The sequence below is a fragment of the Onychostoma macrolepis genome, chromosome 03, assembly GCF_012432095.1.
Source record: "Onychostoma macrolepis isolate SWU-2019 chromosome 03, ASM1243209v1, whole genome shotgun sequence".
In the NCBI taxonomy this organism is placed as follows: Eukaryota; Metazoa; Chordata; class Actinopteri; order Cypriniformes; family Cyprinidae; genus Onychostoma; species Onychostoma macrolepis.
In genome coordinates, this window is record NC_081157.1 from 55962487 (window position 1) to 56034575 (window position 72089).

The 72089-nt window shown below is 37.0% G+C and overlaps 1 protein-coding gene and 1 long non-coding RNA gene across 3 annotated transcripts; one reads left to right on the forward strand and one right to left on the reverse strand.

Moving 5' to 3' along the window:
* Positions 1-18292: 18292 nt before the first annotated feature.
* LOC131535919 (nuclear GTPase SLIP-GC-like) lies at positions 18293-35063 on the forward strand. Of its 2 annotated transcripts, none has more exons than XM_058768446.1 (17): positions 18293-18695; positions 18809-18917; positions 19016-19247; positions 19766-19981; positions 20123-20317; positions 20486-20664; positions 20777-20813; positions 20977-21066; positions 21151-21241; positions 24082-24218; positions 25553-25729; positions 25842-26002; positions 26129-26252; positions 26533-26641; positions 27184-27317; positions 27778-27862; positions 32542-35063. In XM_058768446.1, the coding sequence occupies exons 1-17, from the start codon at positions 18644-18646 to the stop codon at positions 32583-32585; spliced, it is 2172 nt and encodes a 723-aa protein (XP_058624429.1). In that variant the 5' UTR covers positions 18293-18643; the 3' UTR covers positions 32586-35063. The 2 variants fall into 2 exon arrangements, with proteins under 2 accessions (XP_058624429.1, XP_058624428.1); XM_058768445.1 differs by having other exon boundaries at positions 18538-18541; positions 18633-18695; positions 20977-21241.
* A 9428-nt stretch (positions 35064-44491) lies between these two features.
* Positions 44492-44963, reverse strand: LOC131535871 (uncharacterized). The gene is made up of 3 exons (XR_009269763.1): positions 44821-44963; positions 44620-44744; positions 44492-44529 (listed from the first exon to the last, which is right to left on the reverse strand). It is a non-coding gene; the product is annotated as an uncharacterized LOC131535871 (long non-coding RNA).
* Positions 44964-72089: the final 27126 nt, after the last annotated feature.

Sequence of the window (72089 nt, forward strand, 5' to 3'; positions counted from 1 at the left end):
TTTTACTAGCCTATTATTAATGAAAAGTATCATTGATACAAATAATGTTACTGTTGTCTCTACTAAATCAATTTTTCCTTTAATTTTGGCCATTAATTATAGCCATTTAATATTACAGTATAATTGAAATGTTATGATATTATTTTTAACATTTAATAGGCTTTGAAAAATATATCTTTTTATAAGTGAACTTAAAACAATCTTCACATAAACTATAAATTGTATGCATAAGCTACGTATATTGATTATTCTTTATTCAAGCTACAAAAGAGCAGTCGAGTGATTTCTCTTTTTCTTTAGTTCATTGATTTACATCAATCACAGACTGCAGCAGGTTTCACTTTAAAAGCAGCGCTGTTTATTTAATAAAACCTGATGCACATGACGTGGATGTATATATCCAATTTTCTCCCAACTCTTTACGATCATTTAGGATTTTATAACAGATTTAAGACTGTGTTTATGAGGTAACTCGCCAAAACCACGTATTTTTACATCATTGTGTGTGGATTTGTCCATTGAAACGGCTCAGTTTATGAGTAACAGCCAAATGCGCATATTTTCAAACTATACTTCCTGCTTTGATAAAAATCTTCAGCACTATTTCTCGCTAGAAGTTATGACCGATAACACTGTCTTGTTTAAACTAACATTAGAATATCTCATAACTCCCTCACATAAGCACTTGTCAACGCTGCCATCTATTGATGTTGCGGTCTCTGGTAGATTGTTATTGTGTCTCTGCCTTTTCTTTTTGGCTGGCTTGGCCAGTGTTGTCACCTTGTGGACAAACTAATTAGTGCAAGAACAATTCAAGGCGAATGTGCAACCTTCGAAGAGTACCTTCCTCGGGCCGGATGAAGATGTTTGGTGGATTGGGCCGCCAATTGAATAGCCCTGCTTTAGTGTATGACATTTGCCGTTTTCACACCATTGACATATATAAAACGAATTTCCATGACAGTTTTTTCCATGACATTATACATTATATATTTCATACCTGGTGAGGGAAGATATTAAGTCAATAAAGACACAGGGCACGGAGCTGCTGCTTCACCTTCTGCGTCTGTGTATTGTTTGAGCAGCGCACCCCCCTCCCCCAGCAAGTGAATGAGTCCAAAGACAGAAGTAATTGATCGTCCATACCAATCTCGGCAGGAAATATTAATCGTTATCCACAAAGATCATTCTTAGTTAATACACAAAATAGATCGCACATTAATGACATTTAATTTCTTTTTTTTTCTCATGACAACAACGACATTTAGAAAAAAATCATCATCGTGATCAGCGTCATCAACTGCGATCGTAAAAGAGAAAGTTCAGTGCTTATTTGAGGGGGGCAAGATGGCGCTGTTCATTAAGACTCTTAATCCTCAGACATCATCGTGATTTGCATGCAATAAGTGTCATGTCAGATGCACGGAAACAGTCTGCAAGTAAACTCAGTTTTATTGTATGATGGAAATGATGATAAGTACAGTCCAAAATAGATACAGGGTAGTGGCGCAGGGACTTTGATGGTCAGATGAGTCCGTGAAGAGAAGTGCTGATGTGACGTGACGAATCCAGAGTGACATCCACAGAACACGAACAGGAACGAAGACGGGATCAAACACAACCGGGACTCACAAACAACGATCTGACAAAGGAGATGAGAACATGGTGAGGTTTTTTAGGTGGTGTGATGAGCTGCAGCTGGATAGTGATCAGCGCTGATGAGTCGGCACGCCCACACACTCTCACACACACACATAACCAACGAGCACGAGACGAGAAGGAAACATAGGATTTATGAACCGTGACAATAAGTTGAGGAAAACTACTTTCTCTTTTCATTTCATGTCAACAATTTTTTGGGGACTAATATTGACTAATAAAACTCGGTCATATGGGCAAATGCAAAGCGAAACATCACACCGAGGCGAGCATGGAGAAAAATGAAAATATCGTGCCATCCCAATTATTCACCCCATATCCTGATGATGCAATGCTGACAGATTTAACCAGTGACTCAGTGACAATGCCGATCCAGAGAAATCTTTGGCAACTCCATTACCGTGCACCCCAGCTAAAAGCCCAGCGCCAAAAAGAGGAAAGACTAATGTTAAATCTCCTGAATGTGACCTCAACAAGATTATGGCTGCCATTCAGTCTCTTTCTGCAAAATGTGAAATCATTTTTGAAAAGGTTACATCTATGGAGACAATGGAGAGAAACACTGATCAGGCCTTAGACTTGAAAGAAGAAAACAAACAACTGCAAGGGATGAAGGAGGAAGATCAAGAAAATACTCGGGATCTGGTGATCAAAGTCCTTGGCAAGATCTCCCCCAAAATTGTTGAGAAATTACCGGAGGTGGTGGATTCGGTGCACAGAATTGGAAAGAGGAAGGACGGTAATTCAGCAAGCGGTATAATCATTCAATTCAGCATGCGTCACTTTCGTGATATCGTTTGGAGGGATGCGAGAGGCTCAAAATTCCTGGAGGAAGCCCATCTCCGTTTAAAAGAAGACCTGTCACCTGAAGAAAGAGTGGCCTGGCCTTTGGTCAAGAAAGCCAGTGAAGAGAGCATCATTCGTCGGTGCCTTTGCTTATATCGAAGGTAAAAGTTGGTAACACTTTACAATAAGGTGTCATTTGTTAACATTAGTTATTGTATTAACTAACATGAACAAACAATGCATTTATTACACTATTTATTCATCTTTGTTAATGTTAGTTAATGAAAATACAGTTGTTCATTGTTTATTCATGCAAGTTCACAGTGCATTAACTAATGTTAACTTGTGATTTTAATAATGCGTTAGTAAATGCTGAAATGAACATGAACTAAGATTAATAAATGCTGTAAAAGTATTGTTCATTCTTAGTTCAGGTTTACTAATGTTTTTTAATGTTAACTAATGAACCTTATTGTAAAGTGTTACCAAAAAGTTAATATTGATGTTTAGTAAACACTGAGTGAAAAAGGCCACACACAGACATTTTATATCTGATGCTGTCTTTGGACGATTTAACAACTTAAAATGCGGACTTACGCAAAAAGATGTTAACAAATATTATGTGTAAGATCCCGGTGGGTCTATCTGTTTTCATTGTAATCGAGTAGCTTAGTCTAACTTAGGAGGTCTTGTTCATTGTTCTATCCTTTTTTTGTTTTTTTTGTTTTCTTCTTTCTTGGATGACAATTTTTAATTTTGGAAAATTAGACTCTCTTAATGTTAGAGGTTTAAGGGATTTGGATTAAAGGAAGGCACTTTTTCTTTTCATTAAACACAGGGAGGCTCAAATTATTTTATTTCAAGAAACACATTCTTGTGATAATGATGTAAAGTTTTGGAAATCGCAGTGGGGAGATTCTGCATATTTTTGTCATGGGACAAATCATTCTGCTATGGAATGCCATAAGGAAAGAATGAAATAAAGAAAGAAATGTACAAAGAAATGTAAAAAAGCAAAATTAAATAATTATTTATAATTTTAATTCCTTAAATAAACTATAAAGTACGGTAACAAGCTCACTGTATATAATATCAACTTCTCATTCACGCAGAGTTATTGCAAATAAAACAAGCTTTCACGGGACATCAAACATCAAGTATGTGGCATACACAGAGTACATATACTAACCTTATCTACTAAACAGGGTTAAGGTATAGATAAAAATATCATAGATTCTAATAACCACACCAAGCATATGAAAGACATTGAGCACATCAGTTGTGGATATATTTGCTCTAATAGCAATGGGAATGAATGATTGTCTTTAGAAAACCTCTATGCAAGGTTGAGTCTTCTTTGTCTGCAAAAAAAGAGAAAAGGGTGCGTTCCTTTTGGAATGCAGGAAAGAAAAGGGAAGTTGTCCTGAGGTCATGACAATGTCACGGGTGTAGATCTGCTGAGCGTCTGTGTCAATGTAAATCTGTCTTTTCTGTTGATGAGATTATCAACTTATACGTTAAACGGTCATGGTGTCTAGGAGTGTCTGTCGCTGGAACATTTCCAGATACAACGTTCTTTGTTCTGTTTTTTGTTGATTTTTATTTATGCTGAAGCCAGTCACGAGACAACACTGAAGTTCTGTTGCTTAAATGAGTCCAGATGCAGGGGTTAGTTATTTCTGTCTCAGTGCTTGCAGACCCAGGATGTGGTTTTGTAAATCACTCTCTTCCTGTGTCTTTTGCGAAGATAAGTCGAGTGGGACAGGAACTATTTGAGACAATTGGTGCCTGAGCTGACCACGGTTCAGTTTTACGACTCGCACATGGTTGAGAGGAGACTCCTTAACTTCTGCTAAGGAATGCGCTGTTCTGTTCAAAGGAGATCCTACATGCTGATTACGAAAACACCACTTGTTGCCCCGGTTCAGCTGTGAATTTGTTTCTGTGATAATTATATGTAGGCCTAATGTGATTTTTTTTTTAAAAATTAAAAAATATTTTCATGACAAAATTGAGAATGACATTTCTCGTGGCCATTTGTTTAATGCACGAACCTGCTTGACCATAGCAACCCTGGATATTCAGAAATGGATATTATAAATATAATTAATAAAATGTTTTGAATTTAATAAAGCGTAGAAATAAGAAAATATTATATTAACCTACCTGTACATTTAGCGCGTGATATGTTGCAGATATATGCAGTCCACAGACAACATTTATGAACCTTGTTATAATACATTTAAAAATAAGACATGTGACATGCCTAGAAAAACATTACTATCTTTCCCATCCATCTAGCTTTTAAATCCATTCAAGGATCCATGATCATTTCTTTCTTTCTTTAATTAAATTACGGAATGTTACGGGTTCTCTGTACAGGAATTTAACATAGGCTAGGCCTAGGCTATACATTTATTTATATACATGGTTTTTGATATCCTAGTAATTAGGTTATATGTTAATAATAATAATAATAATAATATAGGTAGTCTAATATAGCCCAATTTCTGCACTTTCTTAAATTCAAAACAAAATGTTAAAATAATATTTAAGATAAAATATTAATCTCATCCCAAAGTCTTTTAAATCCATTCATGTAGGTTATTATTTTGGATTAGCCTATACATTTTGTAGGCTAGCCTATTTATTTTATTTCCTGCTTGGTCTCAGCTCTTTCTCCTCTGCACTTTATATACCTGCTCTGTAAACGAAGCTCATTAACCGATCATTAGCCGACAAGATTATGATAGAATTAAATTAGGCCTAAGAATGGATATGTTATGAATCCGGTTCGTGGCCTTCCATCATATTGACTCTCACACTACACAGACTGTTTCACATTACCTTGCACTACAATTCCCATCAGCCATTGCACTGACGACACGCACAGCTGATTGCACTGATCACACACCCTACATAAACCATGGACTTCCTCTTCGCCGAGTATTGTATAGCGTATATATCCTAGTGATAGCTACTCTACGGAGCCCACTTAGTTATCTTAGTCTTGTCTTGCCGGTTTTCTCGTGTTTTGATTCTCGCTCTTGTTTCCTGGATTTACCCTTTGCCTTGCCGTTCGGACTCCGTTTGCACCTCATTTGGATTATAGTTTGTGTACCTGGATTATCTCTCTGCATTGCCCTGTTGGATATTGTTCGCCGATCGTAGACCCACACTTGCCCTAGGATTACTCTCTGTCTTATCTGTACCTGTTTGCCGTTGTTCGACCCTGCCTGTATTCATGACCATGTCTTTAAATAAAACCCTGCAAATGGATCCGCACGTCTCACATCTTGTTTGCCCCGTAACAGGATAAGAGTCTGTATTATAATTTTTTTTTTTTTTTACTTTAGTTTTAGGCCTACATGCGTAAATATGATACACAAAAGAACAAGATTCACACATCACGTCACGCACCTGCGCTTTTTTGAACGAAAAAAAAAAAACCCAGGATAAATTCAGGCTACATACAAAAGTAATAAATACGCAAAATATATTTCACTTAGGGCCCTAATTAACCAAACGAAAGAAAAAGCTGTTCCACGGTTAAGCAGTTCAAATAATCGCGCTGGTGCCTCACACAACATGGTTATCTTAGGCTATTCCTTAAAAATAACCAATGACTTTTTAAAACGTTTAACCGGTCCTGGAGAGCCCACAGTCCTGCAGAATTTAGCCCCAACATTAAAAACTTACCTGCCTGGCTTTAACCCTAGATCTTGATTGGCTTGTTCAAGTGTGTTTGATTAGGGATGGAGCTGAAGTTGCTGTGGCTCTCCAGGACCGACTTTGGCCACCCCTGGTTTAATCCAATTAAAATTCTTACTGTCGGTTTACAGTTATGCCGAGTTCACACTGCACGATTTTCAATCTCGTCGGATCGCTGTTGTTTTCACACTGCGTGACTATCTGGGGTAGCATTCAGTCGCTGCTGTGTTCACATTGCACGATGGATCGGCGACAGGGCTTTCACATTGCGATTTCACAATAGGAAGAATCGCCGACAACTCTGTCTGATCCGCAAACTACGTTTCACAACAAAACACACGCGAGAAGTGATAAGGAAATAACGCGAGAACCTGTGTGCGTCAGACCGTTGTTCACGAGCCAGACTGGAAGTATTAAAAAAATATAGCACGCAAATTGTCTGTGCGCTGATTTCCAGCTACAAAAAGAAAAATTATGCAGGAGGGAGATGCAGGGATTGTGTTCTGCAAAGAGTGGTAAATAATAATTTGCAGTAACTGTTATGCTGATGTTGCGGCTGGTCAAGCGTTTGTTCTCGTTTCTGTATGATATAATTGTACATATTAAAATACTGATATGGTCTATAACTCCTCACCGAACTTCCCTCTGCCCTGTATCTTTGTCTCTCATTGGCTGAAGGTCATCGTGATGTAGTTTTCAGTCAGAAATCATTGCACACAGCGTGATTGTGAATCGCCGACAGCTCCAGATATTTAGCATGCCAAATATTTCACGGGCGTCGGCGACGTGTCGGTGATTCCCTCAGATCGCATCGTTGATAATTCACACTGCACGATTGTCACTCGCGTGAACGAGCTCCGATTTGCCTCCGATGTCAGGCATTTCTCGGCGATTTATCAAAACCTGTCGGCGAGTGAAAAATCGGGCTAAAATCGTGCAGTGTGAACTCGGCATTAGACTACACTGCCTAGCCTAACGTATTAGACCCACGCCAAGCTTTGATAGGTGCACTGAGTGTTACGGATTCACGTAGTATAAATAGCATCTATCGCTAAGAAAATATACTATTTGCACTTAGTGCAAATAGCCGCTGCCTTAATTTTATTTTGGATATAGGCTAATGATGATGATGATGCTAATGATGATAATACTAACACTACTACTACTAATAATAAAGAAATGAAGAATATTAGGCTACATATTGGCCTTCATGGTATGTGCATTATGGGTTAATATAATAATTCTCAATTCTGCACTTCAAAAGATTTTATTAATGTATTTATAATATCCATTTCTGAAAATCCAGGGTTGATATGGTCACGCAGGTTCGTGCATTAAATGCATGACCACGATAAATAAATGTCATTCTCTCAACATAAGAAGTCATGCTCCCCCGAACATGTTTCCTACCTTTTTGATCATTTTGTCATGAAAATATTTTTTATTTTTTTAAATAACACATTAGGCTTACATATAATTATCACAGAAACAAATCCACAGCTGAACCACAGCAACAAGTAGTGGCGTTTTCGTAATCAGCATAACCTATTTGAAGGAATCAGTTGAATGGATTGAACTCGCTTGTTAAGACATTTATTATTTTAACTGATTGGAATTAAGAATGTGGCATTCCATATTCATGATGCATACATTTAATGTTTTTTTTTTTTTTTAAATGCCCCTGGACATTAGTTTATGGGTTTGTTTATGATGCTGTCAATGTTGTTGACCATTACTTAGAATGTACAATGAATGTATTATTAATGAGGAATTATGTTCTTCTATGAAGCAAGGCCTCATTACCTTGATACCAAAACCAGGCAAAGACCTTCTCTCCCTTGATAACCGGAGGCCAATCACTTTACTAAATTTAGATTATAAATTTGTATAAGAACTAGTTCTTGCAAAAATATTAAAAACAGGCTTATCTGATATGATTAATGAAACTCACACTGGTTTTATGCCTAAACGACATATAAGTTGTAATATCAGGCTAATTTTTAGATCTCATAGATTATGCGAATTTTATTAACTCTGATGCAATCATTCTGTTTCTAGATTTTTACAAAGTGTTCGATACCATTGAACATAAATTTCTATTTTCTACTCTAGAATTGTTTGGTTTTGGAGAGAAATTTATAAAAATGATTAAAATGAGATATAAGGATATTAATAGTTCTCTTTCAGTCGGTCACTCTGAGTCACGTCGGATGACCGACAAATTGGGATCTTGCTAGAGAGACCAATCCACTTGGAGTGTAACTAAACGAGCCAATGGACATTGGCATGCGATCATTGCATCCAGCTGCTGCTGATCACAGTGTGAGTATAAGAGGCAGCAGGTGCACCGCATTAATTCATCCTTTCGCTTCGGAGCCTAGCGGTAGTGGTTGAAGCTACTGCTCTCCCCTTCCACAGAGAGTGTTCTGCGAGCGAGTGCGGGCGTTACGGTGCAGCAGTGGTGGTCACATCGGGCGGGAGAGAAAGTTTGTCTTCTGCTGAAAGCCACACTAGGAGTGTGCAGTGGCCAGCTCCCCTGCGTGCTTCAGCACTAAAAGAGCATTTCTCTGAAAGAGCAGTTTCTCTAAAAGAGTAACACGGGTGATCACGTCTTTTTAAAGATGTCTTATCACCCGTGCATTTCTGGGTGTGGTCGTTTCCTGGCGCCTCAGGACGGTCATGATCACTGCCTCACGTGTCTGGGCATTCAGCACGCTGAGGAAGCTTTCTTGGATGGTTCATGTTCTTCTTGTGGGGACATGACCATCTTGGAGTTGCATAATAGACTCCACTATGTCAAACATGGCGGAGTCCCTCTGCCTCTGCCGCTGCCGCGATCGAGCGTTCGTCCTGGCATCCGGGGCGGCGCTGTATCCGGTGGAGTCAGAGGTGATCTGAGGGTGACAGTGAGGGCTTCCCCAAGAGGAGTTACTCACCCCTCAAGCACTCCGCAGCCGGTGGAGCTGCCAAAGGAGCGCGCTGGGCCCTCTGCTGGACAGAGTGCACCACGCATTTCCTTCAGAGCCCCCTCTGACGACCAGATGTCGATCGCTGCATCGGAGGGCGAGCCCTCTCTCTCCAGGGATGACGACCCGGCTGCGTTGCTCCCTTCGGGTGTGGTAGCATTGTCCGAGCCAGACCCAGAGATGACGGCTATGCTTTCCCGGGCCGCCGAGAATGTCGGGCTCGTGTGGAATCCTCCACCGCGTCCTGATCCTTCGAGGCTGGACGAGTGGTTTCTCGGTGGGGGTCGTGCTGGTTCTCAGCGCCCCCTCCGGTGCCATTCTTCCTGGATGTGCATGAGGAGCACACAAGATCGTGGAAGGCACCTTTCACTGCCTGGAACAAATCTTGTTCTCGGTGGCACAGAAGCAGACTGAGGCGATTAATAGATTTCCTATTAACAGAGGAGTTAGGCAAGGTTGTGGAATCTCCCCCTTTCTGTTCTTATTAGTTGTGGAATTACTCTCTTTAAATATTCGAAATAATGCTGATATCAAAGGGGTGACCATTTTTGATCATGAGATTATAATTTCTCATTTCTCACAATTTGCGGACGATACAACCCTGTTTTTAGAAAACACAAATCAGGTTGCAAAAGTCCTGGAAATCATTAACACCTTTTCGGAGGCTTCTGGTTTAAAATTAAATATTCCTAAATGTGAAATTCTTTGTTTATTTGATAACCTTGAAACCTATTAAAGATGTGTGAAATACCTTCGCATCCATATTTCCAAGAAAATCTCTCTTAGGCAAGTGTAGCCTGTGGGCCAGTTTAATAATGGTCTCCTTCAGTTCACTTTCGTTCTCCTGCTCTTTTATTTTTTATGTTTAATCACGTTATTAATTGAGGGGTGGAGCGGGCATTTAATAAGCTATTTAACGCAATTGAGACAGGCTTATATATAGACACCTGGGGTCTTTAGACTGGAACGGTGACAATTTACGACTGGCTCTGGTGTGGTGAATCAGTGATTCGGGCGCTGTTTGAGTGTTAAGGTATGTTTTAAAACGCTTTCCCCTGTTTGTTGTTTTTTACTGGGGGTTAGTATGCCAAGCAATGTTTGTTTTAATAGTGCATGGAGGAGCCGATGCTGATTGAGCCATGATGTACCATTATTTCCCTGTGTGACCGGGTATGGGTGGGCGAACTATGGCAAAGTGAAACCAAACCCCTCCTGTGTTTAATAAGCGTCAGTTGGACTCTGTGACTGCAGTGGGTTGTTTCCCGTTCACTGTTAATGTTACAACAGGTATGTCTTGATTTATGTGCTGCTCATATTCCTTTCCCTTTGCTGTTTTAACTAGTTTGTGTGTACATATGTGTATCTTTTGTATATGACGACGTGCACCTTGATATTGACCATTTTTAATATATATATGGCCATGTTATCCGTGTTACACGTTTTATTTACATCTAAAATGTGATTTTTGTATTGACTGAAGCATGACCAAACAAATATTTTTTTAATGGCGTGTTTGTTGTTTTCAGATCTGTGCAGTTTACCCTGAGTTGTTAGCTGCTGTTCTCCATACTGTGTGATTGTGGATGCTGCTTAGAGTGTATGGTAGCGGTATCCCTTTCGTGTGTTTTGTTTTCCTCTAGCCTGTTGGCTGTAGTATGTGATTTGTGTGAATTGTACGTCACAGGCTAGAGTGGGTTTATTTATATATTTCTTTTCTTTGTTTTATTTTCTTTATGTCCTGTTTCCCCTTTTTTTTGTAACCAGCCTCTGTGTTAGTGGAGCCAGGGTAGCTTGTGGCCAAGAGACTTTACTGGAAGGCAGGTTTCCCTTTCTTGCTTAACAAAGAAGTTTGCAGTGTAGAGTGGACCCTAATGTCTCTTAACCATATTTATTGGAGTGCTGTGAGTTTGGTGTGTAGCTTTTGAACTCTAGTGTGTATTACCAGAAAGAAAGGGTCTGTGTTCTGGTTCACGGGTGGTAGTATGAACTTAGCCTTCCCTTGGGTTCTCTTTGTTTTCTTAATTGCTCTACTGGCTCCTATGCGGATGGCTTGGTGATTCCCCGATTTATTCATTTGTTTGACTTATTTGTTTCCTTTTTTTTTTTCTTTGACCAACCAACACTTCCAACCATTTCTTAATAAAGATTGTATTTTTATACTTTTCTACGAACCTGTGTTTGTACATTTTTATTGGGGCAGAGTTCCCCTTGCTCTGACACTTGCACTAACCAGTATAGCCCAAGGGGTGGCGTAGTCAGTGGTACAGTTCGGGCCGCCACACAAGAAATTAATTTTCTTCCTAAAATTAAAAAAGCAAAACTAATATTTAACGATTGGCTCCAAAGAGATTTATCCTTCCTTGGTAGAGTTCTTTTAATAAGCAGAAGGTCTGTCTCATTTTATATACCCATCTTTTTCATTATTTGTTCATGACAATGCATGTAAACAAATTAATAATTTATTGTTTAAGTTGTTTTTTAAAAACAAACATTAACATTTGAAGAAACAAGTTCTCTGTGGTAAGAAAGCTGTTTTGCTTCATTTTTTTTTTACATTAATTATACTTTCAAAGTAAACTGGGTTAAGAATTGTCAATTCACCAGATTCTATTTGGTACTTTATCCCACAGTATCTATAAAAACATGGGAGGTCTTAAATTTTTTGTTAACTTTTCCCCTTCTAAACTTTCTAAATTCCATGAACAGGCACTTTTGGCTTGGAAACTTTGTTTTGTTCACAATTTCTCCCTTCATAAAGTGAAGCTATGGAATAACGAGAGCATTTTAGTAAAGAACAAATACATTTTTCTTAAGAATTGGCATGAAAAAGGTGTTATTTATCTTTGCGATATACTAGATCCACAAGGGAATGTTTATTCTTACTGTGATTTCATGTTTAAATACAATTTTCCTGTTGTTCATAAGGAATTTCTTACAATTGTTAAAGCTATACCAAATGGTCTTGTTCACTTAATGAAATGTCATCTATCATTTGAAGTGATTGTAAAAAGGGAGCCAAATTTTTGGTGGTCAAAAAATGTCAGATTTGTGAAACTGTAGAATGATCTGCTGAATGTTACGTAATTTTTTATTTACTACCTCTGTACTTCTTTGTTTTACATTTATTCTTTTTATTTATTTACTTTTTCTTTATTGTCTTCCTATATTATTTCTATATTTATAATGTCATCCAATGTTATATTCAATTGTTGAAGTTAATTGTTTATACTTGCAATAAAAATAAAATAAGGTGTGGCCAGAAAAAAAAAAAACGTCAGTGTTTATTTTACTCCAAGTGTCAAGCTGTGATTGGCCAGAGCTAATGCATGAATGATGTGGCTTTGCAGTCTTCCTGGTACAACCTACACTGATGCTTTCATTTCTGATGAAGAAACAAACTCATCGACATCTTGCATAGTCTGAGGGTGAGTACATTTTCAGCAAACTTTTGGGTGAATTATTCCTTTAAATGTATTATATTTTACACAGAAATAAAAAGGAAAACTTGGAGATGCACATAGAAAAATCTGAGTGTATATTTTTCCATCCATCCCACTATGTCTAGCCAAGGTATAAAAACTTCTCAGATAAAAAGAGATCTTTAAATCTGTGTTGCAAAGCCAAGGCACTCGAGAATTTATATTAAAAGCCTTTATTATCTCACGGCTTAAACATTCAAAATAAGTCACATATGACCGCACACCTACACGTTGCGGCTAATATGCCTTCATCAGGGTGTGGAAAACAAACACACTCAGAGTCTCTTATACAACAATCACCTGATCACATGACTTCACAATCACCACATGGAGAAAGAAGAATGGAAAAACATATTACAAAATACATCATAAATTAAAATCATCCAATTCAATAAATTTTTTTAATAATAATTCCATCTCTTGAAGCTTAGTCTTGAGTTTTCATGTACTCAGATTAATTTTCTAGATTTAAATATACTGTATCTAAAGATAATATGGGTGAATTGCATACTACTATTTTTTTAGAAAGGAAACCGACAGAAATACTATTTTGAGAGCAGAGAGCTTCCACCCTCTGTGGTTAATAGATAATATTCCTTTTGGACAGTTCCAGAGGTTGAAAAGAATTTGTGACAGGGAAGAAGAGTTTGACATTAGGGCCAAGATATGATTCAGAAGTTTCATGCATGAGGTTATAAGAATAGTGTGATTAATAAAGCATATAAGGTATTAATAGGGAAGAGTTTCTGGTGAAAAAAAGGAAAATCACAACAGTCTGAAAAGTCAGTTTATTTTGTGACAGAATATAGTACAGAAGCAAATAAAATAAAGAGAATTTTAAAAAGTAACTGGGAAATTTTGATGAGTGACTCACATCTTAGAGATGTTTTACCAAAAACTCCTTCTGTTGTGTTTAAAAGAGCACCTACAATTAAAGACAGATTGGTTAAAAGTCACCTTTCCTGTAGAAGATCAAAAACTTGGTTAGGACCAAAGGTTGGAAATTACAAATGTGGTAATTGCAATCATTGTGATAATATGGTTAAGACAAGTATGTTCATGAATACCATCAGGTAGTGAGTGTAAGAGTAGATCATTTATTAATTGCAATACCTCATTTGTCGTGTATCGATTGGAGTGTCCTTGTGGTTGTTTTTACATAGGGATGACTAAAAGGAAATGACTAAAGACCAGATTAGCAGAACATAAGAATGCCATTCGTATTTGTAATCCTCTGTACCCTATGGCTGTACACTATAGAGATAAAAATCATCACTGAAAATAGTTGGTATATGTTACGTGTTTGATGTTAAAACGGGATGATACCATAACATTTATATGAGACAATTGTTACTGGATGTGGTGCGGATCAAAGATGGTAATGAGAACAAGTATTGCCAAAAAAAAGATCTTTACTGGACGCCTTGTAAACAAATACAAATAATATGTACAAAGGGAAAATAAATTATGAAGTTTAACACAGGAGAAAAAAAACAAAAAAAAACAGGAGTGTCACCCAAATTAAAGAAATAAACAAAACAAAACAATCCTTATAACTAACCTCTAAACTAACTAACCAAAATAAATAAGAAAATAAACCCGAATTCTTCAGCGTATACAACGCTCGAACTAAACTCCTATAAACTACAAACAAAAATACAAGGGTGGCGTAACACTCGGAAATCTCATCTAACACAGTACAAACTAACCTAATCAAAAACAAGCGAACAGATTCACAACAGTTGACTAGGTATACGAATCATCACCAAGAGACATGTTTGGTTAAATAGTTCGATACGCCAAACTGCATTCTTTACTTTGAACTTGACCCGTAATAGGACTAAAACTCCAACACTGACATCGGCATTATCTTTCACGAAGGATTCGATATGAGTCAATAGCCAAAGAACAAATCTATAAATAGAGCAAAACATAACTCCCTAAGGCAAAATACATCAAGCATCAGGAGACAATTGGCGTCGACACAAGACTGCTGACCGCGTTGGATGCACATAGAAAAAACAAACAGTCATTTTCTATCTCAGTACATTCTCATTTACCTAACAGACAATGAATCCTTTACCTTCGGCTTTGAAGGACAAATTTTGCCTACAGGGCAAACAGACAAAGAACACAGTGTGCCTTTGCTTCACTTCATGTGCTTTTCTCTTTCATTTTTTCTTGAAATCTGTGCCTACTTTTTGGAGGTCTAAAGTTCAGGATGATAAAAATAATAATTTAGTGCAATATGAAGTCAAATAAAACTCACTAAGTTTGAAAACCAGTTCATGTATTTTTTTTATATTTGTATTTAGGGTTATGTTAACTATGCTGTCTGTAATAAAATAAATATAAGCAAAAAAAAAAAGTTTCACAATGAAAATGTTTTAATAAGCAAAGAGCAGGTTTAACTGTTTAGATTTTTATAATGCATTATCTTCTTGTCGATCCACCTGCTCACATACATGTGCACCTGCTATGTTAGTATTTTATTTTAGCTTTTGAAAAAGCTACTTGTGATTTGTTATTATGGTGGTTATATCAGTATATGTCTTTAGATACAAAACAGATTTTAGTAGCAGTGTGGCCTTAATAATTTAGCTGAAAAGGGCTGTAGTTTTTATAGGTTGTTCTGTCAATGTTACAGAATTATTCTGGCAAGAATTCCTACAGGATAACTGGATAAAATTGTATGAATATTAAAAATAAATTATGTTCCATTTCTGATATAACAAAGCAGCATGTCAGCAATAGCATACATAATGTTGGTTAAAGAATTCTAGTGCTCAATCTGAGTGTATATTTTTCCCCCTCCAGGATTTTTCATCCATCCCACTTAAATATCTGTGAGATAATAAAGCGTATAAGACTGCTGACCGCGTTGGAAGCACAAGGTACGCCGGCGTGGCGCACGCACACACAATCAACTCGCATCCTCAAATACAGCTGGCACTTCAGCAGATTGGCAGAACATCGTGACGTCAGAATGATGATTGGCAGTCAAATCCGCCAATAAACACTGACCTAGAAGTGGAGCAAAAAGTAAAAAAAAAAAAGACAGGAGAGCGAGAAAAACAAACAATATACACAAACACACGTGGAACGTAACCGTATAGAACACATTCCTAAGTCAATAAGAGGAGGTGATTAAGTTACAACAGAGAGAGTCTTTTTGGATCTATACATTGAGAGCTAATCAGTTTCCAGGTTTAAATGGGGAATTAGATTTTTCACCTTTTTTTGTGATTTGTTATTGATATTCTGACATCGTTATTTATGGATATGGATTTTATTATTATTATTATTGAATTGGATGATTTTAATTTATGATTTATGATGTATTTTGTAATATGTTTTTCCATTCTTCTTTCTCCATGTGGTGATTATGAAGTCATGTGATCAGGTGATTGTTGTATAAGAGACTCTGAGTGTGTTTGTTTTCCACACCCTGATGAAAGCATATTAGCCGCAATGCGTAGGTGTGCGGTCATATGTGACTTATTTTTAATGTTTAAGCCGTGAGATAATAAAGGTGCCAAGTGCCTTGGCTTTGCAACACAGATTTATAGACAAGTTTTCCCTTGTCCAAAGAGCACCAAGATATTAGAGAGTTCTGCATACCAGTAGCCCTCTTTTTTTGCATTTTTATGAGTAATAAAAAGAGATCTTTTTTTACAAACTTTGCTTTACAAACTTTGCTTTAGAGTCAGTGACTAAGAAAATATAATGAATGGAATGAATTCTCTGATAGGCACTAAAAGGAAAGCATAATCATAAATCGTCTCACTGAAGTACAGAGTCGCCGCTGACAATAGGCAAGTAAAATCAGATTCTGTCTACCTTTAATCTGCAAATACAGTAAATAATTACTTGGTAGCCTAGGAAGTCTGCACACATTTTCTTTATTTAATGTGTGCATTAAATAATCCTCCTGAACAAAGTAACCTATGATAATAAATATGCATTGTTAATCATTTTGATCTTAACCTTTAATTGAAGTAAAAAATAAAGAAATGAAAAGAAAATACACTGAACAAAATTATAAACGCAACACTTTTGTTTTTGCCCCCATTTTTCATGAGCTGAACTCAAAGATCTAAGACTTTTTCTATGTACACAAAAGGCCTATTTCTCTCAAATATTGTGCACAAATCTGTCTAAATCTGTGTTAGTAAGCACTTCTCCTTTGCCGAGATACTCCATCCACCTCACAGGTGTGGCATATCAAGATACAGATTAGACAGCATGATTATTGCACAGGTGTGCCTTAGGCTGGCCACAATAAAAGGCCACTCTAAAATGTGCAGTTTTACTGTATTGGGGGGGTCCGAAAACCAGTCAGTATCTGGTGTGACCACCATTTGCCTCACGCAGCGCAACACATCTCCTTCGCATAGAGTTGATCAGGTTATTGATTGAAGAGGAATGGACCAACATTCCACAGGCCACAATGGCTGTGCGAAGTTGCTGGATATTGGCAGGAACTGGAACACGCTGTCGTATACACCGATCCAGAGTATCCCAAACATGCTCAATGGGTGACATGTCCGGTGAGTGTGCTGGCCATGCAAGAACTGGGATGTTTTCAGCTTCCAGGAATTGTGTACAGATCCTTGCAACATGGGGCCGTGCATTATCATGCTGCAACATGAGGTGATGGTCGTGGATGAATGGCACAACAATGGGCCTCAGGATCTCGTCACGGTATCTCTGTGCATTCAAAATGCCATCAATAAAATGCACCTGTGTTCGTTGTCCATAACATACACCTGCCCATACCATAACCCCACCGCCACCATGGGCCACACGATCCACAATGTTGACATCAGCAAACCGCTCACCCACACGACGCCATACACGCTGTCTGCCATCTGCCCTGTACAGTGAATACCGGGATTCATCCGTGAAGAGAACACCTCTCCAAAGTGCCAGACGCCATCGAATGTGAGCATTTGTCCACTCAAGTCGGTTACGACGACGAACTGCAGTCAGGTCGAGACCCCGATGAGGAAGACGAGCATGCAGATGAGCTTCCCTGAGACGGTTTCTGACAGTTTGTGCAGAAATTCTTTGGTTATGCAAACCGATTGTTGCAGCAGCTGTCCGGGTGGCTGGTCTCAGACGATCTTTGAGGTGAATATGCTGGATGTGGAGGTCCTGGGCTGGTGTGGTTACACGTGATCTGCGGGTTGTGAGGCCAGTTGGATGTACTGCCAAATTCTCTGAAACACCTTTGGAGACAGCTTATGGTAGAGAAATGAACATTCAATTCACAGGCAACAGCTCTGGTGGACATTCCTGCAGTCAGCATGCCAATTGCACGCTCCCTCAATACTTGTGACATCTGGCAGTCGTGGCTTAATGGATAGAGAGTTGGACTTGTAACCCAAAGGTTGCGGGTTCGAGTCTCAGGTCTGGCAGGGATTGTAGGTGGGGGGAGTGAATGTCCAGCGCTCTCTCCACCCTCAATACCACGACTGAGGTGAGTCGAACCCCCAACTGCTGTGTTTGTGCGTATGGTGTGTGTGTTTGTTCACTATTCACTGCTGTGTGTGTACACTTGGATGGGTTAAATGCAGAGCACAAATTCAGAGTATGGGTCACCATACTTGGCCACACGTCACGTCCTTTCCTTTTTTAATTTTACATTTATGACCCTGCTGATTGAACAGCTCACAAACAGAAAAACCGACCCCACCAAGCTAATGTAATACAGACATTTGAAATCCTGTGAAAATCAACATATCTTTGAAAGTCATAGTTTTGTGTGTACAATTTTGATTAGTAGAAAGTTCATAATCCCAATTAATTAATTAAGCCAAGGCACATTATCTCTCATATGGCTGAAAGTTTTTTTTTTTGTTTTGTTTTGTTTTTTTACGTGTGTTCTTTCTTTCTACAAGGTTAAATTCCAAGGTGACTCCACAATGGCTAGCTACGGTATGTAATATTTTATATTCTAAACTTCATTGATTTGTTATGGCTTTACAAGTTATCACTCAGTAAGTATTTGTTTTTAATTCTCTAATAGGTCCTAAAAGAATGCGTGCAACTGCCTCTGAAATTACCTGCACAGAATCACCACTGACAGCAGGTAAGTCAATTCAATAATTAAAAAAAAATTAGAACAAATAAGTTATCTTAAAATTTATCATACATTTTATTTTAAATATCACCTTTAATTAACTATTTTCTTCCACTGGACAGATATGGCCATCGTGGTGCAAACACAGAAAATAATGGCAGATGTAAATATTAAAATTCAAACCGTAAAAAACATTGACCAGCCCATGACTTCATTAAAAACCTACATAGTGTAAGTGTTTACTTAGACACAGTATGGAATATGATTGTCCCTATAACGTTTTATACTTTTTAACCTTAGATCCTCTTTTTCATCTGTATAATGCACAGAGATGTCATTTCAAAGATGGATCAGATAGATAAAGACAACAGAAGAAAAGCAACAATAGGGATATTTGGAAAATCAGGAAATGGAAAGAGCTCCCTAATAAATGCAATCCTGGGAGAAGAGGATCTACTGCCACCTGGTAGTTTAGGTGCCTGTACAGCTGTTGTTACTCAGGTGGAAGCCAATCTGGATGACTCCAACTACATAGCAGAGATCGAACTCTACTCTAAAGAGGTTTCAGTATTATCTATATTATTATAATAGTATTTCTTCAGTATTATATTCTTACCATGATTTTTTAAGACTTAAACAATCAAATTGATGATTGGAATTAAAGGGTTACTTCATCCCAAAATGAAAATTGTCATCATTTACTCACCCTCATGTCATTCCAAACCCATAAGAAATTCAGAATCTTCAGAACACAAATATATTTTTAATCAAATCTGAGAAATGTTTGTTCTTCTATTCAAAGTCTCTTCACAAAATTAAAGTGAATTGAACTTCTAGTTCCGGGTTAATGATGCAAGACACACAGCCAAAGTAGCAAGCTCTGGTTCTGGAGCAAGCTCTTAATTCTTACCTACAGATCTTTGTTTCTCTGTTATTTTCATTTGTGTTCTGAACATGAACACATTTTTATGGATTTGGAATAGCATGAGGGTGAGTACTTGACAATTTTCAATTTGGGGTGAACTAACCCTTTAAGAATATAATGTTTTTATTTCATTGGATGCTTTGTGTATTTGCAGGAGTGGGACAAAATGCTCCAAGTACTTTTCAGAGTTTTGTCAGATGACAGTGAGGATAGGGATGATGAAATGTTTGAAAGTGCAAAAGAAAATATTACTGCAGTGTATGGAGAAAATGCAGATAAGAAAAAACTTGAAGAACTTAAAAAAGATGAGAAATTTTCTGAAATCAGCAACTTTTTGTCCAACCCTGAAAAAATAATCTCAAAAAGAGAAGTATGTTTTAGCAAGCTAAATATGTCTAATTTTCATCATATTTACTTGTTTACATGTATTAGGCATTATTAATATGACATTCAGAATTTGGAGTAATGAAATATTGAAATCAACATAATTTTTTTTTTTTTTTTTTAACAGAGATCTGACTTTGCCAATGAAGTTGCATGTTTCATACAATATAGTGTGTCAAGTCCCGGTGGCTGGTACTGGCCACTTGTAAAGAGTGTGAAAATCAAGATTCCAAACTGTGATGAACTTTTGAAACACATTGTCCTTCTTGATCTTCCTGGGATTGGAGACTGCAATAAGACTAGAGAAAACCTGTGGAAATCTGTAAATACAACACTCTTTTTGAACAACTTTCCCCCCAATTAACATCCTTTTTAACAGTAGAATATGTATGCTTATTGAAAATGTACGATAATACATAATTTACTATGCTACTGCAAGTGTAAGAGTTATCATTGTGTAACAATTTTTTAAATATTTCTGACCCTACAGAAACTGAGAGAGTGCTCTTCTGTGTGGATTGTAAGTGATATCGAACGAGCAATCACTGACAAAGATCCCTGGGGGATATTAAAGCACTGCATTCAGGACTTGGGACCAGGAGGAGAATGTAAAAATATTAGCTTCATCTGTACAAAGACTGATAATATCAATCCAGGAGCCTATATGAGGTTACAACTATAACTTATTACACAGCAATGAGGAGACAACAAAGATCATAACTGATTTTACTTAATTAACCATTATTTCAGTTTCATATATTAATATTTAATTTTTATTTAGATCTTCACGGCTGACTAAAGATGAAATAGGAAACAAGGTTTGGCACATTTCAAATAAGCTACATTTTCTAGCTATGTTTACAAATTTTTGCTTTTATGTCGGTTGTCACTAAAAATACTAAGATGTTATGTATGCAGTGATATTTTTCTATCTCTATTTTTTAAATACTATATCATTATGACTTTTGAATTATTTTTCAGGATCAAACAGCAGCGTGTATACTTCACAGAAACAAAACCTCTAAGGAATTAGTTAAAAAAAAAATTGAAAGTTTGAATCCTGGAACCAAAGTAATAGCTGCTTTTTTATATATACTATTATTTGTTCCCTTTTCATTTTTTTTTATGCTCATTATCATTGTTATTATTTTAAAGAAACTGATGGAGAAATTCAGCACTGAAGTTTTTACTGTAAGCTCCAAGGCATTTTTCAAGCAAAATTCAAATTTGGAACCCACTGAAACAGGTAATGTATTACCAAAGAAAATAAAAAGTGTGGTTGCTTTGCGATTACTGTCATTGAGTGGTTCCCTTTCAGTCGGTCATGTTCGATGTCACGTCGGACGTACCGACGAATTGGGATCTCGCCTGAGAGCCCTATCATCTTTGAGTGTAAACTAAACGAGCCAATGCATATTGGCATGCAAGATTTGCATCTCGCACTCCGCCCTGCAGCGCAGGTATAAATGCCATTCAGCTTTTCGCTTTGGAGCCGAGCAGTTCTATTGTTCTGCTCTGCCTGTCGTCTGAAGAGGATTCTGACAAGTCTACAAGCACTCTGGGGAAGATGTTTCTTCAAAGTTGGTGTTGGCGTGACGGCGCTGCAGCTGTGGTTTTCCCTGTGCGCTACAGCACTGTGAAAGTGTGAGTTTCCCTAAAAGAGCAAGACACAGGTGTGACATTGCGTCTTTGTAAAGACGACAGTGCGTCTTTTTAAAGATGTCATTCCACCTGTGTGTTTCTGGATTCAGTCGTTACCTGGAGCCGGATGACAATCACGATCGTTGCCTCACGTGTTTGGGCATTAAGCACGCTGAGGCTGCTTTTGTGGATGAGTCATGCTCTCACTGTGGGAGGATGACCATTTTGGTATTGTGGTTGAGACTCCAATACCTCAGAGGAGGGTAGTTCCCCTTACCTATGCACTGATCTAGATCTTCTTCTGTGTCACAGAAGAAGGCTACATCAGTGAATAGCCAGGGTGACCTGAGGGTTACAGTGGGGTCAACCTGCCAAGTAAATCTCTGTGGGCCCCCCATTCCTCTTGCACACCGCAAGCTGTGGAGCTTCCGGGTGAACATGTTGGTCCTTCTCACAGGGGACCGGCCGTCTCATTCAGGCCTCCTCCGGATGACCAGATAGCGATTGCGGCATCAGAGGGTGAGGTGGAGTCCAGGGATGAGGATTCGGCTACGTTGCCCCCTTTGGGGAGAGTAGCGTTGCCCGAGCCTGACCCAGAACTGACAGCTATGCTTTCAGTTGGGCTTGAGTGGAGAGATCCACCGTGTCCTGAGCTGTCAAGGTTGGACAATTGGTATCTCGGAGCAACCCGGGCTGGTTCTCAGCCCCCTGCCCCAGTGCCATTCTTTCCGGAAAGTGTATGAAGAGGTCACTAGATCATGGACGGCACCTTTTTCTGCCAGAAACCGGTCTGGTACCTCCTCCTCCCTCACTACCCTTGATGGTGGGGTGGCCAAAGGGTACATGGCGATTTTTTTTTTTTTTTTTTTTTTTTCTCCCCCAGTGGAACGTGCGGTTGCAATGCAATTCAAGGAGCGCTTCCACCTGGAGGGGTAACCCGCGTCTCCCATCCAAGACCAGTAAATTCTCGTCCGTTCTCACGGCCAAGGCTTACGGAGCACCTGGACAGGCTGCCTCTGCTTTGCACGCCATGGCTCTCCTGCAATTATACCAAGCCAAGGTACTAAAAGAGCTGCACAAGGGTAGTTCAGACCCAGGGCTGATCCAGGAGCCGCCTTCTGAGTTTGGTCCCTGTCCTCCACCATGCTGCCCCGCCGTGGGTATGTCGGTGGTTCCTCTGGTCCCGCTTGTATGGTTTCTGCATATGCATATTCTGTTGTTCTCTAGCCACGGATTTGCAGGTCTTGTCTTTTTCTCCTACAGATAACTTGTAGGACCCTGTTCGTTATTGTACTAAATTAGTTCTAATCGTTTAGCTACGACAGCGTCTTGTCTCCATTGGCAACACACACGATTCTTGTCAAATGCAAGTGACGTCGCAGGTAGTGGAAACTGCAAGAGGCAATTGCAAGTGACATTGTAATTTAGTTTATTTTTTCTTGTCTTCACCACCTGGCTACTGTTGTAAAATGTTGAGAGATTCAAAACAAAAAATAATCAATAAATAGAACAAAATAAAAAATAAAAAAGACTGCAGGTGTCTGAGGGTGCAAGTACTGAGAATGCAAGTGCAAGTCTGTAAACTAAACGGAGAAGGGTCTGGCTGCACTCGAAGATGATAGGGTTCTCAAGCGAGATTCCAATTCTTCGGTACGTCCGACGTGACGTCACCATTCCCTCCTTCAGGGAACGGGGGCTGCATACGTAACAGAGACATTCTCAACCCTGTTCCTGAATACTCCTCGGCACTGCACATTTTGTATGGATGCTTTTCAAACAGAAGGCTTCATCCTAGTAAGGCTACACATCACATGTAGCACAGTATCCATCTCCATTATCACCTTAATTTGAAGGATCCTTAGAAAGCAGACTTTAAGTGACAATTAGAGTCCAATTGGAGGACACAGACTTTGTGTCCTCCAATTGACCACAATCTTTTATACACATTCTAATTCATGTAAAATAGTTGGCAGAAATTTTCTGTGCTATTTCCAGGGGCCAAAACATTTATGACATAGCCATACAGAATTACCAGACTGTCTCATGCTATCATTTAATGCTTAAGAGTACTCTAGAAGAATGCTATTACTCTAGTCTCACTAGAATGAAACCTTCGATGTGAGAAGCAACATTTGTCTCTGATCAAAAATAAGTGAATCGGGTCATCAGCTCATGAGTACACTGAAAAAAAAAATCTGATTTCACTCAAAAATTGCCTGGCAAATTTCACAAATTACAAAGAAATGGCAAGTAACACATTGAATTAAACATGAAACTTTGAAGTAAAACAACTGAAATAGTATTTACTTGTAAAAAAGGAAACAATATACTGTGGAGATTCGATAGTTGTTTCAGGCAAAAGTGCAGTGTTAATACTTTGGAGATTTAAATATACTTTGAAGATAAATATTACATTTAGTAATACATTTTGAAAATTATCTGTAGAAATACCAAAGTTGCAGGAAGTTCTGAAGAGTATTAACAGGAGGATTAATCAAGAAATGACCAGAGGTTATGTCAGTGATGCAAAGGGAGTGCTGTCCTTGATCCAGATTTTTTCACCGAATACAAATGAAGAAATGGTATGAGTCAGAATTTCTAATATACTTCAAATTAGGGCTGCACGATTAAACATTTTAATCTCGATAACGATATCCACCTTTCTCGATTAATTAAAAACAATTGTCACGATATTGGCCGGCTAGTTATTTATCCTGAAAACGTGTTTTTAATTTGGCATTTGCATTGCTAACATGTCTTCACTAGCGTTGCTTGTGGTTGCCAGATGTAAAGAGCATTAGTCCCCAAAACAGAGCTTTTCTCCTTTAAAAATACACTTTCTGCCCGAAGTGTTACTTAAAGGGATAGTTCACCCAAAAATGAAAATTCCGTCGTCATTTACTCATCCTCAAGTAGTTCCAAACTTGTATGAATGTCTTTGTTCTGCCGAACACGAAGATTTTTTGAAGAAAGTTTGTAACCAGGCTGTTTTGGGGCACCATTGACTTCCATAGTAGGAAAAAAAAATACTATGGAAGTCAATGGTGCTCCAGAACTGCTCTGTTTCCCACATTCTTCAGAATATCTTCCTTTATGTTCGGCAGAACAAAGACATTCATACAGGTTTAGAACTACTTGAGGGTGAGTAAATGATGAAAGAATTTTCATTTTTGGGTGAACTATCCCTTTAATCTGTGTAATCTGGCAACCCCGTGTGCGCGCTCATTTATGGCGGAACAAGCGCTGATGATATGAAAACGTGCTGGAGTCTAGCGATCTCTCCACAGCGATATTCTAAACATGAAAGTGTTATACTGCCAATGTTTGTTTTTTCACAAGCCATTTGTGCTATTTGTGTAACCAAATCTGCCATGATCAAACTTTCACCGAGTTTCTATTATGGATCTATTGTGAATAAATTCGCTTTTGCTACCTGTGGCAATACAATGGGGGAAATGTACATAAATTGGAATTATTGGAAGTTATATTAGGTGTTTCTAAAGTTTTTACCATAATGTTTTTACCCCCAAAAAATTTCATAATATTAATCAGTTGAAAACGGCATAGCAGTTTTCAGTATGTATTAACGATATTTAATGTGCGATCTGAATTTGCGAACAAATTGTCACTTCAAAAATCGAATGTGAATACAGATTACAAAACACTAACCAAAACCATGAGTTTTGTATTATCATAGTTGGTTAAATGTAGTCAGTGGAGGTTGGTTAAAGGACACATGAAATATTATTGCTTTTACCCTTTTGATAGAATAATCGTGATTCTAATTTTAATCAAAATAATCATGATTATCAGTTTAACCATCATCGTGCAGCCCTACTTCAAATGCAATGCATATGTTTACAGAAAGCAGCCAAGAAGTACTATTCTCCAATGTTATTCTCTAATGTATTTTAAGGTTGAGACAAAGGCCAGAGTCCATGATAAGCTGGCGAACAATCTAAAGAATGCACTGACAGAGTTGGACTGTCAGTTTGTCAAAATGTATGAGAATCTGGACAAGTGTCTCTCAGAGGGTGTAAAAAAATCAGTGAGATTATGTGTTGCTACTGCACAGAAAGAACTGATAGAACCTGTAAGTGTGATTCAGTTGGTGTCAATCAATTGCATTTAATCACATTTGACACTCCTTTACAGGTTGTTTACAGGACTATAACTGTTGTATCTGTTTTTGTGTTACAACTCAGGATAACATAGATAATAGAGGATTTCATAAAACACTTAAAGCTCTATGTAAGAATAAAGGACACTATTGGTCAAAAAACTGGTGCATGATCCTAGATCTCAACGAGTGTTTGGCCACACACATGCAGGAAAGCATTAATGAGGAATTTAATCAAATTTTTCCGTGAGTGCGGTTTCTTATTCTTCTTTTTGTACTTAATATCATTTTAACTTCTGTTTAATTCTGGGAATGATCCTTGGGAGATTTATATTTCCAGTACTTATACTCTACATTTTTCTTTTGGTCTAGTGTTAATGCCAAAACAGAGAAATCATTGCAAAAACACCTTGATAAAATGAGTATCATCCAAAGTGACGATATATACTGCAGATCGTCTATGCTGTATCACATTCACAACTTTATCAAAACACGGGTAACTTCAGTTATTCTGCACATATCTTTCATTACTACCATTATAGATTAAAATGAATTAAAAACTTTAAAAAAAATAAGTGTTGTTTGCTACACATAAATAAATGAGACGAAGATCATCTCGTCAAGGACAAATGCCTTATTAATTTAAAGTGAGAGTTAAATACTGAATTTGGAAAATCAAATTATTTTAAATATGAATAGACTATAGTGCAGAAAAGAAGATAATTTTGGAATAAAATTTGTTTATTTGTGTTTATTTTCTCTGACCCTCTGAAAAGGAAAACAAACTGAAGGCATCACTCGGCAGAAAAGTTATTGACAGGAAGAAGAAAATCTACTCATCAATCTCAACAACGATTCAGGAAAAAATGGGTACTGGCTATGAAAGTAAGTCAACATAAAAAATAAATAAATAAATAAAAATAAACTTTTTCAGTCAGAAGTCCAAAAGATGTACTGGTAATTTTCTGCCAGGGCATTATCCAGTAATTGAACAGACATTTCCGTTAACCTTAAAACAGAACACAACACAAGTGCAAAATTCAAAGTACAGGTAAAACACATTTTTAAAAATAAATATGGAAAAATCCTTCATATTTATATAGTGCATTGTGCCCTATTTTTACAGATTACTATTATTATTTATTTTATTTTTTACAGTGTACAGTGTAACTGAGATAATTCGTATTATAATATTAACAAACTGAATTAGATGTTGTTGTTTTAAATGCCACAATCTGGTCTCATTGAAAAAAAAAAAAAAAAAAAAAATCACACTGCAATAGAGTTGTTCTAAAGTTTCTTATGCAGTAGTTAAAATGATGAATTGTCATGGCACTGAGAAACAATATAACAACAGTACAGTTACCTATAATATTACATTTTTATGTTTTTTTCATGAATACTACTGATACTTGTACTTATTTCAGAAGCTGCAAAAATAAAAGGAAAGAATACCTTAAAGAAAATGCAGAAAATTCTAAGTGATACCATTGAGTCATTAAAAGATGACATGTTCAGCGAGGTCAAAACCATGGTCCTTGAGGAATTCGATAACTTGAAGGTATTTATTATGTACTTATTTCGCAAATCAACTGTATTGCAATTACGAAAAATATCTTAAATGTAAGTGTGGGATTATGCTCAAACTCCAAGCATAATCCCAGAACAATAAATACAATCAGGTGTGACCCCCACACCATTAAAGGTGGGGTGAAATTTGGTCATTTAGGTAATTATATCGTTAACATCACTAACTTGTCAATTTCAATTTTTTTTTTTTTTTTAACTCAATTACAGTTTAATAATTTAGGTTAAAATCCATTTTTACTAAAAAAAATAAATAAAAAATAAAAACCTATTAATTATAATTTAAATAATAGTTATTATTATTAACATGCCAGGGACACTTATTGCTCAATTTCCACTATAACTTTCCACAAAAACAGAAAACAAACAAAAAAACATCTTAATTGGGTTTCTTGCCATATCTTACTCTAAATTTCTCATGTTTCTTTGTAAAGCTCGAAATAAAGAATGACTTTGAATTGGAGATGAAAAGATCAATGGAACCCTTTCATCTCCACACTGGCAAAACCACTCTTTTGGGTAAGTAAGCTTTTTAAATCACTTTACAAAATATTAAATTACAGAATTTTGATTGTACACAAGATAATGAGGAACAGACTAGGGCTGCACATTATATTATATATATATACACACTGTATATACACACACACACACACACACGACATTGCAATGTTTTGTTTTTCTGCCTTATGTATCTCAATATGAGAATTCTGTCTAGATGATTTAAATAGCTATGTTTGTAAAGAATTAATAATTCTAGAATGAGTTGGTGCTATTTTGTTGGGCAGTGCATCTCCATAGTAAAAAAGCACGAGAAAAATAGTGCAAACCTTCTGGTTGGGGCTGAATGATTTGGGAAAAATGTGGGTGTAAACATTTGGGCATAACTAAAATCCGTGACGAGTGCATCAAAGACATAGCGCTTGCAAAGGGATGGTTGCTAAATAAATTATTAATTAATAAAAAAAAATTTATTTTAAAATGATTTTGGTTACACTTTATTTTGCACTGTCCTTGTTACAGTGTAGATTAAATCGATCTCGAGCTTACTATGTTACTGTAGCTATACACATTAATAGAGACCGTGTCAATGACAATTTATTTATATAGCACAATTAATTACAACTTCCGTTGACCAATGTGCTTTCCAGCAAGTCATCAAAAACAGAAAAACACAAAACAGAAAAGTTATAAAATCATACAAATATCCCATCAGCCATACGCTTTAGAAAATAAAAATGTCTTTAGTCTGGACTTAAAAATATTAACAGAAGAAGCTTGTCTAATGGATACTGGCAAGGCGTTCCAAAGCCTGGGGGCTGCAATACAGAAAGCACGATCTCCCCAACACTTAAGCCTCGATTTAGGGGTAAACAATAGATCCTGGTTGGAAGACTGAAGGGATCTAGTGGGTTGATACGGAGTCAATCACTCAAAGAGATAAGTTGGGGCCAAACCATTTAAAGATTTGTAAACAAGGAGCAAAATTTTTAAATCCACTCTAAAACAAACAGGCAGCCAGGGTAATGAGAATAAAATAGGAATGATATTCTCCCTCTTTTTAACCCCACTCAAGAGTAGAGCCGCAGAATTTTGAACAAGGTGCAAACGGGATAAAGCTGTCTGGCTAATCCCAAAATAAACTGAGTTGAAGTAGTCCAGCCTAGATTAAATAAAAAACGTGAATTACTTTTTCAAAATCTTTAAAAGAGAGAAAAGGCTTTGCTTTAGAAAGCAAACGCAGCTAAAAAAAAAAAAAAAAGCAAAAGACAGGACAGTTTCAACTGTTTAACATTATAATCCTCCGAACACACACACTACACAATTCAGCCAGACAGCGAGACCACACACCTGCCGATCGTAGAATAATTTTCACAGTAATATGAGATCTCACAGAAAATTGCAAGATCAAATGTGACTTGCAAAGAAAAACAAATGGAGGATGATCAACATCGTCAGCTGGTTCTCTTGCCATGGATTTTGTTTTACAGGGGGGAAAAAAAAAAACAAAGGAGAAAAAAGAATATGGGTGATCTTGCCCAATCAAGACAAAAAGTTGTTGTTTGGCAAAAACAACACTAAAGGTTCAGTTCAATATATGTTAATGTTACAAATTTTCTTCAGCATTTTCTCTCAGATTAATTCATAATTAATGACATTGGTTCAGTTGACAGAAATACAGGACACACATAACTGCTGAAATATTTGCAGGTCAAACGTTACTCAGGTCAGTCGGAGCGTTCATGGTCATGCCAGCCTTAGTTTATTCATTACGCATTTGCACTATACATATTTGAAACTATTTTCACTTGTATGATTATCAACTGATATTTGATGCAGACACCCTATGTAACGAGACTGGCAAGACACATTAGGAGAAACAAAACACGACGACAGTTCATGAATGGTCTCTATGGCAGTGACAGGGTTATCGGGATAAACATGTTGTGCATTTACAGTTTCTGGGCTCACTACTGGACTAATGGGGCAGATAACAGGTCTCTTGTTAGGAACTGGACAGACAGGTGGTTCAACATTATACTCATTAGGGGAAATGGGACAGACAGACCATTAAAAAAACTGATTCATAGGTTAATCCTGGGCAGACTGACAGTTCATGATCAGACAGATTGACAGAAACGGGCAAGACAGAGAGTTCAAAATCAGCATTCAAACAGACAGACAGATCACAATGAGCCTCTAAAGCTGATTCAGAACAGGATGAGAGTTCGGAGATGGGACCATCGGCCGGCCCAGGGCAGGACAAACGTTCATAAGTGGCCTCTGTGGCCAGTTCGGGACAAAGCAAGAGTTCAAGAGCGGCCTTCTTAGCCGTGACAGGACAGGGTGAGAGTTCATAGACGGCCTTCATAGCCATGACCGGGCAGGACGAGGATTCATAGACGGCCTCTTTAGCTGTGACAGGACAGGGCGAGAGTTCATAGAGGGTTACCACTGACACCTCTGGAGGCTCTGCAGCAGACCCCGCCACCTCTGGAGGTTCTACAGTGGTAACATCAGGAAACAGGTAGAGTTCATTTACAGGAAGGGTACAGTGCTCACCTACGGTTCCTTCGAACGTGACATGATGAGCTGGACGTGCATTGCTGGGCGCCACCACCACGCAAGGAGCTGGAGGTTCTGTGGTGGTGTATGCAGCCCAAACACACCAAAAAGCGATCCCCATCATGGAAAACGCTTCTGACAGGAGAATTAGTTCAGGAACAGGAAGGGCTGAGAGCGCTGGTTTAGGGATGCCAGCTACACGGGCTAACACCAGCGGTAGGTCCTCCACGCTGGATGCCAGTCTGGGAGCTTGAAGAACTGACCTCGACGATCTAGGTGCAATAGACAGACTCTTGACGATCAGCGAAGACGTGGCGAGACTCTTGAATATCAACTGTGGCTTGACTTGATTCATGACGATCAACAGTGACTGGACTTGATTCAGAAATAGCAGTTGTGACATGACGGGGTGTTCTTGTGGCCGCCATCTTGCGAGCACGCGATCAGTACTTGAATGTCCCAGAGCTTGCGACTTACTGAGTTCAGCAGCCGCCATTACAGGCACAGACACGGTGTTATTTTCCTCCTCCGCAACACCCACAGTAAATGAAGAGCCAACACACAGAGCATAGTACAAAAACTCACTGAGTGATGAACATGGACCCTCACAAATAAGCTTAGACTTTAGTGGCTGATTAATGCTGTCACAAAAATAATCGATCAAGACATCATCCGGAAAATCAGAATAATTAGCAACATCTAGATATTCTTGAATAAAGTCCTCAAATGATCGCATACCCTGCTTGAGGGCTAATAATAGTCTTGCAGTGTACATACCTGGCCAGTATTGTTCATGAAAGCCGCTGGATCCTTGTGTGGCCGAGTATTCTATAATGGGAACAACGAGACGTGAGACGTGCAGATCCATTTAGACAGAGATGTGGTCATAAACACAGGCAGGGTCAAACAACGGCAAACAGGTATGGCAAGGGTAGTCCGATAACATGAGCAATAGTTCAAACTAGGCATAAACGGAGTCCGAAACGGTGAGACAGGGGTAAATACAGGAAACACAGACTAGAAAACAAGAAACAGGTTCCGTATCGCAGATAACACTAGGGGAGTGATAAACGCAGGACAATACTGTAACTAAACAGAAACACAGAATGGCTCGGTAAGGCAGCTAACACTAGGGGAGTGCTAAACGCAGAACAAAACTCAGCGATCTGTGAACGGAAGTCCATGGTTTATATAGGGTGTCTGATTGTGTGATAGTTCTCAGATGTGCGCGTGTGATTGAGACAGCTGTGTGTACTTAGTACAATGAATGTTGGGAAAAGCAGTTCGGGGGTGAAGTGCAACAGTTAGTGTAGTGCAAGAGACCTCTGGTGGCGAGTGGACGGAAGACCACGAACCGGATTCGTGACAACAATAGGGTTAGGGTTAGAATGAGTGTTTTGTTTAGGGTTAGTTGCATGTAATTATGCATAATTTATTGTTATTACTATTGTACATGTAACGTATAACAAGAACACCATAAAATAAAGTGTTACCTTTATTTTATATTTTTTACGGTTTAATTAATTTTTGGATTTTCGTGCACTCAAACCCCTTGCGGTTCTAGACCCTCATTTTGGGAAACCTTGCATTAAAGCATATTGCTTGTTTTTAAGATAAAGGAAAGACCAAATTGTGTAGAGTTTTGCTCAGCTAGTAAAATGTATGTATATATAATGTGTGTGTATAATTTGTGTTAAAGTATTGCCAAACACAAAAATGGTAATGACACAAAATAGATTTTCACAATAGTGCTCTTTTATTTCACTCATACAAAGAACAGCAAGTTTAACAGCTGAATGTACATAACATGCATGTTTTCTAATGGCTTGTAAACAAATAAATGTCTACCGTTAGGGGTGGGAGAAAAAAAAAAGATTCTCTGATGCATTGCGATTCTCTCTGCAATTAATTTCTCTCTTTTGAATGAATTTTAGCATCACAGCCCTCTAAATCATAATTGAATCAAATCGTGTCTAAAGATTCCCACACCTACAAGCCATGAATTTATCTGTTCTTCACTAATTTACAGTGACAAATTTGTGTCCCTCTGACATCCTTGATGCCTCCTAAAGTAATTCATCTTGGCAGCCACACTGATGTTCATGCAGTAATATACCATGTGTCTTTTATAGATGTCTCCAGAGAGATTGAGGAGATTGAGCGTGTGGCAAAATAAACAGCCACAAAAGACAACTGACAACTGGGGTGGTAGTTTTTAACTACAGAGTCTATGCTTTTGTTAGAATGTTTGTCTTTTATTATCTTTTTTTTTTTTTTTAAAGACAACATCCCTTTCAAAACTAAATGATTTTGTTTATTTTAAGGCTGGTAGATGTTATGGGAAATGTATTCCTACAAATGTTTGGTTCAGCTTTGTTTTATATGCATACTGATTGTGGGGTTTTCTTTGAGTATAAAATGACTTTTTTCTGCACTAATGCTGTAATAGGTTACAAAAGATACAACAAAATGCAAAAAAAAAAGAAAGTACAGAAAAATAAACATGCTACTGTTAATTGGTTAATTGTAAGCTACCTTACAATATGAAAAATTACAAATGCTTTTTTAATTGATTCAAATTATTTTTACTGTAAAATACTGTCAAATTGATTGCTTTTGGAATTTAAAACTATTAATTAATATAAATTATGGTGAAAACAGTACGAGGACATTCCCAAGTCCCTGCATTAAACATCACATATTGATTATATTTTGTCTAAATAATTGTTTAATCTTATTTCTATCATTAATAAACTTTGTGTTACATTTTGTTATTTGGTTAATGTTAATTGTGTTATTTTATTTTCGTGTGTGTTTTATCTTTGCATGTATAATCCTGTGCACATCTGTGTATGAATACTGATTTATCATATGTCCTTCTTATGTCATGCATATCCGCTTGTTAAGTTGTGATGTACTGTTTTTGGGTCCAAGCCTCCACTCTGTCGCAAGTGAGAATACCATGTTGAAGGATCTAAGGATTCTTTGTAGGAACTTGTGTGTTTTTCCATTTAATTATATAATTGTGTATAATGATCATTTAAACCATTTAAACACTCATTTCATTCATTCATTGATAAATCATTTATATTATTATGTTTTATATTATTTTTCCATTGTTGTTTAGTCTTATGTTTGTGTGGTTTCAAGGGCTATTTGTCTTCATGGGTAAGAGATAAGTGAATGTCTGCATTTCAAGGTTTTTAATGTCACAGGACAATGTTGTAGTATAATAACACTTGTTGGATTTGTGCTGGTCAAATGAAGTCCGAGTATTGAAACTTAATTATTCAATAAACTTCATCATCATCATCATTTCCTGCTTCTGCTCTTCTTGGGCTTTTCTCAGTCAACCTCTTGGCTGGTAGAAGACTATTAATACAGTTCCATTTCGATATTCCACTCGTACTGCGTTGTAAGATGCTGTATGGGAACCAGTACAATCACACCGTGCTATGATGGGGAACGACTCGGAACCAAGACTCACGTGGGAGTAATACCCAGAGGAGTCAATAGAATACACCAAGCACAGGCTGAGCTATCAGGGTCATCTGTGGCCTGGGTGTCGTCCCCTATAGTTTATACCTGGTATCCATATAATATGGACCGTTGTGGCAATGCGGAAAATCCGTGCCACCGAAATCATTTTACTTTCACTTTGTGTGTTTGGGGGTGGAGTGTTCAATTAACGGCGGAAGGACGGAGGATATAAGGAAGCGTGTCATACCTGAGAATAATTGCGTCATCAGTAGGTTTGCAGTAGTGAGCGTGAAGGGATTACCGTGTGACGTGGAAAGACTGCCGCTTGTCGAACTGTTGCTTCCTGTGAGCGATGTCTGGTGCGTCGAAAAGTTCACTTGACTTTCAAGCGTTGCACATCACGATCGTCTGTTGTTAGTAAAACTGTTCTGAAGACAAGTGATGGCTGCTCATCCACCTGTCCTGGTGTCGGACAAAACCCGAAACACTCTCCAGTTTCCATTATGACTGCAAACGTGGTCAGTACCTCTAGCCGCCAACATACACTCATTCATTCACTCCTACACACGCACGCACTCGCACAACATTCACTTCCGCACTTTCGATGTGCTTATTGTATTTATGTAGTGTTATTGGTTATTTTTTTGCTTTAAGATTATTGTTTGATGTTTTTCCTTAACTATGAAATGAACAATGTTTTATGTTTCTTTTTTCTCTCTTTTTATGGACAAATTATGATTGTGGACGCGAATCTGCCTATGTTGGGAACGTGAATTAGCGTGACGCAATTTCTGCACGGCTTCAAAAGTGAACGGAAGTGGTGAACTGTTTTTTTCACTTGTGTTTTTTTTCTCTCATGGACATCGTGGAATAAATCTTCCCCTTGTGAACAGAGTTTTTTTTCTTTGACTGTTTTTGTAAATTAATATTGTAACAGGTGGCCTTTGTTTTGCTATCCTGGGTTAACTTAAATTGTCAGGATTAGTCTTAACTGGCGCCCGAACATTTCCCTTAGAGCTTATCTAAGCTAGGGCGGCGGCCACCGTTACACCGTCCAAGTGAAGGAGGGGCTTGAACAATGATGGTCAAGCAAACCCATAAGACTGCTAAACTAGCCGGAGGTGGTGAACTAAGCAGAAAGGCCGCCTCACAAATTTCCAAAATGGACACCCCGCTGGACCATGCCCAGGAAGAGGTGATGCCTCTGGTGGAATGGGCTCTGACTCCAATGGGGTACTGCAAGCCCAAGGAGGAGTATGCTAGGGTGATAACATCCACTAACCACCTGGAAATTCTTTGCTTCGTAACAGGGCGACCTTTAGCGCGGTTACCGAAGCTGACAAAAAAGCTGTTCTGATCTCCTGTATGAGGCAGAACACTCCATTTATACCCTTAGGACCCTGACGGGGCAGAGCAGGGATAATTCCTGGTCATCCGTTCGAAGGGGAAAGCGCAGAAAGCGCTATGACCTGGGCTCTGAACAGAGTGGAGAGCACCTTGGGTACATAACCCAGCCTTGGTTTCAGGACGACCTTGGAGTCGTTAGGCCCAAATTCCAGGCAAGCAGGGTTGATGGAAAGGGCCTGTAGGTCTCCTACTCGCTTAACCGATGCCAGCGCTAACAGCAGGGCGGTTTTAACTCTCTGGGGTCGGCTGTATTGCCGGCGATACCAACTCGGTTTTTTTAAGATCAGTGCAAAAGACACTAAAAATACTCTGTTGATTTTGGTCACACAAATAAATGTTATACATCAATCGAAACTGTAAAGTGTCTACTTTTATTTGTGTACACTTACAATAACAACACAACTTTATGCTTTTGGAAAAATAAGAAAACAAACAGGGTGCGCTCTCTGTCTTCTCCGTCTCCGCGAACTGCTTTTAGAAACGCGTCACTAAAATGAACTGTAACTCAGCAAATACTCGACACAGAGACATGGGAGTTATATCTATAGAAAGCTTGAAGTGTCTACTTTGAAGTGAAGTCTTATCGAAAACAAACATTCTGTGATGAAGTAATCCGTATGAAACCAACACGATGTTCAGTCTTTCCCGTCTAACTCATTAAACTTGAACAGATTTACAAGTTGGGTTTTTCCCAAACAACAATATGATGAATGCTACACATCTAAGAATGTTTAGACCATGTTTATTATTAACACTCTGTTCACAAATAGATTTTAATAGCGTGCTAAACAATAATAATTAGTTTCTCAGATATAAAATATCCTTTTTTTTTATAGTACAAAGTACATCCTTTTATTGTACAAAGCATGCTTGAGTCTGTGGCTACAGAATCATATCATAGGCTACTATAAAATCATACATACTAGACTATATAACTATATAGTAACTAAATAATAAACCATGGTTTAACTAAGGTTTTTGTAGTAAAACCATAGTAACTACAAAATGAACCATGGTTTTACCACAGTCACCATAGTTAAACTATGTGTTTTGTAGTAAAACCATAGTAACTACATAATAAACCATGGTTTAACTATGGTTTTAGTAGTAAAACCATAGTAACTACGAAATTAATCATGGTTTTACTGTAGTAACCATGATTTATCTATAGATTTTGTAGAAAACCATAGTAAATGCAAAATGAACTGGTTTACCACAGCACTTGCAGTAGAACTATTACAAAATAACCCATGGTTTTTCAACAGTATTAACTACATATTTAGTTATTTCTTACTCTTAAAAAAATAGGACTCAATAAAATAATCATAATTAATCTCATGATTTCTGAAAATGAAACAATCAAATTTGGCAAATGTGTTGTCAGTTATTACAGAAAATACACTCTTAAAAAATGGTTATTTGGCAGGGTGTATGGTTCCATGAAGAACCTTTAATATCCAAAAGAACCTATCCATTGCACAAGGTTCTTTAGACTATTTAATGGTTCTTCACAATCAACATTTTGTAAATATTTTTTCTGGAAAGTGAGATCAATCTCATTCCAGACTCATTTTCTTTTAGTTGTGTTCAATTAAAGCTAAATAAAATATAATTTTTTATAAATAGTGTTATGGTGTTTTTTTTTATTAAAAAAAGACCAGTAGATCAGTCCTTTTATACTTTTTACTCCTATTTTAATGCTGTTTTGCATGACTCAAAAAATGTATTAGGCTAATTATTTAGCAAAAGCAAAGTTTAGTATAAAAAAAAATCATGTTTTAAAATGAAATAAAAAGGCTGAGTGATACAAATCTTAAAATATAATTTATTTATTTTTTATTTTTTTATCCCACTATCATACATTTTGCACCAATGTATCGGTAGTAGAACTACAAAATGAGTTTCAAATTCGCGATTTAAATAAAGATTTTAAGAGGTTAGTGAATGCTGCATGACTGTGACGTGTTTAAATGGGCGTGCCCGCTGAATAACGGAGTCTCATTCAAACGCTGCAGCGGAGGGAGTTGCCATGGAAACGTGCGCAACACTGTAACTGACGAACAGTAAATCTCCGTCTCTCGCTGCTGTTTTCACTGCTTTCAGGTGAGTTTAGTCTCTAAAAATCACACAAATATCACATACAACTGTTCCAGACACTTTCTTACATGTAACTGACATGTTTCTGTTCAATACTTACTTCACAGAAATGTTTTACAGTCTTCGAAAAAGTCCGCTAGCAACTGTTTTCAGACGAGGTATGTTATAACTCTGAAGCTTGAGGTCTTATTTATGAAAGTTTGGGCTTTTAATCACATCTTTATGTGTAGATGAGAGGTTTTGATAGCTTTGTAAAGGGTTTGCTGTCAGTTTGTCAATGGTTTATTGAAAGTTGTCTAACTCAGTGGTTCTCAAACTGGGGGCCGCAAAGAAATTCTGGAATATGAAATTATTTGTAAAAATTATTTTACCTGTATGTAAGTCAGAATTGTCCCATCTGAACTTTTGATTCAGATGGGACACTCAACATGGTGACTCTGAGGACTCGCCTGGCATCTTTCGCCGAGACTGCACCACCGCTGCGGTGCCGCGCCGTAAAAAGCGCCATGCTCAGCGGGTCCCGGAACCTCCTCCAACCCGCAAAAGCTCGCCGGTTTTTATCAGTAGGTACCTACCAGACGGCTCTATTCCTCGAAGTGGTCTGTGTTCTCTAGCTGGTGCACAGCTCGTGGCATATCACCCCCAGACTGTGGGGTGACGGAGGTTCTCTCTTTCCTGCAAGAGCTACTGGATAAGGGCAGAACCCCATCCACGCTCAAGGTCTATGAGGCGGCCACAGCAGCGGGAAGGAACGATCTGGTCATCCGCTTCCTTAGAGGAGCTAAGAGGTTAAATCCTCCCTGACCTCCCTCAGTCCCCATGTGGGACCTTTCTACGGTTCTGGAAGCCATGAAAGGTGCCCCATTCGAGCCAATCCAATCGATAGATATCAAACAGTCTACAATAAGATTTCACTTCTACTGATAATAAAATTTTGGTTGGCTACTATGAGATGGATAGCCTAAATGTTATATAATTCAGATGGGCTACCTGTTATTTCAATGGTATATCAAAAAGTGTATATTTTTCAATGTCATTGTTGGTACATTTTACCAGTATTTACCATACTTTCAAAACAAAAATTAAAATAGGAAAAATTTGCAATTTGAAAATAATTTAAGAAAAAAATGTGTTTTACAGAGAGAAAAACAAACAAACAAAAAAAAAACAAGATTTGGTTTTCAAAAAGCCTTTTTCCAAAAGGTACATCTGAAAAAAGGGGGGTCGTCTTATAATCAGGGTCGTCTTATATTCGGGACAATACGGTAATATTATTTACTATATTGATCTTTAAAGTTATTTCATAGTTTGCTAATGTTAAAAGAAACTTTCAAATTTAAAAATGTAGCTTATTAGTAGCTATAGTGAATGTTGAAATGAACAAACTCTAACAAGGAACAATACTTCTACAGTTTTCATCAATGCTACGAATGGACTCTTATTGTTAAGTATTACCATTTAATTTCAACAGCCATGCTTAAAGATGGCCATCTTTAAATATCTACACAAGGCCATAGCATTAAAAATTACATACATATGGATATTGTATGTGTACTCTCACACTTTATTTGCTTTTATTTTTGTAACACTTGATAATTATCTAATAAAAAAAATAAATAAAAAAAAGTTAGTCACACACGGGGCAAAAGCGCAGCGCTGCGTCTAGGAAAACTCGGAGGTATCACACACACACACCAGACGCTTTGCGTTCAAATCAAGTGGCGGTCTAAAACAATTTAATCACCAAACGGACATAAGTTTGCTTCAAGAATGAACAATGTGGCATAAATGAGTTTGAAGTTCGGGTGTTTAAAAAAACAGAGCAAGCGGAAAGAGAGCGCGCGATCTGTATTACAGCTACTCTATATGAAGCATACAGACTTTATTAGAACCACAGAAAGACAAACGTTTTGCTGAAAAATGCACAATACATAATTTATAGCCCAGGGTGAAGTCATTATACATTCACAACGATTTGGGACAAATATAATGTAATTTAATAGAAAACTATGTGAATGGCGCTCTGTTCCGCGGCAGGCTTTTCTGTCGGCTGTATTTAAATGCGCGTCTGGAGTTTCCCGCTCTGTGCAGCGCGCAGTGTCACGTGTCAAAATAAACAACACGTGCTGTCAGTGATTTCCCTCTAGAGGCCGCTCTAGCACTGTATAATGCCAGTGGACCCTTCTCAGCCACTCAAGCAACGGTTGCAAACCGGAAAACTATGGGCATGGATTTTTGCCGATAACCGATTGTGAATCGGTCGACCTCTACTCGAAAGTCATACTCAAACCAAGGCACGGGTACGTTCCTAAATCCCTCAACACACCGTTTAGGGCACAGGTGATTTCCTGTCAGCCTTGCCGGTCTCTAATGAGGAAAAGGACACGAGCTTCCTTTGCCCTGTCAGGGCTTTAAGGGCTTATGTGTCTCGCTCGTTTGTTTTCAGACAGACGGAGCAGCTCTTTGTCTCGTTCAGCAGACGTTGCCCAATGGGCGCGCAAGCTGTCTTGACTATGTCTGCATGCTGCCGCAACGCGTTTTGCATTATTACAAAATTAAGGATAATTTTTTGGCTTCAATATCTCGCGGAAAAGAGATTTTAGAATGTTAGATTTTAGGCAGTATTAGAATGTTGCATGGAGATACGGTAAGGTGCCCTGAGGGCAGTATTAGAATTTATGCTGCAAAAATGTCCTTAGAGCAGCAAATGAATGTTGTGCTAAAATACGACACGGTGCTCTAAGACCAGTATTAGAATATATGCATCAAAAATGCACTAAAGAGCAGCTAAGCATTTTGTTGTATGTAGCTATGACAAAATGCCCTGGAAGCAGCAAGTGTGCAATGACAGCAGCGTAACTTGCTATTATAGCCAGTAAAAGTTATAATAGAATATAAGCTAACATTAGCTATTATCCTTTCTTAGAGCTAGATAGCTAATGTTGCGAGTTAGCTTACTTACATCAGTTAGCTAGCTAGTTAAATAACAGCTCGATAGAAAAACAAGCTTTACTTGTTATATATACTTCATTATCTTGACATTTTAATGTAATAATCTAATATAGTTCAACATAAAACATAACATTACCTAAACTGCAACAATATCCTTAACGTGATGTCTCCACTCTCCAGGATGTCTACCACGTCCTGAGAAAAACAATTCAAATAATCCATGTCCTGCCTCCTGCTGTCGCTGATTGGACAACTGAGAGAACCAATAAGATGCAATGCTGCCCTGAGAACATATTTCAATAACTAAAAGTCTAATCTGCATCCCAGACTGCTTTAGAAGCTCCTTGCCACTGATGGATCCTGCATACAAGTATGATGACACAAAGGTGAACGCGCCATGTGGTGCCATGCTAATTAACCCCTTGAAGGTGCAGTGGGATTTATAAGAGGAAAACACTTCACTTTGAAGCAGGAGAGAGGATGGAGTTTGGCACCGCAGCTCTGTGTAGTCGATCACCACGTGTGTTTGGATAGTCCTGGAAATCCTTTGGCATGTGAGCCTTGACCGCTTCCTCAGACAACCAGATGTGCACTGATCCAAGAACAGTATAAAAGAAAATTTGCTTAGGTTGTTATAATTTGACTCATGGTGGACTGATGAATATCAAATCTGTGAACCAGATCCCTTTGTGTCAGACCAACTGAGAGATGGACCATGAAGAGAAAAAAAAAAAAACTCATCTATGGGCTGCAGACATTGACCCTTTTAAAACAATTAAAAAAAAATTTCATGTGTTTATACATACAGAAAGTAGCATTTGTAACATTTAAATTGTGTTTTCTTCCACATCGCCCCACACATTCATAACACAATATATATTTTATGTACTGTATAATATACAAAATTAGAAAGCAAATAATAAATGAAAAAACTATATAATTACAGATGCATTGCCTGATGCTCCACCTTCACTCCTAGTTGTAGCTGCCCTTGCTCTGGTCACACGAACCCTGTTGTGGGTTACAGGTTCAATGAGTCTCCAGAACGCCATTAAGTGATTATAAGTCACAACACTACATAAGATGTGGGACATGTTTGAGATGATATACATCATAAAATGACCAAGTTACTTTTAGACTGTATTGTAGCTTACTTGTCTGTAAACCTGTATACTGTACATGTAAATAAAATATCTAAATGAACATACTGTATTATGCAAAGACCAGAAAATTATAATACAGCATCTCATTAATGATATAATATAATTTATAAGTTTTAAATCTTACCTAGTGTAGAACCGTATGTCATCGTCTGATGTAGCAAATCTGCCCAAGCAAAATCTGTGACGGACAGACAGTTCTTCCACCTGTTTCCTCAGTTGTTCCACTTCCTTTCGGAGATCTTCAGTCTGATCTAAAGAAAGATCGACAGCCGCAGGAACGGGAAATGTACAATAATCATGCTCCTGATGCTGGAGGTCTTCGTTCAGTGGAGGCGAAACTTCCCTCCTCTGCCATGTCCCAGTGCACCTTAGTGCTGAAGTGGAGTAGTTGTTCCACTCAAAGTGGGCACTGTACCTTTCTTCAGTAGCCGGCATCCTGTGGCAGTCGATGGCTCGATCAAATCACTCTTGAAATGATGACTGCAGACTCTTGTGTTAGGAGTGATATTAAAATCCTCACGTCGGATATAGTGAATCCATTTTTTATGCGTTTCCTGGTCCAAATGGAAGGTATGGAAGCTAACTATGGGATCATTTTCCCATCAAAAGTATTGCAGTAACGGATCGAAAAATAATAAGCGTGAATCAAAAATGTAAACACATTAAAAAATATATTGCACAACACTGAAACGTGAATTCAAAGTTTTCCAAATCGCAAACAAAATCAGGTTTCCCGCTCATATTTTTATTTTTTGTGTGCTTAAGGTCTTTTCCCCTTCGCTCTTGTTTTCACGTTCTGCGCTTGCATTTCCAAATGTTGCGGTTAGAGTTTCCTGTAAATCAGGTTGGGTTTCAGCGTCACCATTGGTCCACTAGTTCAAGATTCAGTCGAAGGGGGAGTCAACGTCACTCCAATGTGACTCGTGGCTGCTGTGGCAGGTGTGTGAAGATGGATAACCAGCGTCAGCAGGCAAATGCCGGACAATCTCATGTAATTAGCCATCAATATTTTTTTAGTGGGCAACAGGTGATATGTTTGTTTTGTGAATTATGCCAGTTTTGAGGATTTTGGTTTAGGTGCAAATAATTAATTGATTGCTTTAATTTATTTAGATAATTTTACTTAATGTTTCATGTATATTCACAGGCAGTGTCAAGGCTGCTTTTAGAGAGACTTGTCGTTTTAGTCACGACTACAGGAGGCCATGCAGAGCTTGCCTCTAGACCTGGATTATTTATATTTTATTTGCACAAATGATTTGGTTTTGATCACTTCACATACAAGTTGTGAACATGTACCTCAAGAGGTAACGCAGTGTCTTTCAAACCTGTGTTCTGTTCTTTTTAAATCACCTGGACACAAGACATACCTCTTCAGTTGTTGTGAATGAAATTGCTGGACCAACGGGACGTCCCAAAACCATTGTATCTGAGCAGCACCTCAGACGATTGATTGAAATTGGTCTGACTGTACCTTGCATTTCAAAACTGCTTGGCATGTCAACACGAACCATAGAATGCAGAATGCAAGAGTTTTGTATAACAGTGAGAGGAACATACAGTCAATTGACCGACGAAGAGTTGGACAATCTTGTGGTTGCAATCAAAACAACATCACCACACTCAGGCTACAGAATGATGAGAGGACACTTGAAAGCTCTTGGTCATCGAGTCCAGTGGAGCAGAGTCTGTGACTCTATGAATAGAGTTGATTCAGCTGGAGTCCTTGCTAGAATGTCACAACTTGGACATGTTGTGAGAAGATCATATTCAGTTCAGGCCCCTCTGTCCCTCATGCATTTGGAAACCAACCAAGTTTTTTATTATTGTAATTAACATTCTCAAATACCTACTATAGTGGCAAACTTCTACACCAAAGGTTCTCTTGGAAAACATGTAACTTAACGAAATGCTAACGAAATGCAACATCAGTACCTTAAAACAGATATAAAATCAGTTAAGGAGAGCTCTACAACAGAGCGGCTTGATTTGAGCAATCTGAACTGCAAATGCAAGTTACATATCTTAAATCAGATATAAACTACAGAAACAGCACTCTAATAGAGGCTCACTTTTAAAACATTTCAGAATAGAAAATGCAACTTAAGTATCTTAATCTTAAGATATAAAAGTACTGCTGACCTCCCAACAGGTTGAGATAAGAAATATGTTAAACTGTAACACTAAAAGCTATGGATTAAGAGAAACTCCAGCACTACATGATATTTAAACTCTGCTAAATGCTCCCCCTGATTTTATGGCTTGTACAATGATGCATTTAAAGTCTTCGTATGTTGTCATGTGTGCTACTGGAAAGGTAACTCTTTTAGTGCAAGTGCTCGCTATTGGGTAGCATATGGTGTGCTGTAGCATTCTGACTTTACAGTCATGATCAAATTTGAAAACTATCTGAAAAGCCTTCTGTTCCGAAAGCAGTAGTGGCTTGTGCCCCTGGGCTGTAATCCATTGCATGACTCTAGGGAGAGTGAGGTAGGATGGCTCTGTTTCCACTTCTGCTGCATCTTCAGCATTCTCTATGGTTTGGTGTAAAGAAAAAAAAATAAAACGAGAGTTACCGCAACAGAAGGACTGAGAGACTCTGGTTTAATAGCAATACTTTGCTATGTTACACTGAAAAGACTGGACAAATCTCATTTTCTAAAAGTCTCGTTTTCTCTATCCCAGTTCAGTATCACATTTTTAGTGAAGAAAGTCATATCTTGGACAATGTCAGTCCTGTCTTGTGTTTTCCCCCTCCTCTCGTGCCCATATTTGGTTTGTCCCTGTTCCTGTGATTATTAGTTGATTATAGTCTCCTTCCGTGTTTGATTGTTCCCCACCTGTTTCAGTTCTCCTCGTCTGATTTCCTTCCGTTTATAAGCCCTGTGTTTCCCTGTCGTCTTGTCAGCTGTTAATTGTCTATATGTCTGTTTGGAAGTCCCATGTCTCCTGTGTTGAAAATAAAATCCTTATTACCGAGCTCCTCGTCTCCCGGGATCCAGTAGGATTGTGACAGACAGCCTGAGAGTGAGTAGTGTTATTCAATTTTAATTGAGTACACCATCCCATTAAGATTAATAATAATAAAGTACAAAACAACGCAAAGCCCACCTCCACATTCAATTTCTTGAAGGAAGTCCTGAAAGAAGTTTGATTTTGCTCTCTACCGAATCCCTTGAACTTCCTCTCTCACTCATTTCAGGAGCAACATTGCTGAGAATATAGTCTGCATCTGGCTGGAAAAAGAACAAATTGTCTGTAGAACAACAAATTGGTGTTTGGATCAAAAACAACGTTGTTACAAACATTTACCTTATTGTACAATCCTCCCCAGGAACAAACAGACTCTTGCAAAGACTTGGATGCTCCATAAGAATGTCCAGCAATCCATACAGCTGGAGGCCTTTGCGCAAGTCTCCAAGCATTGGTGTAACTCTAAATGTTGCGTGGAGAACAATTGCTCTTATGGAGAAAAACAAAAGTAACATTTAATAATAATAATAAAATAAAAACCTTAAATCTAGGAATACAGCATAAGTTTGTTTCAAGTTATAAGTTAGGCAATTAAGGTTAACAAGTTAAATTTAATTTCACTGAATGTAACAGTCTTCCAAATTCTGCCTTTCACGACACAGTCTGCTTAAAAGGGATAGTATTTTCCATTATGGCATCTTTTTGTTCTATGTTGAGTGCTCCTGTGTATCCACAGCTGATTATTTCATCTGTGAATTCAGTCAAATCAGTTGCTGCTTCAATCTAAAGAAAAACCGTCAGTGGTAACAGGATGCCAAAATGACTCCTGTTATTACTGGTAATATGCAAACCAACAATACAATATACTGCTGGTAACTATTACGCAGTATGCAAAGTGAAGTTACCTTTGCGATCAATAGGAAGTATTCAACATCATCTACATCATTCTTGCAAATTCTGGTGACATCAACTTCCCCAGTGGTGAGGTAAAAGTAGCACCACTCTCATAAAACATGGGGCTGGGCCACCTTAAGCTAGGCTCACAGCAAAGATCTCTCCAGCAGTCCTATTATTCCAAAGTGAGGTTTTAAAAAGCACTCAGTCATTGCAATTACATAGATAATTTAAAAAATTAGCTACAACATCACAAACCTGAAAAGACCATTGTCAAGGTCACTGTTGAAGTACTGTGGAGTCTTTGCTCTCTGACCCAAGAATAGGCCTTTTTCAATGCCACTGATCATTTCTTTGGTATTTGTCTGTCTTTCTTGTACTGCCCCTGACCCTGCACTTGAACTTGTGGAGTGGCGTTACAGGACTCTGATTAAGAGTCTGTGTTAGCACAGAGATGAGGCTCTGTGCTGCACTAAGCACATCTGGATACTCGGTCTGCTAAACACAAAGTTAACATTAAGAGTTAATGCAAGTATAATGAGAAACAATGAGAAAACCTTTATATTGTGCATTCAGAAAGTATTCAGAACGCTTCACTCTTTATGTTGTCATTTTTATTTACTCCACAAAGTACACTTGAACCATGATGACAACACCCGTTTTGGCACATTTATTAAATTAAAATAAAAACACATTGATTTAAGTATTAAAGCCCTTTACTATGTCATTTTAACTTGTATTTTCAGGTGTTCTGACTGGAGGTCTACCAGTGGTAAATTCTTTAATAGACTGGTCAAGGAAAGACAGACAGCTGTCTATGTAAACCTGAAAAGGTCTGGATACTTATGTTAAAGGTGATTTATTATGTAGGGTTATACATTTGCTTTAAAAAAAAAAGTCAAAACTATTATCAATTCAATAAGGCACTGAGCATATATTGGTGAGGTTTCATATGTGAACAATCCACTCAAGACTGCGGGAAAAATGGGTCTGACTACTTTATGAATGCACTGTATATAGGCCTACATTTCAAGTGTTTAGTTGGCATACTTATTCTGGTTCTGTTCTGTCCTCTATTTCTAATATAATCTAATATAAACGGTTACCAGCTAGACTTCTCAAAGCTATTGGAACTGCTTTATTGATGTGATAACGATAGATCATTTGATACTGATTTCTTTGCAATATCCTGGAAAAAGTCCCTACGTAAGGTAACAACGCTAGCCGTCCCAGTGTACACCGTTACAGCTAGTAAAATCATGCATTTTTAGATATACAGCCAAAAACTTAAATAGTCAAGTCAAGTCACCTTTATTTATATAGCGCTTTTACAATACAGATTGTGTCAAAGCACTTAACAGTATCAAATTGGAGGACAGAGTGTCAGTAATGTATAATGATAAGATTAAACACTCAATTTTCAGTTAAAGGCATTTCATTATTGAATTCAGAGATGTCATTGTCTAGCTCAGTTTAGTTTAAATAGTATCTGTGCAATCAAATCGGCGATAATCGCTAGAAATTAAGTGTCCCCAACTGAGCAAGCCAGAGGCGACAGCGGCAAGGAACCAAAACTCCCTCTGTGACAGAATGGAGAAAAACCTTGGGAGAAACCAGGCTCAGTCGGGGCCAGTTCTCCTCTGACCAGACGAAACCCGCAGTTCAAAAGTTTATATTTCTATTTTAATTTTGTTGCAATTTCTAACAATAGTAGTATTATGTAGTTAGGTATTTTATTATATTTTAGTTATTTTTGGTTGATATCTAGGGATATATCTCTGGGGGTCATCTGGGTGTCCTGGTCTCCGCTGACGATCAGGGCTGTAGACATCATCTCTTGGTGCTGATCCACCATCTGATCGGATACGGACTGAGAAACAGACTAGGAAAGAAACAGACAAATATTAGCGTAGATGCCATTCAACTTACGATGTAACGAGTACATCGTGTGTTATGGGGAGTGTTCGGTTCCGGTTGATCTAATTAATGCAGCCTAACAATCCTTTAACGGATTTGAATAATAGAAGCGTATTAATGCGTTATGTGTAAGCCAGGCTAAAGAGATGGGTCTTTAATCTAGATTTAAACTGACAGAGTGTGTCTGCCTCCCGAACAGTGTTAGGTAGACTGTTCCAGAGTTTGGGTGCTAAATAGGAAAAGGATCTGCCGCCCGCAGTCGATTTTGATATTCTAGGTATTATCAAGCGGCCAGAGTTTTGAGAACGCAGCGGACGTGGAGGACTATAATGCGATAAGAGCTCGCTCAAGTACTGAGGAGCTAAACCATTCAGGGCTTTATAAGTAATTAACAAGATTTTAAAATCTATCCGATGCTTGATAGGGAGCCAGTGCAGTGTTGACAGAACCGGGCTAATATGGTCATATTTCCTGGTTCTAGTAAGGACTCTAGCTGCTGCATTTTGGACTAACTGTAGTTTGTTGATCAAGCGTGCAGAACAACCACCCAATAAAGCATTACAATAGTCTAACCTTGAGGTCATAAACGCATGAATTAACATTTCTGCATTTGACGTTGAGAGCATTGGTCGCAATTTAGATATGCTTTTGAGATGAAAAATGCAGTTTTACAGATGCTAGAAACATGGCTTTCAAATGACAGATTGCTATCGAACAGCACACCTAGGTTCCTGACTGATGAAGAAGAATTGACAGAGCAGCCGTCAAGTGTTAGATAATGTTCTAGGTTATTACATGTGGGGTTTTAGGTCCGATAATTAACACCTGTTTTTTCAGAATTTAGCAGTAAAAATTATTCGTCATCCAGTTTTTATATCGACTATGCATTCCGTTAGTTTCTCAATTTGGTGTGTTTCACCGGGCGCGAAGAAATATAGAGCTGAGTATCATCAGCATAACAGTGAAAGCTAACACCATGTCTCCTGATAATATCTCCCAAGGGTAACATATAGGCGTGAAAAGTAACGGCCCTAGTACTGAGCCTTGAGGTACTCCATACTGCACTTGTGATCGATATGATACCTCTTCATTCACTGCTACGAACTGATGGCGGTCAGATAAGTACGATTTGAACCATGCTAAGGCACTTCCACTAATGCCAACAAAGTTTTGTAGTCTATTCAAAAGAATGTTGTGGTCGATAGTGTCGAGCAGCGCTAAGATCCAGTAGAACTAATAAAGAGATACAACCACGATCAGATGATAGAAGCAGGTCATTTGTAACTCTAATGAGAGCAGTCTCAGTACTATGATACGATCTAAATCCTGACTGGAATTCCTCACAGATATCATTTTTCTCTAGGAAGGAATATAATTGTGAGGATACTACCTTTTCTAGTATCTTTGACAGAAAAGGGAGATTTGAGATCGGTCTGTAATTAACTAGATCTTTGGGGTCAAGTTGTGGTTTTTTAATGAGAGGCTTAATAACAGCCAATTTGAAGGTTTTGGGGACATATCCTAATGACAATGATGAATTAATAATAGCCAAAAGAGGATCTATGACTTCTGGAAGCAGCTCTTTTAGTAGTTTAGATGGAATCGGGTCTAACATACATGTTGTTGGTTTAGATGATTTAACAAGTTTATACAATTCTTCCTCTCCCACAGTAGAGAATGAATGAAATTGTTCCTCAGGGGATCTATAGTGCGCTATCTGATGCGATACTGTAGCTGACGGCTGCAAGGATACAATTTTATCTCTGATAGTATCGATCTTGGAAGTGAAGTAGTTCATAAAGTCATTACTGCTATGCTCTTGGGAAATGCCAACACCTGTTGATGCTTGATTTTTCGTTAATTTAGTTACTGTATTGAATAAATACCGAGGGTTATGTTTGTTTTCTTCTAGAAGAGACGAAAAGTAATCAGATCTAGCAGTTTTTAATGCTTTTCTGTAGGACAGGGTACTTTCCGCCAAGCTAAACGAAATACCTCTAATTTAGTTTTCCTCCAGCTGCGCTCCATTTTCCGGGCTGCTCTCTTTAGGGCGCGGGTGTGCTCATTATACCACGGTGTTGGACTCTTATCCTTAATCTTCCTTAAGTGTAAAGGAGCAACCGCATCTAGAGTGCTAGAAAAGAGAGAGTCCATAGTTCCTGTTACATCAAGTTGTTCTCAGCTATTGGATATACTGAGGAACTGAGACAAGTCAGGAAGATTATTTATAAAGCAGTCTTTTGTGGTAGAAGTGATGGTTCTACCATATTTGTAACAAGAAGTTGGCTTTACAGCTTTAGCTATATGGAGTATACAGGAGACTAGATAATGATCTGAGATATCATCGCTCTGCTGTAAAATTTCAACGCCACTGACATCAATTCCATGTGACCGTATTAAATCTAGAGTATGATTTCGACAATGAGTAGGGCCTGACACGTGTTGTTTAACACCAATAGAGTTTACAATGTCTATAAATGCTGATCCCAACAAATCTCTTTCATTATCAACATGGATATTAAAATCACCAACGATTAGGACTTTATCTGCAGTCAGCACTAACTCCGATAGAAGATCAGAAAATTCTTTAATAAAGTCTGTATGGTGCCCTGGTGGCCTGTATACAGTAGCCAGTACAAACATCACAGGGATTTATCATTAACACTTGTTTCTTTGGATAACGTTATATGAAGCACCATTACTTCGAACGAATTATACTTGAAACCTGGCCTCTGAGAGATACTGAAAATATTTCTATAAATTGTAGCAACACCTCCCCCTTTACCTTTTGGACGCGGTTCATGTTTGTAACAGTAATCTTGGGGTGTAGACTCGTTTAAAGTAATGTAATCATCTTGTTTTAGCCAGGTTTCTGTCAAACAAAGCACATCTAGTTTATGGTCAGTGAACATATCATTTACAAAAGTGCTTTTGAAGAAAGGGATCTAATATTCAATAAGCCAAGCTTTATCATGTGTTTATCTGTATTATATCGTTTTTTTATTTGTTGAACATCAATTAAATTGTTACTATTACTTTGGTTTGGATGTTTTCTGTATTTTCTAGTTCGGGGAACAGACACAGTCTCTATAGCGTGATATCTAGATGAAAAAGATTCTATGTGCTGAGAGTTAACTGACTTTGGTGACGTGAGGCGGCTAGCAGACGATCGGTTTAGCCAGTCTGTCTGCTTCCTGACCTGGGCTCCAGTTAGTCAAGTACAAACTCTAAGACTATGTGCCATATTTCTAGAGAGAAGAGCGGCACCACCCCAGGAGGGATGAACACCATCTCTTTTCAACAGGTCAGGTCTGCCCCAAAAATTCTTCCAATTGTCTATAAAGCCTATGTTATTTTGCGGGCACCACTTAGACATCCAGCCATTAAGTGACGACAGTCTGCTATGAATCTCATCACCACGGTAAGCAGGGAGCGGACCAGAGCATATTACAGTGTCTGACATCGTACTTGCAAGTTCACACACCTCTTTAACATTATTTTTGGTGATCTCTGACTGGCGAAGTCGAACATCATTAGCGCCGACGTGGATAACAATCTTACTGAATTTACGTTTAGCATTAGGCAGCACTTTTAAATTTGCCAAGATGTCAGGCGCTCTGGCTCCTGGTAAACAATGGACTATGGTGGCTGGTGTCTCTATTTTCACGTTCCGTACAATAGAATCACCAATAACTAGAGCACTTTCATCAGGTTTCTCAGTGGGTGCTTCACTGAGTGGGGAGAACCTGTTTGATGTTCTGATCGGAACGGAAGAGTGGTGCCTCACTGTCACCCAGTTGCCCTGCTGCACGGGCTCAACCGAAACCGAACAATGTACAGGACTCCTTGAGCTAGTCGCATCCAAAGCAGTATCTACAGCCCTCACATTCTTACTGTCCTCAACTAAAGTTTGGATGCGTGTCTCTAGTTCTAAAACCTTCTCTGTCAGCCTAACTATTTCCCTGCATTTATCACATGTGAATCCCTCGCTGCTGACAGAGACAGATAAACTATACATGTGGCATACAGTGCAAACAACAATAGCAGGAGAAGAAGCCATTACTCACCGTGATTGATGAATGATACCAACTTAACTTACCACTGTTGTTAGATGAGCTCGTGAAAAACGGAGCGAGGAAAAAAAAGAAAATAATAATAGGCGCGAATAGAAATGCAAATACTGCCTAAGATATAAAAGATTGCTTACTAACCAAATTAACAAAACACCCCTGCTGAAAAAACCCCCCCACAATAGAACGCTGCCCAAAACACAATAGAAAATGTAATGGTTTTAATGGGAATTGTATAGGTTTTAATGGAAACTATAATGGTGTCTACTGGTATGTGATGGATTCTATTGGTGGGATGTTAAATCCTATTGGAAAAATGCCCAAAACACACTACAAAAAAGGAATTTTGTAATGGTTTTACTGGAAAAAGCTAATGATTTATAATGGTATTTTAATGGAAACCACTGGAATTTCTTTTGGGCTTTTTTTTTTTTTTTTTTTTTTAGCAGGGACGTGTTAACGGGCTAGATATCAGACTACATAGAGCTTGCAGAAAATATCATACCACACAAAGGGAATGTATCTGTCACCCACTAACAAAATATTTATGGCTAATTACCTGAGATTGTCCGGTTTTGTGCAATATTTTTTTAATGTTCACATTTTTGATTCACGCTTATTATTTTTCGATCCGTGACCGCGTTGTTTGCTATTCTGAAAAAAATTGCATTTGTTTTTCGATTTTGTGCGTTATTATTTTACACGGTTTTTTTTTTTTTTTATTTACGTTTATTATTTTTTGATCCGTTACCGCAATACTTTTGATGGGAAAATTATGCCATAGCTAACCACAGAATTAAACCGTGAGGATGTCACATAATGGGACACCGCAATAAACAGACGTTGCACCTTCACGTCGAAGGCACTTGAAGCTTTAATAAAATGTTAAAGCTTCAAGTGCTTTAACACTTGAAGCCCCCCCCCCCCCCCCGCTTCCTGTCAACTTTGATCTGAGCCAGCAAATTAAAGGCAAAAATAAATCTTAAAAAATAAAATAAATAAAAATAATAATCTAAATATCTTTTATATAAATATAAAAACTTCCTAATACGAGGTGACATTTGACTCCTTAAAGTGACTTACAGGGATTTTCTTTTTACCTTTGTAATGACAATTTTCATCTGTCAATTCAAAAATTAGTTTATAAGCTTTTTAAAATTTCATTTTAAAACAATATAATAAGTAGAATCAGACAAATAAGTTACCAATCATTTGAAATTAGTATGAATAAATTTTTTTTTTTTTTACTTGTACTACAGAGGTGGCACAGAAGAACACAAAAGTGGCTTGTACATTTTCAGACGTTTAATGAGGCTCAGAGGTGGCATGAGTCCAATTCATAAATTCATGTTGAGGTTAATGCTTTAAATATAAAATTTTGAAATATTAAATGATTTAAATAACTGCAATTTATACATTAAAAATGAAACTGAATCCACCAGCAGGTGGCGGCAAGCCACTGTCTTTATCACTGAATCATTCATTCATGGGTGTCGGAACCATTGTACGTGGGTGGGACGTACAAATCGCTTCCTGTAAACTTTGATCTGTCCTATCAAATTAAAAGGCAAAAATGCCAAAAATACATCTTTAAACAAAAATAAAATGAACCTTCCTATTACGGTGAGATCTGACTCAAAGTGATTTACAGGGAATTTTGTTTTTACCTTTGTAATGGCATTTTTCTAACTTTATTAAAAGTATGTCAAATTCAAAAAAATTTATTTATAAGCTTTTTAACATTTAAAATTAAAACAAAATTAAATCAGTATTTAAGAAATACATTTGTACTACAGAGGTGGCACAGAAGAACACAAGTGGCTTGTAGGTATTTTCAGACATTTAATGAGGCTCAGAGGTTGCATTAGTGCAATTCATGTTGAGGTTAATTTTTTTTTTTTTTTTTTTTTATACTTATTTTTTACTGCTGTTTTTTTTTTTTCCAGTTGAGAACAAAAGAACAGTATACATAAAACCAATGGAAATTAAATAATTCAACAAATAAGAAAATAAATAATGTTTAAAGGTTGCCACACATTACATAAAAATTATCAGAAATAACAAGATTATCATGTTTCAAATAACCCTTTAGTCATTTCACCAATACATTATATCAATAAACAATTATATACATTTACAAATGCAGACATCTAGACCACCAAGGAGCTTGTTAGCCACTTTCTCCATTTGTTCTCAAAGACTTGCGTTTGCAGCCGAAGTGTATATGTGAGACTATTCATTTCTTTAACCTCTGTTACTATTTGAAACCAGTCTTCTCTCGTAGGTGGGTCTTCCTTGTACCATTTCCGGGTTACCACCTTTTCACTTGTTGCCAGTAAAACTTTCAATAAATATTTATCATCTTTCCCAACCTCATCTGGAATATCTCCCAAGTAGAGAACATAAAATGATTTTGGTATATGTAGACTGAAAATACTATTGATAGTAGACCGTACATCCTCCCAAAAACTAGTTACTTTTAAACAATGCCAAAAAATGCCATTTTCTACACCACATTTCCTCCAGCATGAGCAGGAGGTTCTCATTTGTAATTCCTCTATTCTAGCTAATTCTTGGTGTGATTTAAAAAAAAAAAAAAAAAAGAATCAAATTTTTCCGACAAAACTAGCGCCACATTCTTGAGCTTGTTGAAGTATGCGGGATAGTACATATTTTATTCCATTGTAAGGTCCACGAATTTGGTCCAAGGACGGTATCCAATCATGGGTGAAGGTTTCCTGCGTGTTCGGTCTTTTCAGCGCGCAAAGTTATTCATTCTAGGTTAACTTCAAATCTGACTCCATTTTAATATCTAATCTGACTCCATTTTATTAGAACCTCGAATTTAGGTTGAAATGCAAATTGGTTGTTTGTCTATTTCTTATTAGTATTCTTCTGATATTTGATTATTCTGGTGACTCTTTACTTTATATTTACTCGTTCATTCAGGTGCTCATGTCGCTAACAAGGATACAACGTATTCTACTAGAGTTAATAATTACAGAATAAGATCAAATGTAACAATTTATTATCAGTCAGGTAAATATGTATTATGACAATTACATTGAGAATTCGATGTGTTGTATTGATATCTCTGAATTGGCTAAGATAAATCTATGAAAAGATGCATACCTGACTTTATAGAAATACATAGTGTGAAGTGTGAAGAGACACACCACACTACGGGCTTCTGGCTACAGATCGCCCCGATCCTTTTGCAACATTTCCTTAACCCTCTGGGGTCGACAAACGCATATGCGTTTTGAGGCAGATTTTCCTGATAAGGCCGAAATGAGCTTGAATTACTCTGCCATTTTTGATCGTACAGATAAAAGCAATACACCATTCGAATCTGTAAGGGGTCTACTTTTATTTGTATACACATAATAACTAAACTTTGTGCTTTTGAAGAATAAAGAAAACAAACAGGGTGCGCTCTCTGTCTTCTCCGTCTCCGCGAACTGCTTTTTGAAACGCGTCACTAAAATGAACTGTAACTCAGCAAATACTCAACACAGAGACATGAGCAATATATCTATAGAAAGCTTAATATGTCTACTCTCAAATGAAGTAAGTCTTCCCGAAAACAAATATTCTGTGATAAAGTAATCTGTATGAAACCAAGGACATGTCCAGTTTTTCCGTCTGGTCTCATTATCTCTAATTAGGTCACGCCCACGCGCTGCTCACGCTATTGTTATTACAAACCTCCACACGAGACACGCGGCATGTAAACGCCCACACCACCGTAAACAAAGCAGCAACGCGTTCATCTCGGATACTTTTCAGTTTTGGAAGAACACGCTGTGAGGAATAAGCCTTGTATTTACCTCAGAAACTCGCTGAGAGGAAAAAGCCTTGTATTTACTGCCAGAAGACGCGCTGAGAGGAAAAAGCTTTTGTTTACTTCACAAACAGAACGCGAGCGCAGCTGGAGCCGCCGGAGGAGGAGATACTTTATACCGAGTAAGTAATGTTTCTTATTGGCATTCGATAATGTGTTGTTGTGACAAAGTCGAACGCATTTACTGGTGAACTTTTCCCAAACTATAACTCCAGAATAAAATGTGTAAAATCGAGTGCAACATTTTGAAATATGATAGACAACCTTTCATTGCATTTAAATGTTGCACGACGTGAGGATATTTATATGTTCTATGCTTTATTTATTTTGAATAGTGAAAATATGTAGGCCTATATATTATAATAAATATAATGTACTGTTTTTGCTGTACTTTGGATCAAATAAATGCAGGCTTGGTGAGCTGAAGACACTTCTTACTGTTACTGTTCTACACAAATCTTACTGTTTAAATAATTTGACTGGTAGTGTATGTATTGTCACCATGTTTGCTTTGTCTTTGTCCGTTCATTGTGTTTCTCACGTCTGTTTTGTGTTTTCTCATGCAGTTTCTGCTGTTTTCCTGGTTTCCAGTTTCCTGCCACTGTTTTGGATATTTTGGATATTGCACCCACGATGTCTTGACTCTTCTGTTGTTTATTTGTTTGTTTGTTCCTAATAAACTGTTTAACTGCACTCACAAGTGAATCTCAAGTTATTTTATGTGATAGTTATACGTATACACTTATTTTTTCCTCACATTCTTTCTTGTAACTCTTCTCTCTCTCTCAGGCACACACCTGACTGAATGGCTCATTATGGAGCTCATTATGCGGGCCTTTGTCTTCTCAGGTGTGAGTCACGCCCTCTCGCATAGAGCCTTTCCACTCAAAAAGTGACTTAGAATCTTTATATCAATATATTGTTTTCTGTGAGCAAGTAAACGATGATTTACATGTAATTTTGAAGCAAAAATTCTAGGCTACAAGATCCAGTTCTCAAAAGTCTTGTGAACAAATTGTGCCTAAAACCGATGGAAAATGATATGGTCTAAGAGATTTTTTTTTAAGCTGTAATGCAAAAACAACAATAATAAAATTGATTTTTTTTCTTCTGGTGATTAAAGAGAGGTTAAAGTCTTTCTTTCTCTCTCTCTCTTTGTCTCTGTCTCCCACCCACCCCCTCACTTACCTGCTCACTTAAAATATACACACACCATCCCCCACACACTCATAGAGGTAGAGTGAAATCAGATGTCTGATAGTTTTTAAATTTTCTGTTATCTATAGAGCTTTGTAAATTAAAAATTGCACTGGCAACATTTTGGCAACGTTTGCAATTTATCATCTTCAGGATGTTGGCATCTTGTTGACCAAGTTTGGTGTGAACTGCTTCATTTGTTTAGTAGAAGAATGCATTAATGCACAGCTTGATTTTGGTAAAAGTCCACATGTAAAGTAAGGCTTACAATTAGTAATGGCTACCAATGTGACAAATGTGTGTTCAGTATTATTTTATAGAAAAGTTATTATTGTAAAAACTAAAGTAAAATTGAAAATTTATATGTATGTAACTGACTATGAGTTATTACATAATACTATGTTGTAAGAGCAGTATGTGTGTGTGTATATATATATATATATATTTATATATTGTGACGGGAGGAGCCAACGACAGACACAGTGGGTGTGGCGTCAGGCCTCGGAGAGGCTTTTATTAAACAAAAATGATAAAATAAAAGTGTCCAGGGGAAGAAGTGTCCAACAAAACGGGGGATCTGGTGTCCTCGTTGTGCTGCGGGGCTCGTGCAGGAGGGCAGTGTTCCAGAAGGAGGGAGGGGTCCAAGGAAGGGGCGGAGTCCGGGGTACGAGGGGCGGCGGCTTCTCCTAAGCGGCGGCTCTTCCTCTACCTCTTACGGGCATTGGCGGGATGGACGACCCGGCATCCTGGCCCGACGGCCGTAACAACGGGTGCAGCTTTCACCTGACTCTGGATCCCGCAGCTCTCGCATCTCTGGCGGCGCGACGTCCCTCAACGCACCCTTCCTGGACCCACGAGGACACCAGCGTGCATGCACGGGGAAGAGACCGGTCTCGAGGAGAGGCGCGCTGGGCATTTAACAGCGGCGGTGATGAGGCTTCATTCAGTCCAGCTGTGCCTCATCACACGCCGCCAGCCGCGTTGATCCCACGCCCTCCTCTCATCCACCCATTCCAGTCGGGAGCCTGGTGAAGGCGGCGAATAAGGGACGGGGTGGTGATGATGATAAGGGGAGGGCCACCGATCCGTCACTATATATATATATATATATATATATATATATATATATATATATATATATATATATATATATACACACTTTTTGTGGGACAGCATAGTCTTCAATATAGGGGTATACAGTAATTTAGTGGGTATACTATGGACATTCTGTCTTGGTCAGCGATCATGTCTTGGCCCTTACCCTTGCTAGAGATGTCCTGTCTTGGACAAGTGTCTAGCACATGGAAGTAAACAATAGAGTCTTGATTGGTAGCCAGAGACATCTTGTCTGGGAGGGTGGGGGTATAGAGAGTGTGAGTTTTGAAAGGTAAGGGTAGTTTTAATGTTTAAAATAAGGTAAAACAAATACTGTATTGAAAGGATGTTTTAGAAATGCTAGTGTTATCATGAGAGTTGAACAGAAATGTCCTTAGAGAAGAAGTAATGTTTTTCATGTTTTGTATGGTTTTAGAGATAATTATCATAGGTATATTTATTTAGAGTCATAAATATTAGCATTTTTATGTGTGTAGTTTGAAAATGTCATATTGTTCTATTAGTTAAGGTCATTGTACACTGAGTGTGACATTTTTGTGTGTTTTTTTTCTTTCCTATTAAAATGCATTGTACTGATGCAGAAAATTGAACCTGATTTGAATTATTTTATGACGGATGAAAGTTTTTGAGGCAGTGTGTAAATGTGATTGATATATCGTGAGGTCGTATTTATATTTTAATGTGTAAATATTTCTGACTCAATGTGTAATGACTTTTACAGTTGTGATAAATTAGAGTACTGGATAGTACAAATCAAAATGATAGCTTGTAAATGTATTTTGGTTGTTAAAGGAATTCAGAGAAGCAAGCATTACTTTTGGTGTAAATTGGTGTAATGTATTTAATAATGTATTTGTTTTGTAGTAAGTGTCATTTTTTTATGCAATTATGTTTTATGTTGTTGCAGGTAGAATGCATTTCAGAATTTAGAGAAAAATGTAAAGAAAATGTATTTACAAATAAGTTCATGTCTTTATACAATAGATTTATGTGATAGGTTTGGTGGAAGTGTATTTACTGTTTTTGTGTTTTGTGTAGTATTCAGTGTTGGATGAGAAGGATTTGACAGCACTAGGGGTGAAGGTCATGAGGAAAATAGGTGCACTGGATGCAGAAAGAAAATATCTGCGCAAGGAGTTGGCAGATAAAGTCTGTAGGTTGGAGAATACAGAAAAGGAGCTGGAAGTGGCAAGGGCTGCTCTGGATTTTGAGAGAGATGGTGTGTACAGAGAATTATTTTTTTATTTTTTTTTTATTCATGATGCTGTGTGTTTTGTTGCTGAGATGTGTGGTGATGCAAAGTAAAGTATAGATTGTTTGTAACGTGTTAGTTTGTAAAATTTTGTTTTTAATCTACAGATATTTTGCAAGATGAGTTTGGGAATGGCAGAGAAGATGGAAGTGAAAATGGAAGCATGGATATTGTGGAAGAAGAGAATGTAGGCGAATGAAGGCGACATCAGCATTTATGCAATTTTTGTGTATAGTTTGTTGTTTAATGCAGAAGTTGTTGTTGGAATGTAAATAGTAATGTAGAAAGTAAACAAAGAAAAAAAATATCTTTGTAAGATGTCATATCTTTGAGATGTGTTTTGTGGTTTTTAATATTATGTAGAATGTTAATGTATATAATAATGATGTGTAGAAATGGAATGGAGGAGGGGGGGATGTGACTATAGAAAGGGAAGGAGGAAAAGTAGGACTGTCTAATTTACTAAAAAAAAAGTTTAATAGGTTATATGTGATACATAAGGAATGTTATTCACATTTTTCAGTGTTTTGTTGTAAAATATATAGTAGATATATTGTTGAAATTTTTTGCCTCTATTTGGTAAGAAATGCATTTTTTACTAACCAAAAAGCAGTTATGTAGTTTTATACAAAGATCATAAAAATATTATTTAGTTAGGCATATATACATATACATAAATTTGATTTGATACATATACAATATTTGATTAGAAATTTCACAGAGTGTAAAGTAATTTCATAAAGTTATGTTATTAGAGTTTTAGTAATTAATGAGTTTTATGTGTGTAAGTGGTTTTGGTATATATTTTGGTGTAAGTGGTATAAGTGGTTTTTGGTGTATGGCGTTTTGTGGTAATTGATATAGAGGAAAGAACACCGCTAAGAGGCAAAACGCAAAAGTTTTAGGAATATAGAACATACACGTGCGTTCTCATTAATTACAATGAAACTGCAGTTAGGTTTTTTTCATTAGAAAAAAAAATACATTCTGTTTTTGCAAATAAACTCTTCATGTATATAATATACAAACAGATTTTTAGACAGGTGCAAGGATAAGGTGAATACAATTTATGTTAAGGAATTGTTTAGTTGTGTATCAACATAGGGTTATTCATGTAGTGGTTTTGCTATATATTTTGTTTATGTACAAATAAATGGTGTATAATATAGAGGTAAGTGTATTGGGGCAAGTTAAATATACTGTGAACTGAAATATAATAATATAATACAGTAATTGCAATAACATTAATGTAATTGATTCGTATGATGTATGTGAATAGTTTTATATGTTAATATTTTGTAAGACAAAAAAATACATTCACTGAAAAAATGGTTCATTGAATTTACTAAATATTTTAAGGTAAGTGGTTGCAATCAATTTATTTTAGCTACATTTAAATAAACACATTTTGCTGAAAGTTAGACAACTAAATTTGTTTATTTAAATGTAGCTAAAATGAATTGATTGCAACCGTTTACCTTGAAAAAAATTAGTAGATTTTTTTTTCAGATGAATTTTGAGAAAATGGTATTCTATTCAAAATAGTTGTTTTTAAGATATAAAGTAAAATGGAGAAAAAGGGAAAAGGAGTTTAAGTTATATATTCAAAGCATGGTGTGGAGTCATGTTACATCAAAGGTCTTACACAGTCAGAAGTAAACAAAAGAACGTTGATTGGGGTGAGACATTCCGTCTCTGAGAGGGGAACTGGGGGAGTGGGGGGTGTTGGTTTAGTGTTTAAAATAAGGTTAAAAAAGGTTACAAAAATATAGGAGAGGGGGGTACAGTTGCTGTGCATAGAATTGTATTGGTGTTAATACAGTTTACTAGTTAGTAGAAGCAGAAGAGGTAACAAAATGAAAACACTGCTCTTAGCCAGAAGGATTTGTATAGACTTGTGTAAATAGAGTGGTATACATCTAGTGGTCATAGTATGGATTACATATAAGTTTAAAGTTAACAATGTTGTTAGTGATATTTTCTGTAGTACAATGTAACAGTAGGTTTGAAATGATCATTATGTTTGATGTGTTCTATACTGATTTTTATTGAAGGATTCAATGTTGTTTCATGACAGTGAATAAAATTTTGTGTTGGAGGAGGTTTTAAATAGGTTGATATCATGGTTTAATGTGTTGTTTTGAAACAGGTATTGGGTGATTTGTTTTCTAATTAGAAGAGGGATTGTTTTCATATGTTTAATGATTTTGTAAACGTAGGTTGTGCAATGAGTGTGTTTGGAATGCAATAATTTTTTTTTTAAATAGCTGTATTTATTCAGAGAACTTGTAATATTCTATAAATTGTTGCACAAAAAAAATAAAAATACTGCATCACAATTTTTATAGGTATAATTTTGTTGAGTTTGAGAAATGTGGTTTCTGCAGAAAGATAGGGGGTGTTGGCTAAGGAATTAAGGGTGTTTCCCAACGTGTAGGCATTTTTTTGAACTGCTTTATTTGATTTGCTGTAAGAGACTGTGGGCAGGGTGTAGGGTATGATTGTATTCAGTGAGGTGAAGTGGTGGAGGTGTGGTTATTGAAACTGCAGTCTATTGTGGTCTGATTATTGAGGTGTGTATGTAAAAAGTGAAGATTTTGGTAAATTTGTTATTTTCAGCAAACGCAGAGTTAAGAGCTGTTTAGGTGTTTTTGCTTAGGCTTAGGTGCAAGGTGTCTGTTTATGCTATTGAATGTAGGCTATACATTATGACGCTATGTGTTATCATTAAATTAATAATTTTAACTTAACATTGAGTGTTTAAGTTTGTAATTTTACATTTGCACACTATTTTCCTATTTGATACTGTAAAGTTGCTTTGACACAATCTGTATTGTTAAGAGCGCTATATAAAAAAGGTGACTTGACTGTAAGATATATGGTATGGAAAATTTGGTTATGAAGGTGTTACAGTGGTAGACTATTTGTTGTGTATTTGTTACAGTTGTGTAGATATTTAATTTAGAAAGACCAATTTTAATGGAAGTAAGATTTTGAATTTAAGTAATGAAAAGGCATCTGTATTTTTTAGAAATAGATATTGTATAGTTTAAAGTTGTGCTGTGGAAAGGAGATGGTAAAGCTGATAGGTTAATGGTGATAAGCTAAAAATGGGGCCATTAAAATATCTGAGCTGTGTTATAAAAAAGGTAAAATATATTTGTTGGCTAATAGTGATTTGTAGTTTTAAAAAGTATGATATTTCAATAATACTTTTGTAAAAAGTCTGCTTAGTTTTCACAGTTTTTTGATGTCATGTAGTCCCAATATAACTGAATTAGTCTTGAATTTGTTTGTGTTGGGAGACACGACTTAATTTTGTATTATTGTTTTTGAACCTAAAGTAGGTTGTTAATTATTTTGTGGGTAGTATGCTGCGGGCAGTAAGTTTTAATTTGAAGTGTTACTTTATGAGTTTTGAGTACATAGAAAGACTTGTGGGTGTTGAATTTTATTTAAATGTTTTATTTGGACAAGATGATGATGACGATAAAAATCACATTGGGGAAAGTGAAATGGAAAACATAAATGTTGATGAGGAGTTGCACGATAGGCAACAGCACTGTGTGTTTATGGATACGTGTCTACAACCTGTAGACATTGGGCAAGAAGTACTCGATCAGTATTTCGAGCCTTGCCCCTGCTGAAGGGAATAATCCAGTAAAAATGCTTGCTGATGAGACAAATGAAGCTAAATGTTTTCCTGTTTTATTTCCTAATGGTACTTCAACTTATCGTGATAAAAGGGCACAGAGATTAACATTGTCACGATATTTTAATAATCAAATTTTGCATGCAGATGGTAGATTTGCACAACATATTGAATACATTTTTTATGCACAGTATCTATCAGAAATTGAACAGGTACTGTCTAATGTATCTATTGCTTTAAGAAAAGGGCAAGGATGTAGTAAGTCCATACCCAGTGAAATGTTTAAAGACACTGAGTCCTTGAGGCAAGTGCTTAATTGTGATGAAGGCTATAGATTTTTGAAGCCCATCCGTGGCACTCCGGCATTTTGGCAAGGTGTGCAAAAAGACTTGTTTGCGATGGTCAGACAGCTTGGCATTCCCACCTGCTTTTTGCTCATTTTCGTCTGCTGATATGAGATGGACAAATCTGATGACAAGTGTTTTAAAGAACGAAGGCAGAAAAGAAACATTAGAACAATTATAATGGGCCGATAAATGTGAGCTATTGCGTCATAATCCTGTTACTGCAGCTCACATGTTTGATTTTAGGTGGCACTGTTTTTTGAAAGAAGTGCTTATGTCTCCTGTTCACCCCATAGGGGATATTGTGGACTACTTTTATAGGGTGGAATTTCTCCCCATGTCCATTGTTTGTTCTGGATAAAAAATGCTCCACAAATAGATAAGAACTCTGATGAAGAAGTTGTCAAATTTATAGATAAATAATAATAATAATAAATGTCCAGTTTTTCCGTCTGGTCTCATTATCTCTAATTAGGTCACGCCCACGCCCTATTGTTATTACAAACCTCCACCAGAGCCATGCGGCATGTAAACGCCCACACCCCCCGTAAACAAAGCAGCAACGCGTTCATCTCGGATACTTTTCAGTTTTGGAAGAACAGGCTGAGAAGAAAAAGAGTTATATTTACCTCAGAAACGCGCTGAGAGGAAAAAGAGTTGTATTTACCGCCAGAAGACGCTCTGAGAGGAAAAAGAATTGTTTACCTCACAAACAGAACGCAAGCGCAGCTGGAGCCGGCGGAGGAGGAGATACTTTATACCGAGTAAGTAATGTTTCTTATTGGCATTCGATAATGTGTTGTTGTGACAAAGTTGAAGGCATTTACTGGTGAACTTTTCCCAAACTATAACTCCAGAATAAAATGTGTGAAATCGAGTGAGGCACGACGTGAGGATAGTTATATGTTCTATAAACAATGATATAAAAGTAATGTCTAAGAAAGTTTAGACAAATCTTTACTGTGAAGGAGCCTACTCTGTTTGCAAATACCTGCTCAAACATGTTTATAATAAGCTTAACAATAATAATTTAGTTTCTCAGTTATAAAATGTTGTTTTTGTATTGTATGATAATACATGTGTGCATCTATGTTATAAAATCACGTGGGCAATATTGGTGATTTGTGATTTGAATTTATTTATTAATTTTAGTGTGGGGGGGGGGTGCTTTATTCATTTTGAATGGTAACAATATGTAGGCATATATATTATAATAAATATAATGTACTGTTTTTGCTGTACTTTGCATCAAATAAATGAGCTGAAGACACTTCTTAAAAAAAAAAAAACATTACAAATCTTACTGTTTAAATAATTTGACTGGTAGTGTATGTATTGTCACCATGTTTGCTTTGTCTTTGTCCGTTCATTGTGTTGCTCACGTCTGTTTTGTGTTTCTCATGCAGTTTCTGCTGTCTCCTGTTTTCCTGGGTTCCAGTTTCCTGCCACTGTTTTGGATATTTTGGATATTGCACCCACGATGTCTTGACTCTTCTGTTGTTTATTCGTTTGTTTGTTCCTAATAAACTGTTTAACTGCACTCACAAGTGAATCTCAAGTTATTTTGTGATAGTTATATGTATACACATTTCTTTTTTCCTCACATTCTTTCTTGTAACTCTTCTCTCTCAGTCACACACCTGACTGAATGGCTCATTATGGAGCTCATTATGCGGGCCTTTGTCTTTTCAGGTGTGAGTCACGCCCTCTCGCATAGAGCCTTTCCACTCAAAAAATAACTTAGAAAATTTAAATCAATATATTGTTTTCTCTGAATGAGTGAGTTAGATTATTTTCAGATCATTTTGAAGCAAATATTCTAGGCTATAAGATCCAGTTCTCAAAAGTCTTGTGAACAAATGTTCTGTATGTGTTTTATGGCCTTATTTCAGTTACTTTAAAATTTTTGTTTTTTTCAAACCACGCATAAACGTTGTTTTCTCAAAAACACAATCATGTATGTACGTGCTGCTCACATATTATTGTAGCCCAGTTTGTGCTGAATACAGTGTTTTTAGACTTTAGCCATTAAAATATTTATAAGCAACTGAAAAACTTCTCCGGGGTCCTAAAACACCCTCAGACCCCAGAGGGTTAAAACCAGAGCAGTATAGTAATTTTGAACAATTTTATAAGGAAGGTAATGTTTGTTTTAGTGATGGATCGGTTCACTTGGTTAAAAATATAGTGGACACAAATAGAGCACTTTTTGAAAAGGATGCAGATATCTTAGATACTACTCAAAATGCTGTTGATAATGAGGGCATATTAGAAGATGCATGGTGTGCACTTTGTTCTGAACAGAAATTGGACCATATGGAATGTAAACAGATTAGACGTGAGACTGGCCAGCAAAGTGAAGATTATGAAAGTTGTATACCAGATTTAGCAACTGATGATGCGCCGGTGTCTCAAATAGAGAAGAAGGACAATTGTCTGAGTCGCTCAGATGGGTTGAGCTTAATTCGCTCTTTAACCCTCTGGGGTCGACAAACGCGTATACGCGTTTTGAGGCAGATTTTCCTGATAAGGCCGAAATGAGCTTGAATTACTCTGCCATTTTTGATCGTACAGATAAAAGCAATACACCATTCGAATCTGTAAGGGGTCTACTTTTATTTGTATACACTCATAATAACAACTAAACTTTGTGCTTCTGAAGAATAAAGAAAACAAACAGGGTGTGCTCTCTGTCTTCTCCGTCTCCGCGAACTGTTTTTAGAAACGCTTCACTAAAATGAACTGTAACTCAGCAAATACTTCACACAGAGACTTGAGAAATATATCTATAGAAAGCTTGAAGTGTCTACTTTGAAATTAAGCAAGTCTTATCGAAAACAAACATTCTGTGATGAAGTAATCCGTATGAAACCAACACGATGTTCATTCTGTCCCGTCTGACTCATCATCTCTAATGTGATCGCGCGGCTCGCGCTATTCATATGTAAATAGCCGCGTGGTAAGTGCGCGCGTGCAAACGCCCAACACAAACAAAGAGGAGGTCCTTCATCGCGGCTACTGTTCGTTTCTGGATGAAGACGCGCTGAGTAAAAGCAGGATTTCCCTCGAAAGAAGAACTTGATTTCATCCACTAGAGGAGAGCAATCTGATGAGTAAGTAATGTTTCTTTTTTTGCATTAGTTAATGTTTTATTGTGACAAACTTAAACACATTTTACTAGTTGGATTTTTCCCAAACGACAACATGATGAATGCTACGCGTCTAAGAATGTTTAGTACATGTTTATTATTAATACTCTGTTCACAAATATATTTTAATAGCGTGCACGATAATAATTAGTTTCTCAGATATAAAATATCATTTTTTATAATACAAAGTACATCCTTTTATTGTACAAAGCATGCTTGAGTCTGTGGCTACATAATCATATCATAGACTACTATAAAATAATTCATACTAGACTATATGACTACAAAATCATAGTTGGGTTTTTCCAAACTATAATTCCTGACTACAATGTTTGAAATCGTGTAAAACATTTTTAATATGATAGGCAATTAATTGTGTTTAAATTGATTATGTTTTCATGCTCTATATAAAACAATAAAAGTAATATGAGTGTACACTGTAACATGATGAATGCTACGAGTCTAAGTATGTTTAGTACATGTTTATTATTAATAGCCTACTCTGTTCAGAAATAGATTTTAATAACATGCTAAACAATAATAATTAGTTTCTCAGATATAAGATTTCTTTCTCTTTTTTTTTATGATAGTGATATATATGATATTTATGATATATATACAGATGTTCCTGATATTAACATGCTCACAAATGTTTTTTCGTTTGTATTTTATTGAATCAGATACCAGCACCAGATGTATCCTGATGTCTCTTCAAACTGTGTTCCTCTGAGAGCGCTGTACCAACATCAGATGTTCAACTACACTGATATTCTATGTTAAAACAAGCTCCTTCTCTACTGATTATGTTTTTTTCTTCTTGAATCCATGGAAAGAAGTAGAAACACTTAAATAACACACGTAAATATCAGGTATGATTTACTTGTTTCACTTGTTGAACAGAATCTGTTGCAGGAATGACTCAAAGTCTGTTCACATCTCTGTGGTTAGATCAGTGTGCACAATAATGTGTCTTTGACCTTCATTATGTATGTTTTGATTATACTGTGTTGTAAATAAAATACAAATAATTAAAAAAAAACCTTTTTTTCAATCTCCTCACATTCTCTCTTACCTGCCTCACAGTCACAGTCACACTGATGGGCCATTAGGGGCCCATAGGGGAGGGCCCTTTGTCTCTCAGGTGAGACTCACTTAATATTCATGGCCATTGCCACTCCCTCGCATATAGACCCTCGATCACAAAACATGTCTTGAAAATTTTAAATCAATATATTGTTTTCTGTGAATGAGTAAGCAGAATGATTTTCACATAATTTTGAAGTAAATATTCTAGCCTACAAGACTGATTACTCAAAAGTCTTGGTCAGGACTATTTAGTGTGGGTTTTATGGCCTTATTTCAGCTACATTTTTTTTCCCAAAACGTACAAACCACGCATAATATTTTTTTTCTAAAAAATGCAAACATGTACATCCATCTTGGTCACATATTATTAAACAAAACCCAGATTTCTGTTTTCTATAAAATTAGACAATGGTGTTTAAGTAAAAATTAGAGGGGAAAACCCTAAACCTTTTCATGTTTTTGTTACTGGTGGAGCAGGAACTGGCAAAAGCAATAAAATATGAAGCGACAAGATTATTGTCTCAAATTGCTTTACACCCAGATGATGAGTGTGTTGTATTAACTCTCTGGTGTCGACGGTATCGCCAGTGATACCAGATAGGTTTTTTTTAAGATCAGTGCAAAAGACACTAAAAATACTCTGTTGATTTTGGTCACACAAATAAGTGTTATACATCAATCGAAACTGTTAAGTGTCTACATTTTTTTTTGTCTACACTCACAATAACAACACAACTTTGTGCTTTTGGAAAAATAATAAAACAAACAGGGTGCGCTCTCTGTCTTCTCCGTCTCCGCGAACTGTTTTTAGAAACGCGTCACTAAAATGAACTGTAACTCAGCAAATACTCAACACAGAGACATGAGAGTTATATCTATAGAAAGCTTGAAGTGTCTACTTTGCAATGGAGCAAGTCTAATCGAACATTCTGTGATGATGAAGTAATCCCTATGAAACCAACGCGATGTTCAGTCTGTCCCGTCTGACTCATTATCTCTAATGAAATCCTGCGCGCGCAGTTCATATGTAAATAGCCACGTGGTAAGTGCGCGCGTGCAAATGCCCAACACAAACAAAGAGCTGAGATCTTCATCGTGGCTACTGTTTGTTTCTGGAAGAAGACGCGCTGAGTAAAGGCAGGATTTCCCTTGAAAGAAGAACATGATTTCATCCAGTAGAGGAGAGCAATCTGATGAGTAAGTAATGTTTTTTTTTTTTTTGCATTAGTTACCGTTTTATTGTGACATAAACAGTTAGTTGGGTTTTTCCCAAACGACAACATGATGAATGCTATGCGTCTAAGAATGTTTAGACCATGTTTATTATTAATACTCTGTTCACAAATATATTTTAATAGCGTGCTAAACAATAATAATTAGTTTCTCAGATATAAAATATCATTTTTTTAATAGTACAAAGTACATAGTTTTATTGTACAAGCATGCTTGAGTCTGTGGCTACATAATCATATCATAGACTACTATAAAATCATACATACTAGACTGTATGACTACAAAATCATAGTTGGGTTTTTCCCAAACTATAATTCCTGACTACAGTGTTTGAAAGTGTAAAACATTTTTAATATGAGGGGCAATTCATTGTATTTAAATTTCTTATGGCGCGATGATGTTTTCATGCTCTATATAAAACAATAAAAGTAATATGAGTGTACACTGTAACATGATGAATGCTACGAGTCTAAGTTTATTATTAATAGCCTACTCTGTTCAGAAATAGATTTTAATAACGTGCTAAACAATAATAATTAGTTCAAACTGTTTTCCCCTGAGAGCTGTACCAACATCAGATGTTCAACTACACTGATATTCAGTGTTGGGCTTGTTACTCAAAGAATGTAATATATTACTCATTACTAGTTACTCCTTTCAAAAGTAATATTGTTACTTTACTTATTACTTTCTGGCAACAGTAATTAGTTACACTACTAGTTACATTACTTTTTCTTCACGCCCCACAGAAGTTGTAACTGTGTATCTTCCAGATAAAATTCTTCTAGAATATTACTAACAACATATTTCTGCCTAATCATTTGACCAAAATCCACACTGGATCACAGTCAGAAGTTATTACAAACACTCAATAGTGATTGATAGTGGCATTCATTGGCATTAATTGTCATGTGTAGCTTGAAGTAATTTTTCCGTTATGTATTTTATGAAATCACATGAGTTTGTAAGAAACTGTTTAATTTTCCAAAAATATTTTAAATTATATTATATGAATATAATGTACCACATACCGATAATGCAATATTTATATCTGCTTTTCCATATTCCAAGCTTGCCTGCTGCACTGGGGACATCACATGCATGTGCGAGTCGTGAAAATTATGAAAATAAATCTAGGAATTATTTGATTGTTAGATTTTAAATCAGCGGGGTTGAAGCATCAAAAGTAACTAAGCTGTTTTATGGAAAGTAACTGTAATATTATTACTGAAATCTTATTAGTAATTAGTTACACTACTAGTTACTGCAAAAAGTAATATTATTACAGTAACTAATTACTAGTAACTAGTTACTGCCCAACACTGCTGATATTCTATGTTAAAACAAGCTCCTTTTCTACTGATTATGTTTTTTTCTTCTTGAATCCATGGAAAGAAGTAGAAACACTTAAATAAAACATGTAAATATCAGGTATGATTTACTTGTTGAACAGAATCTGTTGCAGGAATGACTCAAAGTCTGTTCACATCTCTGTGGTTAGATCAGTGTGCACAATAATGTGTCTTTGACCTTCATTATGTAAATAAAATACAAATAATTTAAAAACCCTTTTTTTCAATCTCCTCACATTCTCTCTTACCTGCCTCACAGTCACAGTCACACTGATGGGCCATTAGGGGAGGGCCCTTTGTCTCTCAGGTGAGACTCACTTAATATTCATGGCCATGGCCATTGCCACTCCCTCGCATATAGACCCTCGATCACAAAACATATCTTTTCTGTGAATGAGTAAGCAGAATGATTTTCACATAATTTGGAAGTAAATATTCTAGCCTACAAGACTGATTACTCAAAAGTCTTATTCAGAACTATTTAGTGTGGGTTTTATGGCCTTATTTCAGCTAAAAAAAAATTCCCAAAACTTACTAACCACGCATATTTTTTTTCTAAAAAATGCAAACATGTACATCCATCTTGGTCATATATTATTGTAGCACAGTTTGTGCTGAATACAAAAAAATTACATGTTGGTCAATAGTATCTTTTAAGTAGCTGAAATAAGTACAAATATCAGGGCATGTCAAAACATCTCAAGGGTCCCCAAAATGACCTCAGACCCCAGAGGGTTAACTGCTCCAACTGGCATTGCAGCTTTCCAATTACTAGCTTCAACCATACATCATACCTTTTCGATTGGCACAGATGTGAAGTTGCCATACACACCTTTGAGAGAAGAGAAGTTAAATTCTTTGCAGGTGAAATTCCATGGCCTTCAGATTTTAATTATAGATGAGATCTCAATGGTAGATCATAAACTGTTGGCATACATTCATGGAAGATTATGTCAAATTAAACAAACTGGAGACTTTTCTCCTTTTGGTAATGTTTGTGTTATAGCAGTTGGGGATTTTTTCCAATTGCCACCCGTGAAGGGGAAACCATTATATACGGAAGTACCAGGACTCTGACTAATTGTTTTACTGTCGTGGAGTTAACGCAGGTAGTAAGGCAAAAAGACAACAAATTTGCTGAATTATTAAACTGTTTAAGGAAATGAAGTAAAAATTCTCCACTGAGCAAAGAAGATTTGGAGATGTTAGCAAAATTTGACACAGGTGAGGATGATAAGGATCTTTTTATACATTTTTGCTACAAATGATGAAGTACATGAGCACAACCTAAAGCAGTTACTTAATATCTGCTCAGAGATTGAAACCTTAGAGGCAGAAGATTTTGCCCATAGTAAGAAGACTGGCAAAGTAGAGTTAATTGCTGGTCATCATGTAAATGTTTACAACACGTGCTTGCCAGCAAAGTTGCTTTTAGGCATAAATGCACATGTCATGTTGATTAAAAATATTGGTAACACTTTATAATAACTGCACGCTATGAATCATTAGGTAAGCATTAGTAAATAGTCAGATCATCCTTCCAACATTAATAGTCATTAATAAGCAGTTTATAAATACAGCTATAAATGCCTTGTTCTTGATTTATAAGCATATCTATTACAAAGGAGATTTAAAGGCTTCATTTATCTTCCTAACAGAAAAAAATAAACAACACAACACAGAGGGATACAGAACTCAGAAATATTTATTTCAAGATGAAAAAAAAAGAAAAAAGAAACTGTCCAACTGTACACTTTATTTTTACTTTTTAGTTGTACAGTTTCCTTTTTGCATCATGAAAAAATCTTTCTGTATCCCTCTGTGTTGTGTTTGTTTAACTTGTCTGTTTGGAGGATAAATGAGCCTTTAAATCTCCCTTGTAAATGCTTTACGAGGTATGAATAGTCCTCACTTTAGATGAGCTCACAAAAATAGATGGCTGGCAACTACTAAATGTTTTATAACTACCTGACTTAATCATGAATTACAGCAGGAATATGTGTTAATAAAGCATTTATTAACACACTGAGCAACTATTATCATGTGTGTAAATAATAAGATTCATAAATGTACATTTAAATAGTTTATTAATCATTTACTTACACTTTCTAAATGATCTTATGAACCACTGACAACTCCTAAATAACTGGTTTGTAAATAACGTAATAATTTAGAAAATGATAAATTGATCATTAATAAAGTATGAAAATACAATTATTAAAGATTATAGATATGCTCAAGAACAAAACATTTATAGCTGTATTTATAAACTGTTTACTAATGCCTATTAATGTTGGAACGATGAATTGACTATTTACTTATGATTAACTAATGATTCATAGTGTGCAGTTATAAAGTGTTACCAAAATATTGATGTAAATGATGGCTTAGTTAATGGCTTTTGTAGCACAGTGACACACATTGTGTTTGCCAATAAAAATAAGTTACCTGAAACTGTGTACGTCCATTTTAATGATAGTCATGTGGGGTTTAAAAGACGTA

Coding starts and splice junctions, on each gene's coding strand:
- LOC131535919 (XM_058768445.1), top strand. CDS start 18,644: ATGCGTGCAACTGCCTCTGAAATTACCTGCACAGAATCACCACTGACA. Junction 20,318..20,485: donor GAGAAAACCTGTGGAAATCT/GTAAATACAACA, acceptor CTGACCCTACAG/AAACTGAGAGAGTGCTCTTC. Junction 27,318..27,777: donor AGGAATTCGATAACTTGAAG/GTATTTATTATG, acceptor TTCTTTGTAAAG/CTCGAAATAAAGAATGACTT.